Here is a 72,089-nt window from a genome sequence, read left to right as displayed (position 1 = left end):
ATGACAGCAAAGACATCTTTCGAAGTTCCTCATTAACTTGGTCTGGAGGTTCTCCACTGACTTGGTCGAGAGGTTCCGGTTGACTTGCTTGGGAGGTCCCGGTTGACTCAGCCGGGAGGTCTTCGTTGACCTGTTCATGTGGTGCCAGGATGACTTGACCAGGAGGTTCTCCACTGACTTGGTCGGGAGGTTCTGGTTGACTTGCTTGGGAGGTCCCGGTTGACTCAGCCGGGAGGTCTTCGTTGACCTGTTCATGTGGTGCCAGGATGACTTGACCAGGAGATCCCAGGATGACTTGTACAGAAGGTCCCTGGTTGACTTGGTCTGGAGGCCCTCCATTGACTTGGCCAAGAGGTCCTGGTTGACTTGGGTGGGAGGTCCTGGTTGACTTGGCTGGGAGGTCCTGGTTGATTTGCATGGGAGGCCCCAGCTGACTTTCCTGGGAGGTCCTGGATGGCCCGTCCATTTGGTGCCGGAATGATTTGATCAGGAGATCCCAGGACGACTTGGCCAGGGGGTCTTGTTTGACTTGGCTGGGAGGTCCCTGTTGACTTGATCGGGGGGTCCTGGATCGACTTGGGGGGGTTCCCAAGATACTTGGCCGAGGGGTCTCGGGTCGACTTGGCCTGGGGGTCCCTGGTCGACTTGGCTGGGGGGGTCTTGGTTGACTTGGCCGGGGGGTCCCCAGTTGACTTGGCTGGGGGGGTCTTGGTCGACTTGGCCGGGAGGTCCCAGGTTGTCTTGGTTTGGGAAGTCCCAGGTTGATTTCCTTAGGGTGTTTTTCACAAAGCTTTGTGCGAGACTTCTTTTTGTCCTTCATGACCTCACAATAAGCCCAGGTGTCTTCCAGCATCCTGTTAGGATCGAGCTCTTCCAGCACCATTAATAAGAGGTCTGGAGGTAGAATTGCCTTCAAATCTGGGTATCGAGCCAAGGGATGCGGGGTCAGACTGGCTTTGGATTCCTCTACAAAAGCCTTCTGTGCTTGCTGGGTGGGTGAGAGCTTGGAAAGCAGTTCTCCTTCGGACAGCTTGTATTGAGTCTTTCTGGGGGGAGGTTGGGGAACTCTAGGAGCAGTCGTGGAGAGACAGCCCTCCCTAGGGCCATGAATGATCATATTATCAGCAGGCGGGGAGCCAGTTCTGAAATCATCCAGCCCATTTCTCACAGATATCCACTGCGGGGTGTTCATGGGGCACTTCAGAAGCCTGTTCCTGTTCTTTGCTAAATAGTTGGGAGGTAACTTGTCTTTTGTCTTGTACCAGTGCTTATATTGTGGGCCCTTAGGTATGGGCTCCAGAGGCTCCGTCCCACGCAGCCACTTCCCCTTGATCTGAGGCTGAAACAGCCTCTTCTTGTCCGCCATAGTGCCGCTGGCCCGAAGGCAACCAGCGGCTTCAGTGCTTTGTTGTCCCACCTCTGGTTGCTAGGTGACTGTTGCTAGGTGCTGCCGGAATCTTTCTGGTAGGTGGGCAACGCAGGCTCGCTGCACATCCCACGTTCTCCCAGGATGAGCCAGGAAGATGCATTCTTTGTCACAGTAGAGAACTGTTCCAGTGTATGGACACTACACAATATGTTTACCCACTCACCTTTTGATAAACTTTGTGTTGTTTCCAGTTTGAGGCTCTTGCAAATAAAGCTGCCACAAATATTTCACATATTGGTGTCTTTGTACATATACTTTCATTTCTCTTGGATGGATTTTAGCTAGGAATTGAATGATGGGAGCATCTGATACATGTTTTCTTCCATACATACAGCCATCAAGTTTTCCTTTTAAGATTTTATTTGCTCATTTTTAGAGAGAGGGAAGGGAGAAAGAGAGAGAAATATCAATGTGTGGTTGCCTTTCGTGAATCCCCCACTAGGAACCTGGACCTCAACCTAGGTATATGCCATGAATGGCAATGGAACTGGTGACCCTTTGGTTCATAGGCCTGCACTCCATCCACTGAGCTACACCAGCCATGGCTCACAGCCATCAAGTTTTAATATTTGCCCTATATGGAGGTTTTAGGTGGTACCAAAACAACTCAGCAGTCAAGATTGATTTTGTTTCACAAATGAACAAAATAGAACCAGAGACATGGAAATAAAGAACAAACTGACAGTGACCAGAAGGCAGGGCAGGTGGGTAACAGGGAAAGAAGGGGAAGGGGCAAGCCAAAAAACATGATTAGAAGACCCATGGCCACAGACAGTAGGGGGGGGGATTGACTGTGGGACTGCAGGAGGGGATGGGGCAGGGGAAAGCAATAGGGGAAAAGGCAGGACAACTATAACTGAACAACAATAAAAAAGATCAATTATGTTTTAAAGTAATACTTTCAAAGATAATGAGAAAAACAGTGGCATGCTAAATCATATTAAAGCCTGAGGACAAGGGATAGATCAGTAATACTAATGATCTGTCTTTATTTGAAATTGATATTTTGTTCATCATGGATTTTTGCAAGTAAATTGTTCTGTTTAAATTTTTATTGAATTTATTGGGGTGACATTGGTTAATAAAATTATGTAGGTTTCAAGTATACAGTTCTGTAATACATCATCTGTATATTGTATTGTGTGTTCACCACCTAAAGTTGGTAGGTGTTTAACATTTTAAGAAACTACCAAAGTTTTTCAAAACAGTTATACTATTTAATGTTCTTCCCAGTAGTGCATGAGAATTGCACTTCCAGCACATACTCCCCAACATGTGGTATGGTTTGTTAGTTAATTTAACTTCAGCTATTCTAATAGGTGTTTAGTCATATCTCATAGATTTAATATGTGTTTCCCTAATGCTATTATTTTTCAGTATATTTTATGGATTATGTTATTATAGTTTTCTCAATTTCCTCCTTTATCCACCCACCACCCTGCAGCCCCCAACCCTCCTGCATCTACCCCTCTTAGATCATGTCCATGGGTTGTACGTATAAGTTCTTTAAATTCTCTGTTTCCTATACCATTCTTGACCTCCCCCCATCTATTTTATGCCTACCAATTGTGCTTCTTATTCCCTGTACATTTTCCCCCTATACCCCCCTCCCCTTCCCCACTGAAAACACTCCCTGTGATGTCCATTTCTCTGATTCTGTTCCTGTTCTAGTTGTTTGCTTAGTTTGTTTTCATTGTTTTCCTTTTTTTTTTTTAGGTTCAGTTGTTGATAGTTGTGAATTTGTTGTCATTTTACTGTTCATAGTTTTTGATCTTTTTAAATTTCTTAGATAAGCCCCTTTAACATTTCATATAATAAGGGTTTGGTGATGATGAACTCCTTTAACTTTACCTTATCTGGGAAGCACTTTATCTGCCCTTCCATTCTAAATGATACTTTTGCTGAATAGAGTCATCTTGGATGTTGGTCCTTGCCTTTCATGACTTCAAATACTTTCCAGGCCCTTCTTGCCTGTAAGGTTTCTTTTGAGAAATCAGCTGATAGTCTTATGGGCACTCCTTTGTAGGTAACTGTTTCCTTTCCTCTTTCTGCTTTTAAGAGTCTCTCTTTGTCTTTAATCCTGGGTAACTTGATGATATGCCTTGCTGTGTTCCTCTTTGGGTTCAGCTTCTTTGGGACTCTCTGAGCTTCCTGGACTTCCTAGAAGTCTATTTCCTTCACCAGATTGGGAAAGTTTTCCTTCATTATTTATTCAAATAAGTTTTCAATTTTTTGCTATTATTCTTTTTCTGGAACCCCTGTAATTGGATATTAGAATGTTTAAAGTTGCTCCAGAGGTTCCGAAGCTTCTCCTCATTTTTTTTTTTTTTTTGAATTCTTGTTTCTTCATTCTGTTCTGGTTGGGTGTTTATTTCTTCCTTTTGTTCCAAATCATTGATTTGAGTCCTGGTTTCCTTCCTGTCACTGTTGGTTCCCTGAATATTTTGCTTTATTTCACTTTGGGTAGTCTTCATTTGTTCTTCATTTTGCAACCAAGCTCAATCAGTTCTGTGAACATTTTGATTACCAGGGCTTTGAACTCTCCATCAGATAAGTTGGCTATCTCCTCATCACTCAGCTGTCTTTCTGGAGTTTTGCTCTGTCCTTGCATTTGGGCCCTATTTCTTTGTGTAGGCTCACCCATTAAGTTTTAAAGAGGCAGAGCCTTAGGTATTCACCAGGACAGGCAACCCTATTTGCTGCATTGTGTCTCTGTGGTGGTGGGGTCAGAGAGGGAACAATGAAGCTAACTTGCTGGTTCTAGCCCCTTTCCAATTAACTCTCATGTGAGACTGGGAGATCCTCTCACCGTAGCAACCCCAGCCATAGCCCACAGTCAACTCAGAGTCTCAGTTTTCCATTCAGTCAGCCCTGCCCATGTAGTCTGCTGCCTTGCCACAGGTTCCTTCTGTCTGCCTGAATTACCAGTCTGGTTGGTCTGGTTGACTGTTTCTTTAATTCCCTGGTTGTTGGAGTTCCATGCAGTTTGATTTTCTGGCACTTCTGGTTGTTTATTAATTTTAGATTGGTTGTTATCATCCTTTTAGTTGTGCAAGGAAGCAAAGGGTTTCTACCTACACTTCCATCTTGGTCAGAACTTCCTCATACTATTGTTGAGCATCTGTTAATAGCTTATTTGCCATTTAATCTCTCCTTGGGTGAAGTGGCACAATTTTTTTGCACATTTTAAAATTGTGTTGCTTGATATCTCATTGAGTCTTTTTGATTTTTGGAGAGAGAGTAAGGGAAGGGGAAATAGAGGGAGGGAAACATCTATGCGAGAGAAAAACATTGATCAGTTGCCTCTCCCATGTGCCCCAATCAGGCCCAAAAGCCAGGCATATGCCCTGACCAGGAATCGAAGCATTTGCTTTGTGGGGTGACACTCAAGCAAATGAGCCATGTTAGTCAGGGCTCTCATTGAGTCTTGAAAGTTCTTTGTGTTTGCTGGATGGAAGTCCTTTATCAAATATATGATTTGTAAAATTTCTCTCCATCTATGGCTTGTCTTTTATCATCTTAACAGTCTTTCAAACAGCTTCTTGAATGTAGAGGTAACATGTTGCTATTTTTCCCCACCTAAATCCTTAGAAAATAAACTTCTCTTGTCAAGGAGCTTATATTTTCAGTATTTTATAAAAGATTCTGATTTTTGATGATAAAATTCCCCAAGCTTTTAATTATATATCCCATGATTGTCAGAATGGAAATCAACGACTGGGGAGTATTAGAAAGTAGCTCAGGGACTGTGTTTTATTCATCTCTGTCATACCACCTGTCAAATTCCCTAGTACTACATTATTGAGAGTAAAGAGAGCTCTACATAGTGATCAAATGTTTCAATTTGCCAGAAGAAAATAGTGATTCTTAACTTATATGGACTTCATAATATAATCTCAAACTGTATAAAGCACAAACTGAAAGACTTAATGGGAAATTACAAAATCTCTATCCCATTGGGTGATTTTAGTACATCTATAGTGACTCATGAGTCAGACAGATAGAAACTTAGCAAGAATATAGAAGATTTGAATACCATAATGAATCAGTTTGATCTAATGAATGTATATGTAACATTGCGTACAATGATTAAATAACTTTTTTGTAACAACTTGAGGAACATTATGAAAACTGATTACATCCTAATCTACAAAGAAAATGGCAGTACATTTTTTCTCTACTTGCTTCCCCTTGGTCCCTAGTCAGTCTATTTTCAAGTTCACAACCAGAGTGATCCCGGGAAAATCTAACCTAGGTAAGTCATATCTCTCCAGATTTCTCCAATGGCTTTACATCATACTATAAGTGAAAGTTAAAGCCATACCTTACAGTAGCCCACAAAGCCCACCCGCCTAGCCCTCCAGCCCAAAGTTTTCCAAAGAAAACTTTGTCTTTCTAATCCCATCTCTTCCCCCCCGCCCAATTAGTGTGTGCCAAGTACATTTGTCTCTGCTGTCCCGTTAACACACTAAGAGTGATTCAGCCTCTGAACGAGTCAACTTGCTGTTTCTTCTGCCAGGATCCTTCGTGCAGGTAATCAAACATTCAGTGACTCCTTCATCTCCTGTAGGTCCTTTTACTAAGATCTTCAACACCCTATCCACAACTCATTCTCTATCACTTGTTCTTCATTTTTCTCTAAATCATTTCACACTGTCAAAAATGTTACTAACTTTATCATCTGTCTCCCTTCACTAGAATGTAAATTCCTGGAGCCTATGGTTATTATTCTACTTTATCGATTGTTATATTTCTAGTAACTAGGGAATTTCCTAGAATCTTATCCACATGTAATAAGAATGAATGAATTGGGAAATTTAAAAGTATTTTTATATAACCCTTGAATTGGACAAAAAAGTCATAATAAAATTATAAAAATTTTCAAACTAAATGACCAAATTCATACGTATCAGTAGAACATAACTAAAGTAATAGTTGTAGGGTCTTTTATAGCCTTCAGTATGCTTATTAGAAAAAAACAATCATTTTAAGATAATTAATCTGATATACAACCTAAGATTTAAAAAAGCACAGGATGATACACATCCTCAAAATATTCAGAAGTAAATAATAAAGATCACAAATACAAGCAAAAGTTAAGAGGCCAATAAAGCCCTCCCTAAAACAATTACTTGTAAATACTAATAACTTGGACACATTTCTGGTCCTAAATAGAGAAGGCAAAGTAGACACTATTAGGAGTGATATAACTGCTATAACTACAGATACTACAATAATTAAAAAGATAAAACTATGTTATGAATAATGTCGTTAATAAAATAAAAATATAAGATGAAATGGGAAAAATTCTAGAAGAATCCAACCTACATAAACTGGTTCTATTAGAAAGACTAGAAAGCCATTAAAATTCAGAATCAGTAGTTTATATTATTCTACCAAAGACATGCACACACACACACACACACACACACACACATTAAAATCAGATGGCTTTTCAGGAAAGTTCCAGAAACATGAAATAACAAAGAATTTCAATAATAAACCAACTTTTCTAGTATCTAAAAAGAAGGAATACTTCCTCCGACTTATTTGATAATGACATAATAACCTTAACAGCAAAAGTTTTAAAAATGGCTTTTTAAGTTTTTTAAAAGTTTTTACAGGACTGGACTCCTTGGAGAAATGGCTGATTCTAGGGCTGGTGCTGAAAATATTCACAGTGAGCCTGGGGCATCTCATAGTGCCAGAAAGAAAGGAAGTGTTCAGAAAAAAACAAAACAAAATAGCACAATGATTTGGGTACGTCAAAGGAACACAGAAGACAACACTTGAATAACAAAAAAAAATAACAATATTGAATTGTAACCCAAAGTAGAGAATAAATATTCATTAGTTCACAGTGATGTAAATAAGTGATTAAATAAACAAATAATTAAGGGAGAATAAACAAGTCTCCTGTGCAGAAGAATTCCAAATAATTTATGTAAATTCCCCTCCCTTAAGGAGGGGGAGCATAAATCTCCAGTCCCTAATTATGGACGATGTATAGTGACCTCCTTCCAAAGAGTATAGGATGTCAAGTTCTCGGCACATTTCATGAATACAGATGCCCTACTCACAAACAAACTACCAACAACCTGAGTTTAGTCTTGTTGAAAAAAATGATCATTACCAATTCGGTATCAACCCAGAAAATATTTCAATATCCACACAAATTGTAATAAAATTCACTAGATTAAAAGACTATATAAGAGAAAAACATAAATAGATCAATAAAACATTTGATACAGGGCCTGTGAAGTACTAATATCCTATTCTGAACTTGGTGTTGGGTACATGATTGCTCATTTCATTGTTATTGGTTAACTTGATATACCTGCCTTTTGTAAACATGCCATATTTCATAGTAAAAATGTGATTGTGAAGATAAATGGTTTGGGACCTTTAACTGGAACCCAATCAACAAAGCAAACAAGCAAGCACAATATAAACAGAGACACTGAAATTAAGAACAAACTGAGTGTAAACAGAGAGGAGGAGGGAGAGGGATAATGAGGGAGAAAGGGGAAAGGGTTTTCAGGAAAAACTGTAAAGGACACATGGACAAAACCAAGGCAGGGTGGAATGGGGGAGGGAGGTGGGGATGGCTGGGGTGGGGGTGAGAGGTGTGGGGTAAAGGCAGAAAACTGTACTTGAATCACAATAAAATAAAATAAAATTTAATTTAATTTAATTAATTAAAAAGTGTTTTTGGGATTTATGGGTGGTTTGCTTGGAGATGGACTCTTCTGCAGTACAGGAACTTATTTGTAATATTCATGCATTTGGACATAATCCCCTCTCAGGACCCACCTACCCATGCTTCCATACCCATTTCCATTTCACCCATGCCCAGCAGTGTTTCCACAAAGTTAGAATCAGGTACACAAACCCAGTGGAAACTGAAAAGTATGTTTTTAGCTGGGAAATGATCCAGGGCCATTCAGGCCAGTGGGGAGCGTGTGGAAGCACCTCCTAAACAGTGCGAGGGCTTGGACACCTCAGAGAGATCTATGGCATCCACTGCTTCTTCTCAGACAATTTTTCTCCATTTCACCTCTCCCAGCTCCATTGTGAACTTCTCAGCTATCATCTCATTCCTGCAGCCATATACCTGGATTTTGCTTCTTGGTCTGGCAACTTTGGCTTGAAAATCTGTTTACGTGGTTCACCTGGCTACCCCCCAGGATGTAGCTTTTATACTCTTCCCTTAGCTGCATTCAGTGCACTGCCCATGGACAAATAATGCTCTGGCCTGAGTTCACAGCATGCTGTGCACTGTCTTGAGGGAGGAAGGGGCATATGCAACTGCTGTAGCTTAGCTCTTCTAGCTGCATATTCACATGACTTTTGCGATGCAAAACAACTAACCTGCGTGGAGCAAATATTTGTCCAATTGCAATATCAAAATGATAAGGTTAATATTAAAACTACAAATAATTTTTCTAGGATAGCTACATAAGTGAAATTACTTAATGAATGATGCGCAAGAAAATAACCTTAAATGAAATGCAGATATTATGATGACTTTTTATACAAATCATAGTTTCTCTAAAGCCATAGCTTTTTTTGTATCTGCATAAATGGATATTAAATTACTGTATTTCTGCTCTTGGAAAGATAACTACATCATTTTATATTCAATCTAACATATGTCCTAAAAGGGGGTTTCATGTTTATAACCTTTTTCAAAAGGTTGGAATGTAAACAAAGTTATAGCTCTTGTTTTTCAAATTGATTGCTTAAAAACTCACATCCTTATTAGCAGTATTCCAATCTCCCCTTTTTGAGGGCTTTAGCTTGCATTTATGAAGAAAAGTCAGCTTACTTGGTATTAAAAAAATCAATTCTTTCGAAATCTATCTACACAGAGAGTTAGAGTGTAGTTCTAACACCACTGTGTTGTTGCCATATGGAGTCACAGCTGGACTGTGATTCTCTGAGGTGTGATGGTTGCCTGTCAAGTGCTCAGGTGAAGCTCTTTGTGGTTTGGATCCTTTATGGGACACAGGGGTACCCTGGTCCAGGGTTCCAATATTACCGTTGTGTGTGTGTCTTCTTGACATCACACTCACATTCTCAGCCCTTGTTCTTCAAAGTGAAATAGGACCTCCTCAGACACTGACCTGTTTACCAGTCTTGTCCTATAGGCCCAAGACACTTCCTTTGAATAAGAGCTCATTGATGGAAGTGCACTAAAAACTTTCATGAGTAAATAATTATCCAACTGGGGGGGGTGTTTGATTTTAAGTGCAAATAGAACTTACACACTTAGGAGTCATTCTGGGTTTGGACTGCATCCAGAATTTTGTCTGATTATTTCCCATTATTTTTTTTTTAAATAGAAACAAATTTCATTTTATTTATTTTATTTTATTTTTTGATTAATTTTATTTAGTTATTTTTCAAGTACAGTTTTTTGTCTATTTTTCCCATCCCAGCCTCCCCGGCTCCTTGCTCTCCACCTCCCTCCCATTTCCACCCCCCTTAGTTCTCATCCCTGTGTCCTTCCTATTTGTTCCTCCAAATCCCTCCCCCCTTTTCCCCTTAACTTCCCTTCCTTCTCCCCTCTGGTCGCTGTCCCCTTGTTCTCTATTTCAGTGTCTTTGTTTTTTTTTTTTTTCTGCTTGCTTGTTTGTTTTGTTGTTTAGCTTCCTGTTAAAGGTGAGATCATATGGTATTTGTCTTTCAGCACTTGGCCTATTTCACTCAGCATAATGCTTTCCAGTTCCATCCATGTTGTTGCAAAGGGTAGTAGCTCCTTCTTTCTCTCTGCTGCATAGAATTCCATTGTGTATATGTACCACAGTTTTTGGATCCATTCATTTACTGATGGGCACCTTGGTTGCTTCCAAGTCTTGGCTATTGTAAATTGTGCTGCTATGAACATTGTGGTGCATAGGTTCTTTGATATTGATGTTTTAGGATCCTTAGGATATAATCCCAGCAGTGGAATTGCTGGGTCAAAAGGCAGGTTGATTTAAATTTTTCTTAGAAAATTCCATACTGTTTTCCATAATGGTTGTACCAGTCTGCAATCCCACCAACAGTGAACTAAGGACCCCTTTTCCCCACAACCTCTCCAACACTTGTTGTTTGTTGCTTTGTTTATGATAGCCATCCTGACTGGTGTAAAGTGGTATCTCATTGTGGTTTTAATTTGCATCTCTCTGATAGCTGACGATATTAAGCATCTCTTCATGTGTCTCTGAATGTTCTGTATGTCCTCCTTGGAGAAGTGTCTGTTCAAGTCCTTTTCCCATTTTTTAATTGAGTTGGGTGTCTTCTTAGAGTGGAGTTGTGTAAGTTCTTTGTATATTTTGGACATTAAACCATTGTCTGAGGTATCATTGGCAAATATGTTTTCCCATACAGTTGGTTGTCTTTTTAATTTAATAGTTTTCTTTAGCCACGGAGAAGCTTCTTATTTTGATGAGATCCCATTTGTTTATTCTTTCCTTTATATTCCTTGCTCTAGGGGACATATCAGTAAAAAAGTTGCTGCGTGGAATATCTGAGATTTTCTTGCTATTGTTCTCCTTTAGGATTTTAATGGTGTCAGAGCTTATATTTAAGTCTTTTATCCACCTTGAATTTATTTCAGTATATGGTGTAAGTCTGTGCTCAAGTTTCATTTTTTTACACGTAGCTGTCCAGTTCTCCCAACGCCATTAGCTGAAGAGGCTATCTTTACTCCATTTTATGTTACTGCCCCCTTTGTCAAATATTAATTGACTGTAGAGAGTTGGGTTTATTTCTGGGCTCTCTGTTCTGTTCCATTGGTCTATGTGCCTGTTTTTATGCCAGTACCAGGCTGTTTTGATTACAGTGGCCTTGGAATACAGTTTGATATCAGGTATTGTGAACCCCCCTACTTTGTTCTTCTTTCTCAAAAGAGCAGCTGCTATTCGGGCTCATTTATGGTTCCATATAAATTTTCGAAGTGTCTGTTCTATGTCTGTGAAATATGCCATTGGTACTTTAATAGGTATTGCATTGAATCTGTAAATTGCTTTGAGTAGTATGGACATTTTGATGATGTTAATTCTTCCAATCCATGAACAAGGTATATATTTCCATTTGTTTGTGTCTTCCTTGATTTCTTTCTTCAGTGCTGTGTAGTTTTCTGCATACAGGTCTTTTACCTCCTTGGTTAATTTTATTCCCAGATATTTTATTTTTCTTTTTGCTATATCGAATGGGATTTTTTTCTTGATTTTTGCTTCTGCTCATTCACTGTTGGTATACAGAAATGCCTTTGATTTCTGAATATTGACTTTGTAACCAGCTGTTTTGACAAATTCATTAATTAGTTTGAGCAGTTTTTGGGTAGAGTCTATAGGATTTTCCATGTACTCCATGTACACTATCATGTCATCTGCAAACAGTGACAGTTTTGCTTCCTCCTTTCCTATTTTGATGCCTTTTATTTCCTTTTCTTGCCTGATTGCTGTGGCTAAAACTTCCAATACTATATTGAATAGAAGTGGTGAGAGTGGGCATCCTTGTCTTGTTCCTGATCTGAGTGGAAAAGCTTTTACTTTTTTCCCATTGAGTATAATATTGGCTGTAGGTCTCTCATATATGGCCTTTATTATATTGAGAAATGCTCCCTGTATTCCCACTTTGCTGAGTGTTTTTATCATAAATGGGTGTTGTACCTTATTGAAAGCTTTTGCTGCATCTATTGAAATGATCATGTGAATTTTGTCTTTGCTTTTGTTTATGTGATGTATTACATTTACTGAATTGCGAATATTGAACCATCCTTGCATCCCAGGGATGAATCCCACTTGATCATGGTGTATGATCTTTTTGATATATTGTTGGATGCGATTTGCCAATATTTTGTTGAGGATTTTAGCATCTATGTTCATCAGCAATATTGGCCTGAAGTTTTCTTTCTTTGTTGTGTCTCTATCTGGTTTTGGAATTAAGATGATGCTGGCTTCATAAAAAGAATTTGGGAGTTTTCCATCCTTCTGGATTTTTTGGAATAGTCTGTGGAGAATAGAGGTTAGCTCTTCCTTAAATGCTTTGTAGAATCTCCTCTGAAACCATCTGGTCCAGGGCTTTTGTGTGATGGGAGGTTTTTGATTACTGCTTCAATTTCTTTTGCTGTTATTGGTGTATTTAGATTTTCTGCTTCTTTTTCACTGAGATTTGGAAGATTGTATTCTTCTAGAAGTGTGTCCATTTCCCCTAGCTTTTCAAATTTCTTGGCATACACTTCTTCATAGTAATTTCTTACAATCCCTTCTATTTCTGTGGTATCGGTTGTAATCTCTCCTCTTTCATTTCTGATTGTGTTTATTTGTGTCCTCTCTCTTCTTTTCTTGATGAGCCTATTTAAAGGCTTGTCTATTTTGTTTATCTTCTCAAAGAACCAACTCCTGGATTCATTGATCCTTAAAATTGTGCTTTTAATTTCTATGTCATTTAATTCTGCTCTAATCTTGGTTATTTCCTTCCTTCTACTTGCTCTGGGCTGTCTTTGTTGTTGTTCCTCGAGCTCTTGCAGGCGTAGGGTTAGGGTGTTTGTTTGAAATGATTCTATCTTCTTTAGGTAGGCCTGTGTTGCTATAAACTTCCCTCTCAGGACTGCCTTGGCTGTGTCCCATAAGTTTTGGGTTGTTGTGAGATCATTTTCATTTGTTTCCAGAAACATTTTGATTTCTTCCCTAATTTCATTCTTGACGCATTCTTTGTTTAATACCATACCATTCAGTCTCCATGATTTTGGGTGCTTTGGGTTTTTTCCTTTGGGTTTGGTTTCCAATTTCAGTCCCTTCTGCTCAGAGAAGATCCTTGGTATGATTTCGATTTTCTTGAATTTGTTGAGGCTCGTTTTGTGTCCTATCATGTGGTCTATCTTTGAAAATGTTCCATGTGCATTTGAAAAGAATGTGTATTTAGCTTCTTTGGGATGAAGGGCTCTATATATATCAGTTAAGTCCATTTCATCTAGGGTGTTGTTTAATGCCACAATATCTTTTTTGATAATTTGTTTGGAAGATCTGTCCATTTTTGATAGTGGGGTGTTAAAATCCCCTACTATAGTTGCGTTGCTGTCAATATCTTTCTTGAAGTCCTCTAAGATTTTCTTGATATATTTGGGTGCCCCTATGTTTGGTGCATATATGTTTACAATGTTTATGTGTTCTTGGTGGATTCTTCCCTTGAGTATTATGAAGTGACCTTCTGGGTCTCTCTTTATGGCACTTTTTTTGAAGTCTATTTTGTCCGATATGAGAATTGCTACCCCAGCTTTTTTTTTTTCTTGTCCGTTTGCTTGGAAAACTTGTTTCCAGCCTTTCACTTTTAGTCTGTGATGGTCTTTTGTCCTGAGGTGGGTGTCTTGTAGGCAGCATATGTGTGGGTCATGCTTTCTTATCCCTTGAGCTATTCTGTGTCTTTTGATTGGAGCATTTAATCCATTTACGTTTAAGGTTATTATTGATAGGTACTTATTTATTGCCATTTTTTGTACCTGTGTTCCTCTCTGTCTCCCTCTTATCCTTCCTTCCCTTAAAGCAGTCTTTTTAGTATTTCTTGTAGAGCTGGTTTGGTGGAGGCGTATTCTCTTAGGCTTCTTTTGTCTTGGAATCTCTTTATTTGGCCATCTATCTTGATTGAGAGCCTTGCTTGGTAATGTAGCCTTGTTTGTAGGCCTCTGGTTCTCATTACTTGGAATATTTCTTGCCATTCTCTTCTTGCTTGAAGTGTTTCCATTGAGAAGTCAGTAGCTAACCTTATTGGGGCTCCCTTGTATGTTATTTCTTTTTTCTCCCTTGCTGCCTTTAAGATTCCTGTTTGTCTTGGAATTTTGGCATTTTGATGATGATGTGTCCTGAAGTGGGCCTCCTTGGGTTCCTCTTGATTGGGACTCTCTGTAATTCCTGGATTTGTGAGACTTTTTCTCTTATCAAATTAGGGAAATTTTCTCTCATTACTCGTTCAAATACGTTTTCTATCCCTTGTTCTTCTCCTTCTCCTTCTGGTATTCCTGTTATTCGGATATTATTATGTTTCATATTATCTTGCATTTCTCTTAATCCCTCTTCATTCTTTCTGAGCCTCTTTTCATTTTCTTGCTATTTCTGTGCGATGCTTTCTACCTTGTCCTCCAACTCACTAATCCTATCCTCTGCTTCATCTATCCTACTTTTGAAACTTTCTACTGTGTTCTTCAATTCGGAAATTGTATTCTTCATTTCCTCTTGTCTCTTGCTGATAGTTTCCATTTACTTTTTCATGTTGCTGTAGTTTGCACAGAGATCATTGTAGTTCCCCTGTAGTTTCTGGTAGTTCACTGTGAGCTCTTCGAACTTCGTAATAACCAGTGCTTTGAATTCACTATCTGATAGTTGATCAGCCTCTATTTCACCTAACATTCTTTCTGAAGTTTCTGCTTTTTCTTTCATTTGGGGATTGTTTCTTTGTCTTTCCATTGTTTGAGACTCTTCTTGTTAGTCTCTGCTTGTAAAATTGATCTGTTCTCAAACCCTGGTTTTATGGTGTAAACTTCTGCGGTATGATCCTTGTGAAGTTCAGTGGTGCAGACTCCTTGAAGTTTCTTGATGTTCTCCGTCTCTACCTACTCTCACCCTGGTCCTCGTGCTGGTCCCTGCATTGGTTGTCTACCACTGCTGAATGTCCCGGCTCTAGTAGCCACCTCTTCAAGCATCGAGGCCCATTAGTATGGCAGCGGCACCCGGCTCTGGTATCTGGCTCGTCTAGTCCTGTCTCTATGGCAGTGGCACAGAGGCTTAGAATGTCCCAACTCCCGTACCTGATTCCCCAGTGTCCAGTCCAGTCGCTATGGCAGCGGCACAGGGGCTGAGAATGTTTCGCTCCTGTAGCTGGCTCCTCTGCCGCCCAGGGCCGTCACAGGGGTTTGGAGTGTCCTGGCTCCTGTACCTGACTCCCCGGTGTCCTATCCAGTCGCTATGGCAGTGGCACAGGGGCTGAGGACGTCCCGGCTCCCGTAACTGGCTCCTCAGAGCCCAGGCCTGTCTCTATGGTGGCGTCACAGGGGCCTTTTGTGTCCCAGCTCCTGCAACTAAGCCTTCCATTGTCCAGGCCAGTAGTTATGGCATCGGCACAGGGGCCGAGAATGTCCCAGCTCTGGTTCCTGACTCCTCTGTCTCCCAGGACCGTCACAGGGGCTTGGAGTGTCCGGCTCCCATATCTGACTCCCCGGCTCCCAGGCCTGTTGCTCTGGCAGCAGCACAGGGGCCGCGTGAGACCCAGCTCCAGTAGCTGACTGCCGCCGTCTGGTGTTTCAGCATCAGTCACAATCTCTGATCTTTTAATTTCATAAATGCTGGGTAACCGATGGTTTATTGTGCTGTTTCTCTATAGATCTGCCAGGATTTTCACCCATGAGTACAGGAGCTAGCATCAGCTCCATCTTACTCTGTTGCCATCTTCCCAGCATCCTCCCATTATTTTTTACCATAGCTTTTTCTACATTTATTTCACAATTACCAAAATATGTGCAGGCACTTTAAACAGGCACCACAGCGAACACAAATAGTTCTTGGTAACCATTCATCGCCCCATGGAAGTAGGCCTACAGTTGAGTAGCCTACTAGCCCTGAGTTGGCCTGCTTTACAGACACAGTGCAAAGTGTTAGTTAAATTAGTTAGTTGGTTGAGTAGACATAGGTTTCTTACATGAGATGATGATATATTAAAATGACATATAAAATATGATGGTACAGCCCTGGCTGGTGTGGCACAGTGGATTGAGCACCAGCCTGTGAACCAAAGGGTTGCCAGTTTGATTCCCAGTCAGGACACATGTCTGGGTTGTGGCCAGGTCCCCAGTGAGGGGTGCATGAGAGGCAACCATACACTGATGTTTCTCTCCCTCTCTTTCTCCCTCCCTTCCCCTCTCTAGAAATAAATAAATAAAATATTTAAAAAATATGAGGGTACAAAGAGATCTGAACTAGGAGACACAGGTGTCCCTATGTTTACGATCTTTCAGTTAAGATGCCTTCACTCATCCCTGGTTAATATAGTAGCCCTACAAATTTTTGGTTTGTATTAGTACGCAGATTGTGCTCTACACAAAGTGAGCTTGGTGTGCGTGGGGTTATAAATAATGCTTAGTCTGAAAGACTAAGTCTCCAGGTGGAGAGAAAGGCAATTAGCAAGGCAGGGATGGGGTGAGGAATGGTGAATGGGGGATCACTCCAGGGTTGAAGCCTACCAGGAGGAATAAAACAAAAAACACTTAGCAGTGCTTGTCATCTGATTTCCTGAGTATAACACAGCTTTAGACCCCCTTGTAAAAACACATTGGTTGTCAACAATAAAATGATCTTGATGCTCCATCAATTTCAGATGACATAAGACAGAAATCTCAGCTTTTTTACTTAACTGTGTGGCCTTAGGTAAGTGACTCAAACTTCACACAACTCAGTTACCTCACCTGGAAAGCAGTGCTGGCACCTACCTCCTTGTGCAGTTGTATTCATTTAATACATTATAAAAGCATGTGTTAAACACTTATGAACAGCTAGCAGTTGGTAGGCACTCAATAAATTATAGCTAATAAAAACATTAAGAAAATTATGTGCAATAAAATTTGATTGAGAGCTACTTACATCTCTCTCACACTCAGTCCTTAATATATGTGTGTCACAACAGTTAAGTCTTGGACAGGCCTTGACCAGTCATCTGAGTGATAGCCACAGGATTCTCTCCTTCCCAACCTTCTGCCCACACTTTACAGCACATTGTAACACGGTCTTATAACAAAAGTCCTTGCCTCAAAGTTAAATAAAGTACCAAATAGGACAGATATGGGGGTGCCAGAGTGAGGGTGACAGAGACTCCCTCTTCCAATCACTACATTTTTAAAGAATACAAAGTAGGACCAGTTCGGTATCTGTTGACCCCTCCACCTGACCAACAACGGGAATAGAGACCTACAATGGAAGCACTACCTTTAAAAAAAGAGCAATTTTACATGTCCAACATGAACAAGTCTCAGCTACAAAGAAGTTTTAATGCTAAGCGAAGTTTGGGGTTTTAATATATTGCATCTGGACATTCTAATCGCTGAAATGAGCTTGTATTTGCCACCTAAAGTGACCACAGGACTGCCTATTACCTGAAAGTGAATGCACAGATTCCCATGACCTCTGTAAGAGAGTTCAGTGAGCAGTGCAGGAAGTTTACCCCCATACTAAAAATGTTTACAGAAACCCTGGGGGAAAGACAAAATATTAAGTGGCCTTTCCTTTCTTCCTTTTTTCATTGTGGTAAAATGCACATGAAATTTATCATTTTAACCATTTCTAAGTGAATGTTTCAGGGGAGTTAAATGCCTTCATAATACTGGCTACCATCACCCACTATCAATTACCAGAACTCTCTCATCTTGTAAAGCTGAAACTCCAAACCTGTTCAGCAGTAATTATCCATTCCCCTCTTCTTCCAAGCTCCTGAAAATCACCATTCTACTTTCTGTAACTTGCCTTTTGAAAACATTTTTTTCAAATAGATGGATTACCTATAAATGGTGGCATCATTTCCAAGTCTTCACTCTTTAGTATCCACATATCTTGGTTGTTTCCAAACAGGCTTACATTTTTTTCCATATAATGCTTTTCCAAACTTTTTCTTCCTGCAGTCATTGTCCAATAAATTATTCAGAATATTATCAACTGTAACTTAATCTAGACTAATTTCTCTACTTCAGATCTCTTTTGAGACCAAGCAAAAAACGTGAAAAATGAAGGGAAGGAACTTGGGGACATGGGCAACAGTGTGGTAATTAAGAGGGGGCAGGGAGTGGGTGGAGAGGGAAGAGGGTATAGGGGGATAAATGGTGATGGGAAAAAGTAAATAAAATAACAAATAAGCTACTACTAATGAGTACCACCAAACTATCCTCACTTGTGTACATAATCTACTGTTTTACATTTGTTCTGACACTTTGCAGAGGGGATGATCATAAGGCAAGAAACACCGTACAAGACTAACTATTGCAGCATTAGCATTAGAGAAACTCAGACATGGGTGGAAAACCGTTTGGAGGAGTGAAAGAACAAAGCCACTGAAATACTTAGCTTCAATAGTAAAGAAGCCTGACTGAAAACAGAGATCAAAAGCAGAGGGAAAGTTTTTTACTACGGATTCGGTAATGCCATGTCTGAATTTTGCAGGACATGCCAGAGTTTCAATAATTGATCTAGTTGTCCCCTTAGTACACTCAGTTGCTCAGAACTTGTGTCCTAAATTTGGGGTTGATGACATGCTGGTTGGCATGGGCCTGGGTTGGTAATGGCAAAACCAACCTCACATTCAGTAAAGTGACAGTGGGGACATTGTCGCAAAATATACAGTTTTCAGTTTGGTGAAATTGCTCATATCCAGGGAAAAATGTTTCCACATATTTCCTGAGGAGAGACAAGGATATTCATGAAGATTCTATGTCATACAAAAAAACACAGTATGAGCTCTGTGTGTGTCTGTGTGTGTTTTCAGAAAATTAGATCCACTGCTCACTTATTCCAAAAAAAATAAAAAGTCGGAATGTGGATCATGTGAGAGAATGAATATAACAACAGCATAAAAGGGAAAAAATAAGATTTTTTTAAAAATGGGCAAATATATATACATACTTTAGAAATGCCTTTGAATTGTTTTTATCTCTGTCTGTCCCTGTTTCTCTCCCTGGAACTAGGAAACAGGAGCAAACATTGAAAACCATCAGGAAAACACCAAGACTTTAAAAGAATTTGATAAATGAAAGTTGAGTTAAGAAGCATGGAATAACTCAAAGTATGTTGCAGCAGGTCTATCAATAATTAAAACCACACCCTTTAAGATAATTTCTGTTTTACTTTTGCTGACTCTAAAGAACAAATTTAATGTGTTTATTTTTCTTATGTTATTTCATCCTGCACTCAGAAACTTGAGCAAAGAATGAAAACCAGATTTAGTTTTTCTCCAAAAAGAAAGCTTGTCTCTAAGAGAGAAATTGTACTACAGGAAAAGGCATAAGCAACAGCAGTGCACATCCATTCAGGCAATGAAAAAATATATTAAGAACATAGAAAGACCCAAAGCACACAACATATACACAAAATATGTGCTCTCCATCATGGGTACACACAAAGTAGTAAGATGTATGACCAAAGAAGTGTCCAGAGGTCCCAATGAAAGTGATAGTGCATGGTAATATGATTCAAAACACTTTGAGAAAATTGTGATATTGAATATAAGGCTCTATTGGAAAAAAAGTGTACTTCTGTGACTGTGTTTGGGAATCTGCTTTATCTGTCTTCCTTTACCAAAACTGGTGATATCTTGTTAAGAAATAATAAAGAGTGACCAGAAAACACAGCTTTACTCAGTGCACTGGAGGGCAATGATGTTGAAACACAGAATGGTGGTGTCAGTCACCCTGATTCTATGCCAGCTATGAAAAATTGGGCCTCACAAGGGTGACGAGCACGTTCGTCAGTCTTAATTGTCAACTGTAGTAATCAATAACTTTTATTTACTTATCTGTCATTTTTGTCCTGACCTGCCAAGTATTCATATATAACTGAGCTTTCATAATGTTAATTAAAGATTTTATTGTTATTCTATTACAGCTGTCCCAATTTTTCCCCTTTGCCCCCTCCACCCAGCAACCCCCACTCCCACAGTCAATCCCCACACCATTTTCCATGTTTATGGGTCACTCATACATGTTCCTTGTCACAATTTTTAAAGAAAATTTTAGTTGTCTTTCTCTTTAGTTTTTCTCTCCATCGTATGAAAAATTCTGCCTATACTCTATCTATACATCATGGCTCCTGGATCAACTTTCTCAAATGCCATATTTAGCTTCCTTTTGTTTCCAAAGGCAGTTTCTGTTCTCAGTACTGTTCACTGGCACACCACTTGTTGGCTCAAGATAAGGAATTTTTAAAGAGTCCAGAGAGGAAATGTCAAAGTGGCCAGAGTTTGAAACCACAATAATGCTGCTTCATCATCTTACTTTATCTAGTGATATCACTTCCAGGCCTGTGACCCTTGGTATTTAATGCTCTGTATCAGTGGGGATTCGCTGCCCTTTTGTGCTTTGCTCCATGGTGCTCTTTCGGGCGGCTTGGATAATTAAACTCCTTTCTGCCTTTTACTTCTAGATCCCTAGTAATTTATTTATGTATTGTGAAGCTGCATAAAATGTCTCAGAGTGAATTTGCAAGAAGCCAGGAGGCACTCTTAGTGTTCCTCAGGCTTAAAAGTTGGTTTTTAAGGTGCACTTGGAGAGGCATCATTATTTGTCTTCATCAGTCAATGAACACATTGTCAGAATCTCTGTACTGCACTGAGATTCACAGCCCTTGCAGTGGAAGACAAACAGAACAAGGTGGTTTAGGACTACTGTGTCGAGAATATACCGATGCTGGTGAGGCCAGGCAGAGTAGAGCCAAGAGGCCCAGAGCAGGGTGAAAGTCAATGGAGTCACTTGCCCATATGCAGGCAGCTCTCTCTTTGTTAGTGCAGGCCCCACCCACCCCAGCCATGCTCTTGCCCTCACCAGGTGGGCTCCACTCTGCTCAGCTTCAGCACCTTGGCCCAGAACAATACTGAAAGCAGCTGGGTCCTGGGCTTCTGGAGTGATTGGGCAGCCCCTTTCACTTCTCCTGAAGAACAGCCCTTTGGTGAGCCCCCTGATCCTCTACGATATTGCTCATACACCATGAGTGGCTGCCGATCTGAGCCACATTCAAACCAGAGTGACTGTGAAAGGCTATCTGAGACATGAGCGGCTAGCTGCCAGACTGCCTGAAAGGTTATAATTTAGTGGGTATCCTTACAAAACCAGGCAGGACACGGAATGACCTGCTCAACAGCAATGCCATAATTGTGGCCACCTTGACTGCTGCCTGAGCCCAGCATCGCCCCGAGGCCATGACCGGCATCATTTCAAATTCTGTTAATTCCACCATCCTGATCACAGCTGAAGTTTTCAAGAAACACGGCGTCTATGACCCCAGTAAGATCTCTGGGGTGACAACCCTGGACGTTGTCAGCATCTACACTTTTGTCACAGAACTGAAGGGTTTGGATGCAGCTGGAGTCAATGTTTCTGTCACTGGCAGCTGTGTTGGGAAGATTATCATTCCCCTGATTTCTCGGTGCACTCCGAAGGTGGACTTTTCTCAGAACCCGATGACAACCCTGCCTGGGAAAACCCAGGAGGCCAGCATGGAGGTGGAGGTCAAGGCTAAAGCTGGAGAAGGCTCTGCCACGCTGTCCATGGCATATGACAGAGCCCAGTTTGCCTTGTCCCTTGTGCAAGCAATCAACAGAAAGGAAGGAGTTGCCGAGTATTCCTTTAAGTCCCAAGAAACTGACTGTTCCTCTTTCTCCACACTGTTGCTGGTGGGGGAAAGGGGCACCGGGAAGGATGTAGGCATTGGCAAATTGCCCCTTCCAAACAGAAGATGATCACTGAGGCCACTTAAGAGCTGAAAGCCTCAATCAAGAAAGAAGACTATAAAAAGAATATGAAATGAGAAAACAGTTTCTGAGCAATCCTTTTCCTTAACTTATGAACACTTCATGTCACTATCAAGTCACTTCAGATGTCTTTGTATTTCAGTTTGCTTTGATGATGAGCGTTGTATTCACATCACCATCTCTTCCAAATCATAGGTCAGGGTGCTAGTGCCTCAATAAAAACAGGCTTCAATATTGTTTAGAAAAAGAGAATATGCTGAGACCAGTTAAGGTAGACAATGCTGATTAATCATTTGCTAATAGGACCAAAACCAGTGACAACTTGAGCCTGCTGGTAAGTGAACATGAAAGAAACACCATTGTCTTGGTCACCATGCAATGTGCTGAAGGATAAGGAAGAAACTGGGAATTTAAAAAAATCTCTCTGCAGCTGCTTTGAGACAGCCACTTGCAGTAGAGGTGAGTCCTGAGAGGCCTGAGAAGATGTAGATGCAATGCTTCCTGAACTGTAACTTCTACATGAATCACTACGGATCCATTCAATAAACATTCTGGTTCAATAGGTCTGGACGAGAGAGGCCAGTGATCTGCATTTCTAGTGAACTCTCGGGTCAGTCCAGTGCTGTTGGCATGCGTCTTTGGACCACAGTCTGTGGAACAAGAATTGAGAGCACTAGGGATGGAATCTACTGAATTAGCAGATGGGGAGAGGAGGGAGGGAGGGAACTCACAGAGAATAGGGGATAAATATGGTTCTGGTGAGGCAAGCAGGACCTGGAAGGCTTTACTCTTCATTGTGCTGTACCCCTTCCTCATGAGTTCTCAAGTGCTGAGAAAGTTTAGCGATCCAAACTGTAGAGTAAACTATTGATGTTTTTCCTGAAAATTGGTGAAGGGGCTGACATTTGTATCTAAGGTGTTCAGGGGCAGAATTGAGCATTTGACTTGTGGAACCACATAAAGCGAAAAACAGAAGAAGCAAGGGTTTGGGAAGGGATTTTAGACTCTGAAGAATTGTGAAATTAGATTCAAATGAAGTTTACCTTAACCTCCCAGGTAAGGTAAACCTCGTCCCCATCTAAGGACGAGAAGACCCTAGATGACATCTGGATTATAATGATATAATGACTATAGTTAGTGCTCACCACATGCCAGACATTACTCATCATACACATTACCTCATTAATGTTCACAACGTGAAGATGTAAGTACCACCCCATTTTATAAAGGAAGGAATGGAGGTGAATGGCATGCCCAGATCCACACAGTCAGTAGGTTCCGGAGTGAGTATCTTAACCTTGGTCTGGCCGAATCAAAACCAGTTCCTATTCTCGTTCACCAAAGAGCACTTAGCACCAAAACTTTCTCAAGTAATAAACCAGGCAAAACCAAGTATAACTTCTTTCAAGATCTTCATGATGATTTTCTGTCAGTCTCCTAAGATTTTCAAGTTCTCTAGATTGACTTGTACAAAGGACATTTTAACTTGTGAGCAGATATAATCTCTATTTTGTCCACATTCATAGAATTATTGTAATCTCCATGGGAGAGGCAGGGGATGAGAAACAGTAGGTTATAGAAACGTTGAAAAAAAGACTCAGGGAATGGCAAAAAGCACTGGTCTTCATATCATTCTGATAGTTCTGCCTATATTTGTTTGGATGTGAATTAGCTGACATTTGAATTGAGACAGACTGCTGACAAATCATGCAGCGCTACTAACTCACTTTACAGACAAATTTTAAAAGGTGAAATATAGAGGTGAGAGCTACACTGAAATACAATTCCTAAGAGGATCATTTTTCCACTAGCCCCAGTTCCCTAGCATTGCTGACATTTAAGACCTCCTTTTGGAAATTCCAGAGAGACATTGCTTAACTGCACTCTGCTACTTAGAAGTGTGAGTGTAAATTGCTCCATGGACCCTTTCTACTTAATCCTTTTTTAATTTCAGCCTTTCCTTCAATTAACTTTGAAGCCATCACTATACTTGAGATGTATACATTTGGGGTTCACTTCTTTTCTTATTAATAATGTGAATCCTTCAGGCCACAAAGGAGAGGAGAGACCCGCACTTTCCAATGGAAGAGAACCGTCTTGTACCACAGATATAGTCTCTATGAGGAGAGCTCTTGGGAAGGGCTTCCCGCCACGACTTTGAGACTGTGTATATTACAAAAATGAACACATGGGAGAGAATACAACAGTGCCAGTCATCATGGATGAAACTGTTTTTGAGATGAGAAACCGACGCTGTTGCTGTCTAATTTGGGAAGAGGCCGTGTTCTAGGCAGGCATTTCTTTGAATTTTTCTACCTAGTCACAGATATTTTCATTAAAATATCCAAGGATTAAAAATCTCATTGAATACTCACCAAGGATTGCGCAAAGATGGCTGTAGGGTAAAATCTAAAGTCACATAGGAGGCTTAGCTAGTGAACTCCGAAGAGAGCAATGGAAAGGGTGAACGACTGCCCACCATAATTCCTAATGATGATGATTCCATCTCTGCTCTAACTTCCCTTGGCTTGTGATGAAGTCAATAGCTAAGTGATAGTTGAACACTAATCCATCCCCCTCATGCTTCACCAAGCATAAGCTAAACCTGCTCATCCCACCAAGGTACTCAGCTATTTGGGGTAACCATTTCTCAGGCTTCCAGTGGTCCATTTCAATTCAGTCCCCAAACATGGTGCACACCAAGAGAGAAGGAGAAGTGATGTGTTAGGCTGATGGTGGCCAAGCATTATCGTAATGCTACCAGGATGATAATATGTTGGCAGGTGAGGACCTGCTTCAGAGTAACCAAAAACTTCAATTTATTGTTGTAGTAACAAGGAGACAAAAAGTTTTAAAATGCAGTCATAAGGTGCTTGAAGTGCTTCTACCTGGTCATTTCTCCACAAAGTTGTGACTACAACAAATAAAATACAAATATGAAGGATGATCTGTGCTGATAAATGCCTGTTACTAAGGAAAGAGAAGCTTGAAAACATGGAGAAAGCATTTAGATTTAGTCCCACTGGAAATATTCTAAATGTCCCTGTATTCCTACCTTCTGGGCATCCAATTCACAGTTCTTTCATTACAATAAACACATTTATTTAAAACTAATCACCCTTCAACTCCAGTGGCCTCTTGTGTTTTCACTTCCAGGATTTCTTTTCTTTTCTTTTCTTTTTTTTTGTGGATGAGTAGATTATTATGGTCATAGCTACTACTACAAAACAATTAACTTGAAATCATAACATCAACACATAATGTGAGGGTGCTGTTACTGACTTGGATCAAACTGATTCAACAATATACATTTTCAGTTGGAAAAGACATTAGAAGGCAATGAAATTCAGTTTTCTGAAGGTGGAGTTTATGTTCTTATTTTTTTAACAAAAGAATAGCAATTATTAGTCACAGTATTTGTGATAACTGTAAGCCAAGAACAATGCAACAAGAAATCTCAATAATTCAATACAGAACATACTATGACCTGGAACTCTCTTGGTCATGATTGATTATCACAAATAGCACATAAGTCTCATGATATAATGGTTTCATTTCCATCAGAATCCTAGCATGGACCTCAAGAACAGAATATAGTATAGACAGTAAACCACTGACGTATTCTTTGTTTCTAGTTGCTAATGTATTTTGCCCATATTACCTGTTACATGGGAAAAAAGTTGGTGGATATTTCTAACTTTTTAATGATTGGTTCATCGTTTTCCCATCCATTCCATTTCTTCCTTTCTGAGAGCAAACAGGTCTAACCAGTGCATGCCTGGATGTGATCCCAGGTCTGAAAGTCTGCAGTGTAGGAAGACCTTCGTAGGATCTGGGAAGAGGAACATGACTCAAAGAGCAGAGCAACATGGCTTGTCCCTGATGGTTGGAGCCGACTCCATTCTGAAGGTGACCTGGATTCAGAGTAACTGGAGGCCACCTCCCCACTGCCTGCCTAAAGGAGTAGAAGGGGCTCCTGTGACAACAACAAGACTGGTGACTTGAACCATGTATGAGATTTGCTGGGCTCATTCCTGAAAACAGTGGATTATTCCTGCTTAGTCCCTAATGGATTAAGTCCCCTCTGGTTTATCCCCCAAAACCACAAACTTTAGTATAGTAGGTGGACATTTCAACTGTTAAGCATATGTAGGGAGGGCGCCCTTGCTGACAGACGGTGAACAGACAACATGACATTTACTCCTCTTTATTTTCTTAGGAGATGTTCAAAGTCTGGAACATGCTCCCCCTCCCCCATCTCCCCTACACCCTCTACCTCCCACCAGGACACATTTCTACTTCTCTGATGAACATCCCAATTTCTGCATCCAATCTCACCCCTCACATTGCTGCCCCATTTTTTCTGGCCTGACTTATTCAAGCGCAGGGCTGATCTCTTCCTTTACTTCAGGGTCTATAGAATGGCTCCTTCCTGTCTTTCCCTGGCTGCACAACTCAGAGAGTCACACATCAGAGTCTGTGATTCCAATTTTCAAGAAGCTCTTTCTTTTAAGAATTTATTTATTTATTTTTAGAGAGGGTAAGGGAGGGAGATAGAGAGGGAGAGAAACATCAGTGTGTGGTTTCCCCTGGAGCGCTCCCCCACTGGGGACCTGACTCACAACCCAAGCATGTGCTTGGGAATCCAACTAGTGACCCTTTGGTTCACAGGCTGGCACTCAATCCACTGAGCAGCCACACCAGCCGGGGCAGTGCAAGAGGAGAAAGTTAAGGCCTTACACTGCAAGAGGAGAAAGTTAAGGCTTTTAGACTTTGCCCCCATTGAAGTCCAGGGCTAAGGGTAACTATTGTGACATGGTGTCCTGGGTTAAGGTCATGTGAAAGAGGGGGCCTCTGGCCTTTGTGTGACACTATAGTGCAGGGCCAACAAAGTCACTGCTTCTAAGAGATCTCCAGCAAACTCTCTTGAGCCAAAGACTCTTTTTCATATACTTCTCAAATTTCACTCATTTCTTATTTCCCTCATTTCACTCATACTTCACTTATTTCTCAGATAAGGTTCTATGTCAATCCTTGTTTCTACCTTTCTCCTGCACACACAGATGCATACATTAGTTGTCATCTCTAATTCCACTTCCTGCCCGGTAATTTTTGTGTAGGTTTCATTCCATGTTTACTAATTGCTGAAATCCCCCACTCTACTTTGTCCATCCTTAGGGTAAATGCAGATCCACCATCTCTCATCTGAATCCTCTGGGGCTAATTGTACTAAGGAATTCAGACTTTTTCAGATTTTTGAAGGATACTATGGTGCACATTCTGTGAACTAGACAATACCCAACAGGGAATGTGGCTACATATCTATTCACACTAAGTGGGATAAATAAAAAATAGCCTCGGATCAGTTGGAAACTGGGTTTCCAACCAAATGATTTTCCAAGAAACTTATGAAAAATAAAACCCTTTGTCTTGAGAGCTTTTCGTTTTTTGAAAGTTAGGACTAAGGATGGTTGACCTGTATTATGTAGTACAAATTCTTCAAATGGTGAACAGAGGGATGGAGCATTTTAGGAGAATTGGCTTTTTGTTGTTCAAATGGCTTATTTTCCTGATTTTGGAGACAGTGCAGAGACAAGTTTGTAGGTAGTACAAGGAAGAATGGAGGCACTTCAGTAAGCAGTTGAGAACAAGCCAGAAAAATGAAGCAAAGGGAGGGTGGGGGTGGCACGGGTGGGGGTGGAGGAGGAAGAAAGCCCAATTTAGAAGGGATAAAGATAAAGAAAAAACAGCTGACTAGAAATGGAACTTATTAAAGGGCAGGTAATAGAACTTGAGGAAAAAACACTTCTTTATAACTTCAAGGGCATGGTCAAGAAATTTTCTTAAATGTTATTTTCAAAAGAACATTACAATCCCATGAACATAAAACCAGGTAACAGAAAACTGTCACAAGCCTGGCCATCCCTATCAATCATCCTGGTTTTTAGTTTTTTAGTGTTCCATTAGGAACCATTTTCAAGGAGAAGCACTTAGGCTTCTTCCTCCTTGGGAGGTTGGGAGGCCAAGAAACCTGTTAGACGTTAGAGGTCAAGGAGCTCAGAGGGCTCTACGTATTCTTTATTAATGGCAATAAACACTGTAATTGAGGGGAAAGTAACCAGTTCTCTAATTTCCAAATATAAGAAAACTATCGTTTTAATTTCACATTGGGTTGGTTCTTCTTCTCAAGTCATTTGACACTAATGGAATGTTTCTTACATTCAAAATGCTGCCTGGGGCCCTGGCCAGGTGCCTGGGTTGGTTGGAACATGACCCCGTACACCAAAAGGTTGTGGGTTCAACTCCCAGCCGGGGCACATACATAGGTTGCCAGTTTAATCCCTGGTTGGGGCAGTCCAGGAGGCCCGGATCTGTTTCTCTCTCACATGGATGACTCTCTCTGTCTCTGTCTCTGTCTCTGTCTCTCTCTCTCTCAACCTCTCTCCTTTCCTTTCTCTCTAAAATCAATAAACATATCCTCTGGTGAGGATTTTTTTTAAAAATGTTGTTTGGGTCAAAATGTAGTTAGCCCCAAGGAAAGATATGGTTAGAAGAAAGGAAATGGTTATTAACAAATCTATGAAATCCTGAAGTGCCAAGGACCGTGCTTTCATTCAAAGAGAGGAGGCATTTCTTCCATTCTTCTGATCTTAACCACTATTTTGAGTTTCTCATCAAATTTTCCAGGTGACCCACCCATCACAAGCTGACCTAGTTAGTTACAAAACTGCAAATTCAATTTCAAGGGGTGTTTATTTCTCAGGTATAGATTTTAAAAAATAGAGCGCCTCCTTAAGAACAGGAGCAAGGTCATATCTGGTTGAATCCTTAGCCCCGAGAGTACGATATAGTATAGGTGTCCAATACATATGTGTAGATTGATTACTTAAAGATATGCCACTTTTCCTATGTCAGGCCCTGGGCAAGGTCTCACGGGCACAGGAACAGGTTAACGCCCCCAGAGGAATTCAGATCCAACTTGGCATAAGGTCAAGCAAAAGAAGAACGGTTTTAGTCAACACCCAATCAAAGAAGAGAGCAGTGGGGAAGCAAGTAAGGCTTACTTCACGTTTTGCAGGAGCTTTCAATACCATTTCCGCGCCTGCATTCCCAGAGATATCGCCTTTCACAGGGGGCGTGAAAGGAGGCGAATCCAGAGAATAGAAGCAGTTTCAGAGGGAAAGTTAGGAAACAGTGAAAACTGAGGGTCCGAGACTGGGTCCCTCCTGGGTTTGAAAAGAGGGGACGAAATACCTGTTGTCACATCTCTTTTCCTTTCTCCAAATCCCCCAGCATAAGAAACTAACGGGGCGGTAGTACTGGGCGGAAGGTGTTACATCACTTCTTACTCCAATGGCTACAGCCTTGGAAACCTAGGAGTCCACAGCTGACGCCTTCCAGACAAGGACCCACTCCAGCTTGCTAAGAAAAGGAAACCCACGTGATGGCTGGGCGTGGGGATGGGAAGCCAGGGGACCTCGGAGTCCCGCTACCAGGGGCGGGGTCCGGGACCCGGCAGTTTCGAGGAATTGCCCGGTGCAGCCGGTGCAGCCGGTCGGGGCGAGGGGCTTGCACTATGTTTCCCCGCGCAGGCGGAGCCCGGGGAAGAGGACTCGCTCCGAGCGCGCCGCTGCCGAGGGGCAGAGAGTAGCAACCCCGGGGGCGCACACTGGACAGGGGTGGGGTGCGGCGGGGCCGGGCGAGGCGGGAGCAAGCCTAGCGCACTTTGAGTCCAGAGCTGAAGCTGGACACCGCCTAGGCGCGGACCGCCGCCCCGCCCCACTGGGCCCAGCCTCCGGCTGCCCGGGGAGGGGGAGGGGCGGAGCGAGCGGGGCAGCGCTGGGGCGGAGCGGGGGCGGAGCGGGTGCCGGCAAGGGTGCAGGCGGCCCGGCATCAGCGGCGAAGGTCCCTGGTGGGATCGGCGTCGCTGCGGATACCAACGAGGTAGCCCGGGCCGGCCACCTCCGCAGACCAGTTTTGCGGAGGCGGGGGACGAGGAGATCGGAGGGAGTGAGCCAAGCGTGCGGCAGTGGCTGCTTCCCTTCGAGGGAGGTCGGGCTCCCAGCTCTCCCGACCTGCCTGGCGTTCTCGCCTCCCTGCGGCGCCCTGGGCATGGCTTCGGCGGGCAGCGGCATGGAGGAGGTCCATGTGTTGGTGCTGACCCCGCTGAAGCTGGTCGGGCTGGTGTGCATCTTCCTGGCGCTGTGTCTGGACCTGGGTGCCGTGCTGAGCCCGGCTTGGGTCACGGCCGACCACCTGTACTACCTGTCCCTGTGGGAGTCCTGCCGGAAACCCGCCAGCTGGGACATCTGGCACTGGGAGTCCACGCTCAGCAGCGGTGAGGGCCCGGCGCGCCGCGACCCCTGCCTCCTGCCCGGGACTGCTCCGCGTCCCACTGCCAGGACCGCCACTACCTCTCCCCTGCACCTTCTGTGTCCCCTACCCTTGTCTGCCGGATCCTCGGTCCCCAGCCACCTCCCTGATGCCCACCCCTCCGCTTTCCCCGGTTCTAGTCCCCAACCAAACCCAAGGTGACCTCCCGCGCCCTCTCTTCCTCCCCCTCCTCCTGTGGCCTTTCCTCGGGCTCTAGAGTAACACGGATGCTCTTCCTGGGTAATTGTTATCATTTAAGGTGAGGACCATGTGGCTGTGTTAAAAATGCAACGGCTTCCCCATCCCCTTTAGAAGAGAAAGCAAAAACTCCCCAACTCCTGCAAAATGCCAGGGACTCTTCTCTGGGTCTTCCGCGCCCTCTTCTCCCTCATTTCTCCGCGGGAATCCGCTCGAGTTTACCTCTTAGTGCCCGCGTGCCTTACACTTTACCTGGCTTCCCCCACATTTTCTAACATTTTTGAGAGATATGGAGAGTTGGGAGAACGACAGGCGTCATTTCCTTTTCCTTTTTTTTTTTTTTTTTTTTTGGTGACACAGTCGTTGCTTGTGTGTGAGTTGTCTTTCTCTCCCAGCCCAAGTACCTTCTCTGCCCTTCAGACCTTTCTTTCTCTTCAGGAACTACTCACAGAAGCCTGGAACCTCGTACCTTTTTCAGCCAGCACTGAAAGTTGCAAATGGGTAGGGCGGGGGTGGGGAAGAAGGTAGTAGTCACTGGGGCTACCATACTGCCTTCCTCTCTCTCCTTGACCCCCATTTGCCTTCCCCTGTGCCCCAGTTGTTCCCGTAGCAGAAATGCCAACTTCCCATTTCCTGCTGCAACCCCTTTCCCTTGCTAATATTGATTCTTTAGCTGCTGTCAATACAGAGAAGGGAATAAAGGGAGAGGAGCTGCCCGAGATTATACACACACACGCCCCTGAGAAACTCATTAAATTCCTTCGGGCAGTTTCATGGCCTTGGGACTATTTATAAAGCTTTACTGGAAATGTTTCCAGTTCCAGGAAAGTTGAAATAGCGCAAAATTCACAAGTATCTGATTGACTTTTTTGTCTTTGGTTTCTTGGTATAAGAGAGGTTAGTTCAGTTGCTTGAGTTGCTGCCATAAATTTGATTTTTCTGTTTACAAAGGCTTTTTTTTTGATATTTCCTCAAAATTCCCATTGAAGGGTTTTGGCTTTGTTGCTTAATTTACTGTGGCGGGGACTGGTTGGCAGCAGGAAGTCAACATTTAGGTCTTTTAATTCTTTAAGGGTTGGTTGTTTACAACTAAAGATGAAATAAATTCAGTAAAATGCGTTTCTTCAGTAACCAGGGGATCCTAATAAACTTTGGGGAAAATATCTTTTCTTTCCCCTGTCCAATAGAAATGGAAATTTATGTAGGAATGCCAGCTTCAGCCTGTCTCCTTAGCAACGTGAGTCTTTTGCCTCTTTCCCACTGTGTCCTGAAATAATAGCCCCTGATTGTGTGAAGACTTTCCAGCTAGGTTAGAGAAACCAGCCCCAACTCCCATTTTCTTTTCAGGCCTGGATCCTGTTCTCTTGGCCAGGAATGTGGGGTATGGGGATAAGCCAGCTTGGGTTTGTTGAGCAGTTTGCAGTGCTTGCTAATCTCTCCTTAATTGCCTCCATACCCATTTATGTCAGCTTTCCCCCCATCTTCTCTAGGCCAGGAAGTAGGGAGACACCAGCTTAATGCAAAAGTGATGATAATGGGACTGGGCAAGGTACAAATCTGAGGCAGGCACGACTTCTGATGTTTTCTCTCAACCAGTTATTCTGCCGTCTTGCTGAAACTCGTACCCCAGCATTGACTTCTGTTTGGGTTCTTGAAAATCAGCTCTAGTTTCCTTTTGCTTCCAAAATAGTTTTTTTTAATTTATTTTTTATTGATTATGCCATTACATTTGCTCTATTCCCCCCTCCCTTCCCCTCCACCCTGCATACCCCTCCCCCACCATTTCCCCCTTTAGTTCATGAACATGTGTCTCAAATTCTTTAGATTCTGTATTTCCCCTACTATTCTTACCCTCCCCCTATCTATTTTCTATCTACTGTCTATACTACTTATTTTCTGTACCTTCTCCCCCCTTCCCCTCCTCCCACTCCCCTGTTGCTAACCCTCCCTGTGATCTTCATTTCTATGGTTCTGCTCCTGATCTAGCTATCCTCTTAGTTTGCTTTTGTTTTAGGTATGGTTCTTAATAACTGTGAGTTTGCTGTCCTTTCACTGTTCATCTTTTTTATCTTCTTTTTCTTAGGTAAGTCCCTTTAACATTTCATATAGTAAGGGCTTGGTGATGATGAACTCCTTGAATTTGACCTTATCTGAGAAGCACTTTATCTGTCCTTCCATTCTAAATGAAAGTTTTGCTGGGTAGAGCAATCTTGGTTGTAGATCTTTGGTTTTCATGACTTGGAATACCTCTGTCCAGCCCCTTCTTGCCTGTAAGGTCTCTTTTGAGAAATCAGCTGACAGTCTGATGGGAACTCCTTTGTAGGTGACTGTCCCCTTAGCTCTTGCTGCTTCTAGGATTCTCTCCTTCATTTTAATCTTGGCTAATGTAATTATGATGTGCCTTGGTGTGTTCCTTCCCGGGTCCAACTTCCTCGGGACTCTCCGAGCTTCCTGGATCTCTCAGAAGTCTATTTCCTTTGCCATCTTGGGGAAATTCTCCTTTATTATTTGTTCAAATAATTTTTCATCTGGTGGTTGTGCCTTTCCCCCTTCTGGTATCCCTATAATTCGGATGTTGGAACGTTTAAAGATGTCCTGGAGGTTCCCAAGCCTCTCCTCATTTTTCTGAATTCTTATTTCTTCATTCCTTTCTGCTTGATCATCTTTTTCTTCTGTCTGGTCCTCTCCCTTGATTTGAGTCCCAATTTTCTTTCCATCACTATTGGTATCTTTTGTATCAGCATTCATTTCAATTAATTTAGCTTCCATATGTTTCTCTAATTTGTGACTAAAATCCACCAGTTCTGTAAGGATCTTTATAACCAGTGTTTTGAACTGTGCATCTGAAAGACTGACTATTTCTTCATCACTTAGGTCTATCGGTTCTGGGGCTCTGAGTTGTCCTAGAGCCATTTTTGGTCTATTCGTGCTGTTAAGTGAGCGGAGCGAAGCCTTAGTTGTTTACCAGGACGGGGCGACCCAGGTCGCTGGTTTGTGACACTGTGTGTGGGGGCGGGGTCAGAGAGGGAGCAATGGCGTTCCTCTCCGCTAGCCCAGCGCATCCAGTCACTCAAACGCCTCGGGCTTGCTTATCCGATCCTAATTTTGTGAGCCTGCTGCACCGCGCGGTTTTCCCTTCTCACTGGTTTCTCCGCACGTAAATGCGCGCGACTGAGCGACCCACCGCGCCTATTCCCTGTGTGCTCCGGCAGCCAGCTCGCTGGCGATCAGCCCTCGGTTGCCTGCGCGCCCCGCGCACCGCCCTGGGAATTTTTTCTTGCTAACCTACTCTGCTTCTGGCCTTGCTCCTCGTACCGGTCCAGCCGAGTATCTAGTTGTCCTTTGGACTCCGTATTGTCGATTTTCCGTGTGGCTTGGTTGTGACTGCTGTTAAAAATAGTTGTTCTTAGATTTGGTTGTGCACAGAGGCGAGGTGGACCCTCCACCTACTTCTCCATCTTGGCGGAAGTCTCCCAAAATAGTTTATATGCTAGAAAAAGTATACTTCATAAGCAAATTGGGATAGGGTGGGGAGTAGAGATGGTATTTTTGAGGGTATTTGGGACAAGTTGTTGGCTTTCTTAATTTAGCAGTAGTTCACTCCTGCCTCCCCAGGGTGTTGGAAAGGGAATGCTATGGGAAATTGCTAACGCTCCTCTCTTTGCAAAATCAGTTTGCTTCAAAGGTTCTGTGGACTTGAAGCTTCTATCCACCAGTGTTTTGAAACGAAGGGGTCAGCTTGAATTGAAAACGAGTGGTGCTTTTCTAGCCTGTTCAAAGGGCCAGCAGCTTTTCTCAGTCTGTTTGCTGTGTAGTAGCAGAAAGCAGGGAAAGAAACGTATTCTTGAAGATTTTAAGAGATCCACTTTGTTGTTTCTCAAAACAAATTCTCTCTGGAAGAACCAGCAAGGGTAGTTTTACAGCAGGCCATTCACCAGGATTTTCAGGGCTTCATTAAAAACCTTTGTCTTAATTAGAATTAAACTGCCCAGAAGAGGCCAGCTTGTATTTAGAGAAGGGAAATTTCAGGAATGTTTCTACTGACCTGGACGACAATCTGTCCTACTTAGGCCCACTTCCTACAGCAACTTTCCCCATAGCCATTATTTTTAAAGCTGCATTTTAATGTTGGTAGCACTGTTGGTAGCATCGTGCGCTGCTTATAACCTGCTTTATGCTTCTAAGCCAAAGCAGAACTGTGCCTTTTGTGTCCTGGTGCATTGAAGGTTGCGTCAGCACTTCTAGTAGGAACCAGAAATCCTGGGGTCAGTCAGTCGTAATGCTTTTCTCCCATGTCCCAATTCAGTGTATGCAGGGGGCGGTCAGTCCAGGCGTTTATCTTAAAATGTTAGTTTTCCAAAAGAGACAAATGAGAAAATGACTATTTGACTGCTATTTGCAGTGGAAAGAAACAAACAAAAAATAAGAGTATGCTTGTTAGGAAGTTTAGAAGCCATAGTACTTCCATGGCTGCTGGCCATAGAATTTCTACGGGTAGTTTTCCCTACTACTGACTTTGCTTTTCATAAATACTTTTTTAAATGTATTTTTTAATTGATTATGCTGTTACAGTTGTTCTATTCCCCCCTTCATTCTCCTCCACCCTACACCCCCGTCCCCACCACTACCCCCCCTTTAGTTTATGACCATGTGTCTCAAGTTCTTTAGATTCTATATTTCCCATACTATTCTTGCCCCCCATCTATTTTCTATCTACTGTCTATGCTACTTATTTTCTGTACCTTCTCCCCCCTTCTCCTCCTCCCACTCCCCTGTTGCTAACCCTCCCTGAGATCTTCATTTCTATGTTTCCACTCCTGATCTAGCTGTCCTTTTAGTTTGCTTTTGTTTTAGGTGTCGTTGTTAATAACTGTGAGTTTGCTGTCCTTTCACTGTTCATATTTTTTTAACTTCTTTTTCTTAGATAAATCCCTTTAACATTTCATATAATAAGGGCTTGGTGATGATGAACTCCTTGAATTTGATCTTATCTGAGAAGCACTTTATCTGTCCTTCCATTCTAAATGAAAGTTTTGCTGGATAGAGCAATCTTGGTTGTAGGTCTTTGGATTTCATGACTTGGAATACCTCTTTCCACCTCTTCTTGCCTGTAAGGTCTCTTTTGAGAAATCAGCTGACAGTCTGATGGGGACTCCTTTGTAGGTGACTGTCCCCTTAGCTCTTGCTGCTTCTAGGATTCTCTTCTCCATTTTAATTTTGGCTAATGTAATGATGATGTGCCTTGGTGTGTTCCTTCTTGGGTCCAACTTCTTTGGGACTCTCTGAGCTTCCTGGATTTCCTGGAAGTCTATTTCCCTTTGCCAGCTTGGGGGAAATTCTCCTTTATTATTTGTTCAAATAAGTTTTCCACTGGTGGCTGTGCCTTTCCCCCTTCTGGTACCCCTATAATTTGGATGTTGGAGCGTTTAAAGATGTCCTGGAGGTTCCTAAGACTCTCCTCATTTTTTTGAATTCTTGCTTCTTGACTCTTTTCTGTTTGGCCATTATTTGCTTTCTTCTGGTCCACTCCATTGATTTGAGTCCTAGTTTCCTTTTCATTGCTATTGGTTTCCTGTGCAATTCCATTCATTTCAATTAGTTTCGCCTTCATATGTTTCTCTAATTTGTGGCTATAATCAACCAGTTCTGTGAGGATCCTGATCACCAGTGTTTTAAACTGTGCATTTGAGAGTTTTGCTATTTCTTCATCACTTAGATTTACAGGCTCTGGGGCTTTGAGATCTTCTTGAGCCATTTTTGGTCTGTTTGCGCCCGTTAACTCTGAGGAGTGGAGCCTTGGACTCCCAGGTCCCTGGGTTGTGACTCTGTATGTGGAGGCGGGGTCAGAGCGGGGAAATGGCGGCCCCCTCTACAGTTTCTTGCAGCTGGGTGAAGAGCAGAGCCTTAGGTTGTTCACCACGGGTGGGCCATTTAGGTCGCTGGATTATGATGCTGTTTGTGGAGGCGGGGTCAGAGCAGGGAAATGGTGGCGCCCTCTGCCGCCGCTTGCCACTGGGGCTGCTGGCTCTCATCCAATCTCCCACTCCCTCGCTTGTCTATCCACACAGGAATGCGCGACCACAGTCAACCTGCAACCCTGCTCCCTCACTGTTTCCCCGTGATTGCTTGCTGAGTTGCCCACCAGGTCCAACCCTGCGCCTGGATTCTGCGGGCCTGAGTCCGTCTGACCGAGTTTTCCTGTGCTATTCTGCTCTACCAGCTGCTGGTTTCGCCATTCTAACCGGTCAGGCTGAAGAATTTGTTGTTAACAGACTTCCGAAAAGTTCAATTTTCTGTGTTCTGGCTGTGTTTTCTGTTGCTATTATTTAGTTGTCTCTAAACTTGGTTGTGTGAGGAAGCATGGTATCTCCACCTATGCCTCCATCTTGGCGGAAGTTCATAAATACTTTTTAAAGCATATTTTATTTAATTATTGTTCAAGTACAGTTTTCTGTCTTTTACTCTCAACCCAGCCCACTCCCCCAGTGCTCCCCACATCTCTCCATTTCTACCCCCCTTAGTTGTTGTCCATGTGTCCTTCATACTAGTTCCTGTGAATCCTTCCTCTATTTCCCCTGAAATTCTCTTCCCTCTCCCCTCTGGTCCCTGTCAGCCTGTTCTGTATTTCAATGTCTTTGGTCATATTTTGCTTTCTTGTTTGTTTTGTTGTTTAGGTTCCTGTTAAAGGTGAGATCATGTGGTATTTGTCTTTCACTGCCTGGCTTATGTCACTCAGCATAATGCTTTCCAGTTCCATCCATGTTGTTGCAAAGGGTAGTAGCTACTTCTTTCTTTCTGCTGCATAAAATTTCATAAAATGGTATAAAAGTAGCCTCTTCAACAAATGGTGTTGGGAGAACTGGATAGCTACATGCAAAAAAATGAAACTTAAGCACTAACTTACACCATACACCAAAATAAATTTAAGGTGGATAAAAGACTTAAATATAAGCCGTGACACCATTAAAATCCTAGAGGAGAACATTGGCAAGAAAATCTCGATATTTCACGAAGCTACATTTTTACTGATATGTCCCCTAGAGCAAGGGACATAAAGGAAAGAATAAACAAATGGGATCTCATCAAAATAAAAAGCTTCTGCATGGCTAAAGAAAACAGTATTAAGATAAAAAGAGAACCAACTAAATGGGAAAACATATTTGCCAATGATACCTCAGACAAAGGTTTATTTCTCCAAAATATGCAAAGAACTCACACTACTCCACTCTAAGAAGATAAGCAACCCAATTAGAAAATAGGCAAAGGACTTGAACAGACAATTCTCCAAGAAGGACATACAGAGGATCCAGAGACACATGAAAAAATGTTCAATATTGCTAGCTATCAGAGAGATGCAAATTAAAACCACTTTATGCTGGTCAGAATGGCCATCATAAACAAAGCAACAAACAACAAATGTTGGAGAGGTTGTAGGGGAAAAGGGACCTCAGTTCACTGTTGGTGGGATTGCAGACTGGTACAACCATTATGGAAAACAGTATGGAATTTTCTCAGAAAACTGAAAATGAATATGCCTTTTGACCCAGCAATTCTACTGTTAGGAGTATATCCTAAGAACCCTGAAACACCAATCCAAAAAAACCCATGCACCTCAATGTTCATAGCAGCACAATTTACAATAGCCCAGTGCTGGAAGCAACCTAGGTGCCCATCAGTAAATGAATGGATCCAAAAATGATGGTACATTTACACAATGGAATTCATAAATCCTTTTAATTCATGTTCAGTCTTATTTTTTAAATGATAGTAATGTTTTAGACTTTTGCTTAGTGACATTTAGGTGTGATAACTTTTTTTTTTTAACTTTTTTAAAGAATATATTTGTTAGGGTTTCACAGCCATAGCAATTACAGGAGAACCCTTCATGCAAATAGGATTACTCAAGTGTTTACATTCTGCTGCCCTGAACTTAACATCAAATGTGCTGAGTAACCTCTGGGGTGATTTTACATTTATTCTGTAAGATTTGTAAATATGGAGCTATTTCATATAAAGCGGATTGCTTTTTTTAATGTTTGTGTGACTTATTGACTAACGAAAAGCAAGGACGTACAGATGGCCAAATGAAACAAATTTACTGAATAATTTTGCGTTGGGATGTAACAAGTGTGTTCATCCGTGTTTTCCATCCACAAAATACCTGATCAAGTAGTTAGTGCCTTTTCAAGGAATATTGTTAACATCATTCCTGAACTGTCCTAAAAATAGCTGCATTTGTAACATGAGTCACTGGCAGTTTTGAAATGGCAGTGTGCCGTATGCTAATAACAGGTGAATATTATTATTTTTAGTTGACAAGAGGTTCTTTGAAGAGTGATTTCTATGTAGCTCCTTTTTTAAGTGGTACTACAAAAATCCACTTTAAAAGGCATTATAAGAAAACCTTTCTTGGCTGGTAGTTTAAAATAAACTGAACTGCCTAAACACCTGAAAATCTTAGAAAATCTGAGACAAAGTAATTCTGAGTTCATCTGTGCATATTTTAAACCCATACCTGAATTGAGAAACGGCATTTCATTGGGAAAGTTCATAGCACAGTTTGCTCCAGGGAAGGTTCACCTCGTTGCTTAAAATGAGTTGATATTGATGCAAGTTTACAAATAGCTCAGCAAGCCTGAAAGTCATATCAGTTATACCCTCTTCTGGCTTCCTGTGAAGGGACGTAAGTAGAACAAATGCTGTGTGTGTTTCTCTTAACTTACACAGCTTAGATGGGTGGGAAAATTATACAAAGAGTAGCAATTAGCACCAAAACTTTCTCAATAAACCAGAGAAAACCAAGTATAACTTATTTCAAGATCTTCATGATGATTTTTTCACAGCTTCTAAGATTGTCAAGTTTCCTAAATTGACTTTTACAAAGGACATTTTAATTTGTGGGCAGATATGATTCCTCTTTAGCTCACATTTACAGAATGATTGTAATCTCCAGGGAGCTGTTTAGATCAATCCTTGTCAGCTAAGAGATTTGAAGGGTGTGTGAGAAACCCGGCCTTTTGTAAAACATTTCAAAACAAACATGTATGTCTTAAGCAACAGATTTTGCCTGCTGTCAGGAATACACTTTAGGAATTTCTTTCAAGTTTCTGTTTAATAGTAAAGCCACTTAGCAAGACCCTAGATACACATCTGGTGCTACTAGATATATTAGTGAAAAGGATTATCGTGCTTCAGAATAAATCCCTGGAATACATTACCTAAACACCGCAGTAAACTTCTGCGTGAACTACGCTAGATTATAACATAGTCCTCTAGGACGGTAGAGGAGCCTTGTGAATGCATGAGGCTTTGGATTCAAAATGCCCTGAAACTGGCCACTTATACCAGTCATGTGACCTCACACAAGTTAACTCTTCAGATGGTTTCTTATGAAGATTAAATATACAAAAGCGCATGCTCATTAAGGTTGTATCTCTTATTATATATTTGGAAAACAAGACCAAAGTGATTTTTTTCAATAATCGAGGACTCTTTCCCCCTTAAATGGCACACTTTCTTTGCATTGAACAATGAAGTACACTGTTAGTTTCAAATTCAACTTTTGATATGCGTTACCTAGCATTTAACAGTGCTCATGGCTTTGACAGATCATGAGTACAAATAAAAGCTACTTTTTATTCACCACTGATAAGGGCCAGGGCCAGACACGTTGAGTATTCCCAATGTCACAATAAACTTGCAAAGTAGCAAATGTTATCCCTACATACTTTTGAAGAGACCAGGGGTTTTTGTAAGTTTACTAGGTTCTCAATCAGTGGTAAAGACGGGATTTATCCAGGAGTTCTAGTTATTAATTCTGGGAAACAAACCACCACAAAGTTAGTAGTGTAAAATAACAATTATTTCATTGCGCTCATGTCTTCTGTGGGTCAGGAATTCAGAGAGGACATAAGGGCTTGTCTCTGCTCCAGGATGTGTGGGGCCATAGCCAGGGGTGACTTGAATGTCTAGCGACTGGAACGCCTGGAAGTACAGGATCCTCTTCCAAATGGTTTGACTGGGTTTGGCACCTGGGTGGGAATGGCTGGGAGACTGGATAAGCTGGGACTGGCCCTGCTAGCATGGTGGTCTCAGGGTGGTTGGATTTCTTACAGGATGAGTGGTTTTCTCCAGAGCCAGGGTCCTAAGAGAAACAGGCTGTGTCTGAACTAGCCTGGAAAATCACAGAGGAGTCGTATAGCCAGCCCGGATTCCAGAGGAGGACAGACAATTGGACTCCACCTCGTGATGGATCAGTGACACTGCCACATTGTAGATAAGCATGCACACTAGGAGACGCCTTTGGGCCACATTTATAGCATGCATTTTGACACTGGAATCTAGCTGCAAATCTGCTTTCTTACACTATTGCCTCCAAAGAACAAAGACAACTAACTCCATAGCTTCTTTCTTTAAGGACTTGGAATAGATTATATAAATAATGTTTGGCTAGGGCAAAAACTACCCTCAACGGACACAAGGCTTTAATGATTGGTCACTTATAAGCAGTTACTTTGGATTTGGAATAAAATGAACTAAAAAACCTAATCTGTCCACGAATAACTTTTTTCTCTCACCTTTGACTGGCAGACTCAAATGACTAAGGATGAAACTGATTAAGAATCTGGACTGTAATCTGCTGCTTCATATTGCTTGATAAAATTTTAGTATTTTTAAAAAGTTTTGGGAGCCTGATGAGATGCTTTGTACACAAATGCTAAAACATTAAAATTCCAGACAGGAGCCAAGTCTTGTAGCTCTAGAGAGAATTGGAGTTACAGAGTAGTTTTTTGTTCACTTAAAAAAGTACAATAATTCTTTACCTGATAACTGCCCATATAGTGAATTGCAGAATTATAGCACGTTTGGAACAGAAAAGATTTTAAAAATAGCCCTGCCTGCCCAATCTGATTTATTGCATGGATTAAGAAAACTGAGGCAAGGCACAAGGTTGGTAGATTGTATTTTGTCACAGTATTTTTGCAGGGTGAGTTTTCAAAAATTTCCTGTAATATTTCAGAAAATTACCTCTTAGTGTTTGAAGGATTGTTGAATACTGTCATATATGGAATTTTAGATGACGAGGTTAAGGCCTACACGTGAAATAGATGTCCACTTTTTAGAATGTTATCATCCAAAATTTGATTTCACATAGAATTGTGAGTCTTCAAATAGACTCATAAATCGATAAGCTAGTTAAGTTTTAGATATTTATAATCATCAAATTTACATTGTTACCATTGCTAGTCTTAGAAGTCAACAAAGATTTTTATATTTAGTTTTCTCTATGATAGAGTATTTTAACACAATTGCTTAATTATAAATTGAAAAATAATTCCAAAAGTACATGGGAGCCAGCCATGTAAGCTTCTTATTACATGGATTAAATGAATATAAATGTTATTAGGTCAACTTATTGTTGCATTCTGGCTTTATTTTTAAAAAGATATTTATTGATCCACTCATTTACTGATGGGCACTTAGGTTGCTTCCAGCACTTGGGTATTGTAAATAACAGTGCTATAAACATTGGGATGCATAGGTTCTTTTGAATTGGTATTTCAGGATTCTTAGGGTATAATCCCAGCAGTGGAATTGCTGGGTCAAAACACAGTTCCATTTTTAGTTTTCTGAGGAAATTCCATACTGCTTTCCAAAGTGTCTACACCAGTCTGCATTCCCATCAATACTGTACTAGTGTTCCCTTTTCTACACATCCTCTCTAACACTTGTTTGTTGCTTTGTTTATGATGGCCATTCTGACCAGCGTAAAGTGGTATCTCATTGTGGTTTTCATTTGCATTTCTCTAATGGCTAGTGATGCTGAGCATCTTTTCATATGTCTCTGGGCCCTCTGTGTGTCCTCCTTGGAGAAGTATCTGTTCAAGTCCATTGCCCATTTTTTTATTGGGTTGTCTTCTTGGCATGGAATTGTGTTGTGAGTTCTTTATATATTTTAGAGATCAAACCCTTGTCCGAGGTATCATTTGCAAATATATTTTCCCATTCAGTTGGTTCCTTTTCATTTTGCTGTTATTCTTTTAGCCATGCAGAAGCTTTTTATTTTGATGAGATCCCATTTGTTTATTCTTTCCTTTATGTCACTTGCTGTAGGGGACATATAGGTAAAAATATTGCTGTGTGGAATAGCTGAGATTTTCCTCCCTGTGTTCTCCTCTAGGACTTTTATGGTGTTGCAACTTATATTTAAGTCTTTTGTCCATGTTGAGTTTATTTTTGTATATGGTGTAAGTTGATGGTCAAGTTTCATTTTTTTTCATGTAGCTGTCCAGTTCTCCCAACACCATTTGTTGAACAGGCTGTTTTTATTCAATGTTATGTTTCTGCCCCCTTTGTCGAATCTTAATTGACTGTAGAGATTTGGGTTTATTTCTGGGCTCTCTGTTGTGTTCCATTGGTCTATGTGCCTGTTCTTATGCCAGTACCAGGATGTTTTGATTACAGTGGCCTTGTAATACAGTTTGATATCAATTATTTTGATCCCTCCTACTTTGTTCTTCTTTTTCAAAACTGCTGCAGCTATTCAGGGTCATTTATGTTTCCATATAAATTTCTGATATGTTTGTTCTATATCTGTGAAATATGCCATTAGTATTTTAATAGGGATCACGTTCAATCTATAAATTGCTTTGGGTACTACAGACATTTTGATGATGTTAATTTTTCCATTCTGTGAACACAGTACATGCTTCCATTTATTTGTTTCTTCTTTAGTAGCCAAGTGCTGGAAGCCACCTAAGTGCCCATCAGTAAATTAATGGATCAAAAAATTACGATACATTTACATGATGGAATATTATGCAGCAGAAAGAAAGAATGTGCTCCTACCCTTCATGACAACATGGATGCCAGGCGGTGAAAGACAAATATCATGTGATCTCATCTATAAGTGGAACCTAATCAACAAAACAAACAAGTAAGCAAAATACAACCAGAGACATTGAAATTAAGAATAAATGGTCAGTAACCAGAGGGGGGGTAGGAGGAGATAATCAGGGGGAAAGTGAAGAGGGTCATCAAGGAACATATATAAAGGACACATGAACAAAGCCAAAGGTGGGTAGGATCAAGGATGGGAGGTGGTCATTACTGGGGTGGGTGAGTGGTGCAGGGAAAGTGGAGACAACTGCACTTAAACAATTATAAATAAATAAATAAAATATTGGAAATAGGTATCTATTTATCAAAAGAGACTGATTTTTCCCTAAGCAGAATTTCACCCTCACATGTCACAGCCACTGACATTTAAATCTTTACCAGTCTTGACAAAGTGCCGGATCATCTCCCGTGAGAATTAGACAAGGACACCTTTTTTTACCCCTATTGTTCCTATATTTGTGTGGGATTTTGAGATACTAGTAGATGATCAATTTTTTCTTCTATTTCAGTCTTGCCTTTGGCACCAAAGACTCCCATTAAGAAAACAAAACAAAAATCCTATAAAAATGTGGCATCGTGGTTCTCACAGAACAAGGGAAAGTTACCAGGAGACTGTTTTTGTCTCTACCAGGTTATTAACTTATGAGGTTTAAAGTGATCGTTTAATGAGCCATGTTTCAAGGTGATGTCACAAATACTGATTCTGTCTTTTCAAAATGTTTATTTGGCAAAAAGATGTTAAAAAATAGAAGTTGGGACCTCTGGGTCCTATTTATGCATAGAAAGGAGCACCCACAAAAGAACTTAAATTTCCATCAAAGAGGATGTTATTGCTATCATGTTTTAAGGTCCCTAAACCAAATGTTCATCAAAATCCTGCCATGCTTCATTGTGAATGCAACCTGGAGTCTATTCCTAGCACCATTAGGTGACTTACACAGAGGTAAAAATGACCTCTGTCCTCTTACCTGTCTTCTCACATGTACCCAAGGAGTTACCTTCACTAAAACATACTCATTGGTTTCCTAGCAGGGAGTAGGTGTGAAACTGGTCTAAAATCAGCCAGTCAGAATGCCAGGCACTGGGCTCCTAGATGGTGAGGATAAAGTGATGAATGAAATAATTTCTTTGGAACAAATTGATGAAACAATCAAAACGTGCCAAGTTCTGTAAAGGAGGAAATGTAAGATGGACTTCTGTAGGAGAATAGAAGGGATCTCAGTTAAGAAGTTTGCTAACAGGGAACTGGTGGGCAAGCACTAGATTGCCAGGGGTTTCTCTCCATATTTTTTAAAAATATATTTTATTAACTATGCCATTACAGTTGTTCTATTTCCCCCTTCATTCCCCACCACTCTGCACACCCCTCCCCCACCATTCTCCTCCCATTAGTTTATGACCACGTGTCTCAAGTTCTTTACATTCTATATTTCCCATACTATTCTTGCCCTCCCCATCTATTTTCTACCTACCATCTATGCTACTTATTTTCTGTACCTTCTCCCTCCTTCTCCTTCTCCCACTCCCCTGTTGCTAACCCTCCATGTGATCTTCATTTCTATAGTTCTGCTCGTGGTCTAGCTGTCCTCTTAGTTTGCCTTTGTTTTAGGTGTGGTTGTTAATAACTGTGAGTTTGCTGTCCTTTCACTGTTCATATTTTTTATCTTCTTTTTCTTAGATAAGTCCCTTTAACATTTCATATAATAAGGGCTTGGTGATGATGAACTCCTCCTCAAATTTTATCTTATCTGAGAAGCACTTTATCTGTCCTACCATTATAAATGAAAGCTTTGCTGGATAGAGTGATCTTGGTTGTAGGTCTTTGGATTTCATGACTTGGAATACTTCTTTCCAGCCCCTTCTTGCCTGCAAGGTCTCCTTTAAGAAATCCACTGACAGTCTGATGGGGACTCCTTTGTAGGTGACTGTCCCCTTATCTCTTGCTGCTTCTAGGATTCTCCCCTCCATTTTAATCTTGGCTAATGTAATGATGATGTGCCTTGGTGTGTTCCTTCTTGGGTCCAACTTCTTTGGGACTCTCTGAGCTTCCTGGACTTCCTGGAAGGCTATTTCTTTTGCCAAATTGGGGAAGTTCTCCTTTATTATTTGTTCAAATAAGTTTTCCACTCGTGGCTGTTCCTCTTCCCCTTCTGGTACCCCTATAACTCGGATGTTGGAACGTTTACAGATGTCCTGGAGGGTCCTAAGCCTCTCCTCATTTTTTTGAATTCTTGTTTCTTTATATTTTTCTGTTTGGTCATTTGTTTTCCTCTTTCTGGTTCACTCCTTTGATTTGAGTCCCAGTTTCCTTTCCATTACTATTGGTTTCCTGTGTATTTTCATTCATTTCAATTACTTTAGCCTTCATATGTTCCTCTAATTTGTGCCTATAATCAACCAGTTCTGTGAGCATCCTGATCACCAGTGTTTTGAACTGTGCATCTGAAAGTTTGGCTTTCTTCATTGCTTAGATTTATTGGCTCTGGGGCTCTGAGTTGCTCTTGAGTCATGTTTTGACCTGTTCATGCCTGTTGCATATGAGGAGCGGAGCCTTAGGTGTTCACCAGGGCAGGGCCACCCAGGTCGCTGGTTTGTGACTCTGTATGTGGGGGCGGGTCAGAGAGAGGCCACCCAGGTCGCTGGTTTGTGATGCTGTAGGTGGGGGTGGGGTCAGAGAGGGACAATGGCAGTTCCCTCTGCTGCTTCCTGCCACTGGGGCCTGCATGGTCTGTCTCACTGCTAGCTCCTTCGCTGGTTTATCTGCATGAGAATGTGTGACCGCGATCAGCCCTCAGTGGGTCCACCCACTTCTCCACACCTGGGATCTGCCCACAGCGGCTGGCGCACCTGGGTTGCTCACTTGGGTAGGTCCAGTGGATCTTTCCTGCCCGACCCCACTCTGCTGCTGGCTCTGCCCCTCTTACCAGTTTGCCTGAAGGATTCGTTGTTGTCAGACTTCCTTGTGGTTCAATTTTCTGTGGTTTGGCTGCGTTTTTGTTGCTAAAACTTTGTTGTTTTTAAACTTAGTTGTACGAGAAGGTGCAGTGCTTCCACCTACGCCTCCATCTTGGTGGAAGTCCCCTCCATATTTATTTACTAAGGGGGCGTTTCAATACTGATCATGGGTGACTGTCTGGCTGATCTTTTCTTGGGTTATTATTAGCTACCATAAACCCCTGAAAAGCTTTTTAGTTGCTTAGAGGAAGGTCACCCCAGTTAGTCCTAGTGTGGGTTTCCTTCTTCCTGGTTTTCCAAGTAGCCAAGTTCTCCAGATTGTAACATTCCTGGGTTTTACCCAAAGAATGGAGAAGGAACAATGTTCAGTGTAACAAACTCATCACAACTTTATAGAAGTGCTATAGTTAGAGATTCCTATTGAGAAATACCTGTGTCCATTAGAGATATCAGTTATCACCAAATGCTGATGAAAGCTTTTTAACATAGTATATGGTAAGGAACTGCAGTTATTAGCAGTGATGTTGTCTTTCCATTTTTCTTAAAACTGAAACATGCTTTAATAGCAACGCTGTTTGCTAAGCACTATATACAATGGTTTTATTTTTGTGGAAAAGAAATGCCCTATTTTATGGTATTTAGATGATAAATTGCATTTCCACCAAATTTCTAAGCTAGAATTCAGTGAAGCAGCTAAAATGCCCCTTTATTTGTTAGTGAAAAAAGGATGCATATTCTTCTAACATCAACACAAAGCAACTCAAAAGACTTGAACAAAACTGTCGTGGATTGAAAATTAGTAACCTATCTGACACTTAGAGGCAGCCAGAATTTTCCAAAATTTTAGCTAAATTGATCTTCACTTTGGTCATTAGAGTTTGTTGCATCACTAATTTGGATGGTTACCTTGGGTCATTTATGTGCTTAAAATCAGGCTGGTACTGTAGTTTTTAAGTCCATAAATGGCCTAAAGAGCAGGGTTCTGAGTTGTATCGCTTCCAGGCCTGGCTGGTGTGGCTCAGTGGGTTGAGTGTTGGCCTGTGAACCGAAAGGTCATCAGTTCAGTTCCCAGTCAGGGTACATGTCTGGGTTGCAGGCCAGGTGCCCAGTAGGGGGTGTTGAGCGAGGCAATGATCACGTTTCTCTCCCTCTCTTTTCCCCCCCCTCCCCCCCCGCCAGAAATGAGTAAATAAAATCTGTAAAAATGTTTGTATTGTGGGCCCTGGCTGGTGTAGCTCAGTGGATTGAGCACGGGTCTGCGAACCAGACAATCGCGCTTCAATTCCCAGTCAGGGCACATACCGGGGTTGCAGGCCGGTTCCCTGCAGGCCAGTTCCCAGCGGGGGACGCATGAAAGGCAACTATACATTGATGTTTCTCTCTCTCCTTCCCTTCCCCTCTAAAGATAAATAAATAAAATCTATAAAAAAATTTTAAAAATGTTTGTATTGTTTCCAATCTGATTACGATGTGTATGTACAATAGGTGCTCCTCTCATGCAGCACTTTCCTTGGTGCAGCACAGCACACACCTGTCTACACTGTTTTTCGTTTTATAAAGGACAGCACTGTTTGCCTGAAATATTTGTTTGCACGTGAAGAGTGTTAGTTTTGCTATTAGTTGTTTGAAAAAGAGGTAGTCCTTTTCGTGATTGAAATTAGACTCTATGTTCTTTTTGCTGCCGTTGTTTGTGTCTCCATCTCATGGAGTACTGGAAAACTCACCCCACACTGACGGATTTAGGTCAAAAGGCAGTGGAGCCAAGAAAACACTTTCAGCTCCCTCAATAATGGCTTTGGTGACCCAGTTCCTTTGCCACATGCAGACTAAGTCTAAGAAGTTAAATATATCATTTGATACCTCCGGAAATGTTTTGGTGTTGATCCTGCACAAAATAACAGCACCATTTTGGGTCATTCTCCACATACAGGGACATGGCCTTACTCTCCAAACTCAGAGTATGCAGTATTAACCTCAAAATAAATTCTTACATTACACTTGATGAAAATAATTGGATGCCATAACCTCTGACAATAGAAGCTAGCTGGGAAAAAGACACAGTTTTTGCTGAAGAGATGGATTTCCTTGGGAAATGTGAGTTTGAAATATTATTCTGTCACTGAGCTTGTTTTCCTCAAACAAAGATAAGCCATCCCAGTACTTCCAGTTTCTGACAACAAAATAGAATCAGCAATACTGAATTTGCTTCCTGAGTTCTCACCAGTACAACTAAAATAAATTCAAATGTTTTGCTAAAATGGTCCTCCCCATGAATACAGGTATTTAGAACGGAACACTTGCTGGGCGGTGAGTGAAGTGACCCGGCTCATGTGGGTGAATTAGAGAGAACCTGTGGGTGACCTGTGAGGTGGCGTCGGGAGGATGGTAGAATAGTGAATGAGTTTGCTTTTGTTCTTTAAATAGGGATGGCAGAGCCTTTTTAAAAGTTTTTTAAAATTTTAGTTTTAGAGAGAGGGGAAGGGATGGAGAAAGAAATATTCATGTGTGAGAGAAACATTGATTGGTTATCTCTCCCACACCCTTAACTGGGGGCCTGGCTACAACCCAAGCATGTGCCCTGACTGGGAATCGAACTAGTAACCTTTCTGTTTACAGGCCAGAGCTCAATCCACTGAGCCACACCAGCCAGGGCTAGTGAATGAGTTTGATTGATTGCAATCGTGGATGTCATTTGGGTTCATATAATTTTCTTTTGGAGAATTCAGAAGCGAAAATATAAGTGTCTGGAAAATTTGAATGTAATTACGAACATTTTTAAAAATCAGTATTTTCATTTGTGCTGAGAATTACAGTAAAGTGAGAATCACTCATTAAAACATTAGAGTACATTTAGGGAAATATTACCCCACCTAAACTGGGAGTTGAATTTTAAGGTTAAAAATCTGTTTCTTCCAGTCAGGGCACATGCCTGGGTTGCAGGCCAGTTCCCATCAGGGGACACAAGAGAGGCAACTGTACATTGATATTCCTCTCCCTCTCTCCTTCCCTTCCCCTCTAAAGATAAATCAATACAATCTTTTTAAAGATCTGTTTCTTTATTGCTTTTTAATTATTCCCAATTTCCTAGAAGAAGTGGTAGTTGTGTGATTAGGGATTTACATACAGGAGAACTAATCCCATCTTATAAACAATACCTACAGAGATCAGTGTTAGCTAGTGTTTGACAAGTTAAAGGTTTTGAAATGAGGTGGATTGAAGAAAGCTTTAGGTACTGGCCGTGGTACATCAACCTTGGCTCAAAAGTATGGAAAATGTATTCTCATTAAGATTTTGCCTTTCCTGAAAATCAGAAGTAAGTTTTCACCATGAACTCCCTAAGGGAATGGGAATTCTCTGATTCCACAGTTACAGTGTGGCCCGTAACGTGGTGGCAATTTCAGAACTGTGTTGTGTTAGACTGTAAAATAAGCCAGCACAATTCTGCAGAACACTAAAGCACGACTTTGAGGATGGAACGCAGAGAGGGCTTTGATCAACAAAGGGCCTTGCTAGGCTCCTCCCTGTCTGTCACAACTGATTCATGTCAAACTATAGCTGTCTGTGATGATTGCTCACTTCCTGAGGCAGGTCCTCCCTCTACATTCTTGTAGGCACTTAGGGGGAACATCAGCATGCATGTCTTCCTCAGTCTTTTGTTTCTTCAAAATAACCAGCTTAAATAATCACTATCCCCCAAATTGTGTTTTTGTGGTGGCAGACTCTGCTCCCCCACATTACAACACAAGGACTGCCCAATTTCCTGTGACTACAGGGCAAAGGATAACGTTACATATTTATAGACATTCAGTATAAAGTAAATATATATTCATTCCTGTTCTCTCCCCCCCCCCTTTTTTTTCTGTTAGAAAGCACTAGTGGGGAAGTACACACTTAACTTGGGCCTTGGCTTCTGTAGGTGCAGTTCTCATAGGCCTCCATGTGTCACTGGTTCATGGAGCCAAAATTCTCTGAAGTGGAACCTGACATATACTATGACAGCCTCTTTTCCGGTTGATTTCCAGATCCAAAGCATTCCTCCCAGTACCCCCCTGAGCCCTCACAGGTTTATGGACCAAAGATATACATTACTTCCTCAAACTAATTATCACTTGTTCGCTGAGATCTTAGAAACCAGACTCAGATTTCATATCAGCTGGCCTGGCATTGAACAATGACCAGCTTTAATTGTGCACAGCAATGCAATTTGTAAAACACCACCACAGCCATTCTGCAGAGCTGCTTTCTGGTCACTGCTCCACTTCACCATTAGTATATCATTTGTACAAAAGTGTAAAATTAATGCAGAGTAATAAATCTCTCTAAGGACTGAACAGTTCACCTAACTTAACCTTAAAATAACCCAAAAAACTAAGCAAACAACTAGAACTGGAACAGAGCCACAGAAATGGAGATCACAGGGATGGGTTATCAGTAGGGAGGGGGAATAAGAAGCATAATTGGTAGGTACAAAATGGACAGGGCGAGGTTAAGAATTGTATAGGAAATGGAGAAGCCAGAGAACTCATATGTACGAGTCATGGACATGAACTAAGGCAGGGGGATGCTTCAAGGAATGTGGGTACCAGACAGAGAGGTAAAAGGGAAAAATGGGACAACTCTAATAGTATAATCAATAAAATATACTTAATAAAAATGAAATAAAATCATATTCATGAAGTGCAAAATTAATTGCATTTGAACAGGTATGTGAGGTTATTTGAGGTTGCTGGTTAGTTTTACTCACATCTATTTTGCACACTAGGTTTTTGGGACCTGAAGCTCCCTTGCTGTTTTGCACCTGTGTTACATGATATGGAAACACTTTCACAGAGCATTTATTTGAATAAGTGAAACATTTTAAACATATTTAATTGCTAGTTATGATAAAGCAATAGAACTAACATTTCTGCTATAATATTTTTTCCAGTGGAAAAGTTTTATTAAAAAAATAATGGTACAAATAAGTTTTTGGTTTGACAGCAACAAAGGCTCATTTTCTCCCATCCCTCCCCATGTTGGTAAACAAACGCTTGCCGGGCCAACTTTATTAAAGGAAGAAAAAGTTCATCCCCATGATGCCTGACCACAGTCTGCCCAGGAGTACCCAACTAAGTATTTCCTGATTCCCCCAACTGGGGCCAGGGGTGCTAAGCAGCACCTAGTTTTACAGTTGAGTGGAGTTGGGAGGAGATTTGCATAGAGTTGGGGTGGAGACTGAGGTGGTGGTAGTGTCAGGAAAGGAGGGTCCACATTCCATGAGGGCTTGGCTAAACCCCCAGCTTGATTCTGTCTCAAGTGAGAAAGCACTTGGCTATAAATATAAACACTGATTGAGGACTAGAGGGTGGGGCATGACAACTACTGCCCAGGTTCTGTGGGATGTGGGGCTGGACTCAGCATCATAGGACCTGGAAGTCCATGTCCACGCAGAGTGAACTCTAGGAAGATCTGCTCAGACACACAGGAAGCCTGCTTTTCTCCTGCCCTCGCACCCCATGAAATATCAAAGGTCAGTACCTCAGCTCTCCCCACCCCCATTAGCACCCATGTGTCTCAGGAGCCTTAAGTTGCCTCCTGCCATCCAACACGTACCCCAGGGCCCTACAACTTGTCTTGCATCTTGTCACCCTTGGGCTGGACCAGCTGCACAATGAACAGTAGGGAGCCAGTTTGGGAGTCTCAACCCAGGAAAATAAAGGGGTGGTCAGCGGAGAAAAGCTTGGGTCTATGCAGCTCCTCATGCCCATAGATGTCCTGGTCAAAGGGGTTGCCCTCTGCATCCCACTTGAAGGCAATGACATGGAACACACTGGCCAGGTACAGGTCCTTTTTGCCTGATATTAGTGACAGATCTGTCTTGTTCTTGTTGATGGCCTCGGTCAGACCCAGGCCAGTCAGGTGTTTCTGCAGGTCAAGGGTCACCTCCAGCACACCCTTGGGCAGGGAGATGGCAACAGCCCTCTTTTGTGTCTTGCCCATCCAGATCTTCAGCTGCTCTTTGGTCAGCATCTTTTCAAGGCACTCAAGACGCTCCACATGGTGGGGCATAATAATGATGAAGCTGAAGAGCTTGTGGGCCAGGGGCATCTCCACGATTTGCAACTTCTGTTTCTCACCGTCATAGTAGTTCTAGAGGACTGCCGGGTGCACCATTGTGACAAACAATCTTTGGTGCAATCCCAGTAAAGGAGATAACAATTTCATTAGTGAATGAAACTAAATTTATTTTTACTCTGCACAATTTTTTGAGATTCATCCCATGTTGTAGCTGACATAACAAAATCTTTTAGTCAGTAAATCTTTTAGTTATGGCTTTATTTTTTCAGAAATAATTGATATGAGTATAATATTCACAATGTTATAGAAATGTGAGACTATGTGAATATTCATTTCATAGTTGGTAAAATACATAAAATATTGATGAACCCAAGCAGAAGCTCATTTAGAAATTTTTATTAGCATTAGGCATTAAATTTACAGATGTTGTAGAATCAAAGTTGTACACACACCATGAGACATTCATCATGAATTCTGATGGATGTTAATGAGAAAGAAAATAGCTAAGTAAGTAGTAAATAATAAGTAGTAGTAAATATATTTTTATGTATTTTACAATCTTTATACTATTTTTAAAATTGCTTCTGCTTAAAATTCTTTAGTAGATTTTTAATGATAAAAATCTTATATATTTACCCATGTAATGATCAATTCCATTATTCTTCACTCCTTTGTATAGATCAATATTTCCATCTGGTATCATTTTCCTTTAGAGAGAAGTAAAATGTACTGCACTATATTACATGTTCACCAGTGATGAATTTGTTCTTCGCTTATGTGTCTAAATTTTTTTTCATTTTGACTTGGTTTTCTTAAAAGTTTTCTTTACTTAGAGAGGGGAAGGGAGGGAGAAAGAGAGGAAGAGAAACATTGATGGTGCAAGAGAAACATTGATCAGTTGCCTTTCATATGCACTCCAACATGGGGCCAAACCCTCAGCCAAATATGTGCCCTGGCTGGGAATTGAACCAGTGACCTTTCACTTTGTGGGTCGATGCTCAACCAACTCAGCCACACCTATCAGGGCTTTGCCTTGGTTTTTAAAAGAATTTTTTAAAGATGTTTTCTCTGTGTATGGAAGTCTGGAGTGACTTTTTTTCTTGAAGTACTTTGGATGGCTCCACCGTTTTTTCACTTACTTTGTTTTAGGTGAGAAGTCTAACCTCACCTTGATTTTTGTTTGTTTGCCCCTGATATGTCATTATTGCTCTGGCTGTTTTCTTTATCATTGTTATTGATCAAATTGATTATAGTGTGCCATGGTGTCATTTTAAATATTTTTTTGTGTGTGTTTGGAGTTTGTTGAACATCTTGAATTTGTGTGTATTTTCTACCAAATTTGCTGTTGGGGGGGATGAGGGGAGATATTGCCATCGTTTCTTCTGGTAACAATCCCTTTGGTCTCTGATTCTATGAGTCTGTTCTTTTTTTTGTTTCTTCTGTTATTTTAGGTTCTACACATAAGTGAAACCATATGGCATCTGTCTTTCTCTATCTGACTTATTTCACTTAGCATAATACCCTCTAGATACATCCACATTGTTGCAAATGGCAAGATTTGGTTCTTTTTTATTGCAGTATAATATTCAATGGTCTATATATTACACCACTCTTCTTTGTCCATTCATCAGTCTAGTGCAACATTTAAATGAATATTCTCATCCTTAGCTTACTTATGGAAGGCATATTGATATTTGGTTGCTATGTATAAAAATGCTTCTGTAAAATATTTAAAAGTTTATTTTTGTTCTTTCACAGGAAAATCTTATATCAGAGAAGCATATTCTACAAATCTGAAACCTGGGAAATCTAAATTTAAGAAGATACAAACTAGAGTGTATTTAACGTGAAAACTGGGTGAATTAATATAAGGTTGTTAGATGCTGAAGAACTGTGCTTAAGGAAAAGGGATGGGAAGAAGCCAGTGAGAACTACATTCATTGCAGACTCATGCCCATCCTCTGCAACAAATCAGATATTGTTTTTCCCTAACTCAATCCTAACATTAATGCTGACAATAATAGCAAAATACAGGGATTTCTGGTGGCTCACAAACAAAATGATAATAATAGCCTGATTTAGAAGAATGAATGCTTTTCATGAAAATGTTTTAGTAATTTGTAGACTGTAGTTATATTGGCCAACATTCTGCTTTTAGTTCAAAGATTACAAACTCAAATACACATGTGAATCAAGGAGGTCATTTAAATGTGTAAAATGGATCCAGGGTTTACTAAGAAATTACTAGGATGATGATAAAGTAGCAAGTGCAGGCCTCATATAAGGGCATTCAATTTAAAATGTTTTTAAAATATTATGTAGGACGTACAAAACACATCTCCTGGCCAACCCACCTTTGTGGACATCCTATTTAATTAATTAGCATTTCAGTGGGGAAGAAAGTTAATCTGTCCTTATCACATTCAGGCTGCTTTACTTCATATCTAACTTCCACATTTTTTAAAAGAGCTTGCAGGTGGCTGTCACAGCTCCCAAGCAGGCTGGACACCCCTGAGCAGTGTGATATAGTTTCCTTGACAAGTATGCAATGGGTTCCAAAATGTTTGGAGTTTCTGGGCAGGTGAGCAGGTTTGGGTGTTTTTGCTGTGGCTCACCTGGAGGGGCCATAGAAGTTCCACACCCCAGCCACATACCTTGCCCTCTGCATCTCTCTGTTTGGTGGTTCCTGGCTTATGACCTTTTATAACTTCCACATTTTTTGAATCATGGGGAATCTCTGCATATCAGATCACCACACAGAGATACTACAATCAGCAGTAACTGTAAGACATGATGGTTTGCCACAGGAATTTTTGACCCCTAGAATATTAAAGTTAATAGGCGAATTTGAAAATGTTTTGAAAAGTTCTAATTAGTTAATTATACTTTGGAATAGTTGACTTTATTCCAGATATGAGCATGTTTATCTTCCTTTCAACTTAAAAATGGCATCGCTAATTTAATACATGTCTATATATTTTCTCTAGATTAAGAGGTCAGTAAATTTTTCTGTACAGGTTCAGATAATAAAACTTTGGGTTCACAGGCCACATAATCTCTGACACAATTACTAAAGTCTCTCTTTGTAGTGCAAAAGTAGCCATAGACAATACATAAACAAATGGGTGTGAATGTGTCCCAATAAAACTTTATGAACACAGATTTGGACTTTGCAAACAAAAGTGATATTTTCAAAGAAACATTTTCAGTACTATTTGTTTTAAAGGTAAACCATTAATAGGTGTCAAAATATCTGATGCTTAGCCAAAATTGACAAGTCAATATAGATCTTGTGTTTGAACTTTATAGTAGTTTCATTTTACCATAAGACTTCCACAGAGTATGTTCAAGTTGTGTTGGAAAAAAAGCAACACTGTGCCTCAAGGTGAACCCACTGTTATACAAAGACCAAACAAGGGAGTATCTGCCCTCATGGGAAGGCTTAGTACTTTCACTGTTTGACTCTGTATTGTGATAGTAAAGTACAGATAGATTTTAGATGGTTTTATCAATATTTTAAATTGTCTATATCCACTAAACTCTATTTTTCATACTTATAGCCTACCCCCAAGGGGACAATAGTGTCCACTGCCCCATCCTTAGAACTCTACCAGGGACCAGTTTGCGTGGTATCTGCTCACATGGTTAATTTGAGAGGTGTAGGAAAGCCTCAAACAGGTATACCATGAATACCTGAAATTCCACCATTAATAATAGAAATAATAGCCATGGTTAGTATGGCACAGTGGGTTAAGTGTCAGCCTGTGAACCAAGGTATCACCGGTTCAATTTCCAGTCTAGGGCACATGCCTGGGTTGTAGGCCAAATCCCTAGTGGGAGGCACATGAGAGGCAACCACACATGATGTTTCTATCCTTCTGTTTCTCCTCCCCTTCCTCTCCCCTCTCTAAAAACAAATAAAATCTTTTAAAAATAATACAAATAATAATTCTAGAAATGGCTGAGAATTACCATGTGCCACAAGTGTTAAATGCTTTACTTCTATTTTAGAGATGAGGAAATGGAGTTTCAGAAAGTGTGAATAACTTGTCCGATGACACAGAACAAGTACGTGTGATCCAGGATGAGGTACAGGAGGCAAGTAGGTTGGAGAAGGCTGTGTAGAACAATTCAGGAAAAAGGATGCTTGGGTGGTGATAAAAGAGGGTTGCATGAGAAAAACATGAAAAGGATAGGGTTAAAATAAGAGGGTATTTTTTTGTTCCTATCCTTCCCCAACCCTCTCCCATTTGGCAACCATCAGTTTGTTCTCTCTGTGGGTCTGTTAAAAAAAGAGTATTTCACAAGTTCCCCAATGGCTCCTTTTGTTTCCTAATGTATCTTTTCCTCATTAGCACTTAATTTATTGTTCAAAATATGCAAAGTGCTTCCAATATTGCTATTGCAGTAGCAAAAGGAGCAAAGGGAGGCAGAGAGACAGAGACAGAGACAGAATCAGTGTGAGAGAGAAACATTGATTGGTTGCCTCCCATATGGGCCCTGATTGGTGACTGAACCTGCAACCTTTTGGTGTATGGGATGATGCCCCAAACAACTGAGCCACCTGGCCAGGGCTGAAGAATCTTAAAGAATTATTCAAACCTTCTTAATAGCACTTTGACATAATACTATGCTAAGTGAAATAGGCCAGGCAGTGAAAGACAAATACCATATGATCCCACCTTTAACTGGAACATAATCAACACAAGAAAGAAGCAAACAAAATATAACCAGAGACATTGAAATTAAGAACAATCTAACAATAGCCAAAGGGGAGGAGGAGGGGGCTGTGGGAGAAGGGCTTTCTGGAACTACTATAAAGGACACATGGACAAAACCAAGGGGAAGGGAGGAAGCAAGGGAGGGACGTGGGTTTGGCTGAGGTTGGGGGAGAATGGAGGGGGGAAAATGCAGACAACTGTAAGTGAACAACAATAAAGTAATTTAAAAAATATTGAAACAACATTAACAAACATCACCATATTGTGCAATAATTACTGTAGTTATTTATTTTAAAGCCGATTAAATTTAATTTATTAGAAATACTTTAGGGACTTCTGCCAAGATGGAGGCATAGGTGGAGAAGCTGTGCTTTCTCTCACAACCAAGTTTAGAGACAACTAAATATTAGCAACAGAAAACACAGCCAGAACACAGAAAATTGAACTTTTCGGAAGTCTGATAACAACAAATTCTTCAGCCTGACCGGTAAGAGGGGCGAAACCAGCAGCTGTCGGACTGGGGTTGCACAGAAAAACTCAGTCAGACGGACTCAGGCACACGGAAGCCAGGCGCAGGGTTGAACCTAGTAAGCGACTCAGCGAGCGACCGCGGGGAAACAGCTAGGGAGCAGGTCTGCGGGTTGACTGTGGTCTCGCTTTCCTGCGCAGATAGACAAGCAAGGGAGTGGGCGGTGAGACTACGGGACTGAGCAGGCCCCATGGCAAGCCGCAGCAGCGGGCACCACCATTTCCCCGCTCTGACCCCACCTCCACATACAGCGTCATAACCCAGCTACCTGAGTAGCCCCGCCCTGGTGAACCACCAAAGACTCTGCTCCTCACCCAACTGCACGAAACCGCAGAGGGTACCGCCATTTCCCCGCTCTGACCACGCCCTCACATATAGCCTCACAACCCAGGGACCTGAGAGGCCAAGGCTCCACTACTCATACTTAAAGGGCGCGAACAGACCAAAAAAGGCTCAAGAGGATCTCAAAGCCCCAGAGCCTATAAATCTAAGCAATGAAGAAATAGCAAAACTCTCAGACCCACAGTTTAAAACACTGGTGATCAGGATCCTCACAGAACTGGTTGATTATAGCCACAAATTAGAGAAACATATGAAGGCAAAACTAATTGAAATGAATGGAATTGCACAGGAAACCAATAGCAATGAAAAGGAAACTGGGACTCAAATCAATGGAGTGGACCAGAAGAAAGCAAATAATGGCCAAACAGAAAAGAGTCAAGAAGCAAGAATTCAAAGAAATGAGGAGAGTCTTAGGAACCTCCAGGACATCTTTAAACGCTCCAACATCCGAATTATAGGGGTACCAGAAGGGGGAAAGGCACAGCCACCAGTGGAAAACTTATTTGAACAAATCATAAAGAAGAATTTCCCCAATCTGGCAAAGGAAATAGACTTCCAGGAAATCCAGGAAGCTCAGAGAGTCCCAAAGAAGTTGGACCCAAGAAGGAACACACCAAGGCACATTATAATTACATTAGCCAAGATTAAAATGAAGGAGAGAATCCTAGAAGCAGCAAGAGATAAGGGGACAGTCACCTACAAAGGAGTCCCCGTCAGACTGTCAGTGGATTTCTCAAAAGAGACCTTACAGGCAAGAAGAGGCTGGAAAGAAGTATTCCAAGTCATGAAATCCAAAGACCTACAACCAAGATTGCTCTATCCAGCAAAACTTTCATTTAGAATGGAAGGACAGATAAAGTGCTTCTCAGATAAGATCAAATTCAAGGAGTTCATCATCACCAAGCCCTTATTATATGAAATGTTAAAGGGACTTACCTAAGAAAAAGAAGTTAAAAAAAAAACATGAACAGTGAAAGGACAGCAAACTCACAGTTATTAACAACCACACCTAAAACAAAAGCAAACTAAAAGGACAGCTAGATCAGGAGTGGAAACATAGAAATGAAGATCTCAAGGAGGGTTAGCAACAGGGGAGTGGGAGGAGGAGAAGGGGGAAGAAGATACAGAAAATAAGTAGCATAGACAGTAGATGGAAAATAGATGGGGGGGCAAGAATCATATGGGAAATATAGAATCTAAAGAACTTGAGACACATGGTCATAAACTAAAGGGGGGTAATGGTGGGGATGGGGAGTAGGGTGCAGGGGAATGAAGGGGGAGAATAGAACAACTGTAATGGCATAATCAATAAAAAAGTAAAAAAATTAAAAAAAAGAAATACTTAAAAAATATATTGTTTTTGTACTATTATAGTTGTCCCAATTTTTCCCCTTTGTCCCCCTCCACACAACCTCACCACTGCTTCAGGCGCACACCATTGTCCATGCGCATGAATCATTCTTATATGCTCTTTGGCTACTACTCCCTATACTGTACTTATACCCCTGTGACTATTCTGTAACTACTAATTTGTACTTCTTAATCTTTTAATCTTTTCTACTCATACCCCTGGCCTCCCTATCATCTGGCAACCATCAAAACGTTCTTTGTGTCTATGATTCTGTTTCAATTCTGCTTGTTTGTTTATTTCGTTTTTTAGATTCAATTGTTGATAGATATGTATTTATAGTCATTTTATTAATATTTTTCTTTTCCTCCTCCTCCTCCTCCTTCTCTGCCTCCTCCTCTTCCTTTTCCTTCTCCTTCTTCTCCTCCTCCTACTCCTTCTTCTTCTTCCTCTTCAATAAGAGCTTTATTTAAGGTGATGTTGATGAATTTCTTTAGTGTTTTCTTGTCTAGGAAGCTCTTTACCTGTCCTTTGGTTCTCAATGACAGTGTTGCTGGGTAGAGTAATATTTGCTGTACGTCCTTGCTTTTCATCAATTTGAATATGTCTTGCTAATCCTGCCTCGTCTGAAAAGTTTCTTTTGAGAAATCAGCTTACAGTCTTATGGGAACTTCCTTGAGGTAACTGTTTTTCTCTTGCTGCCTTCAAGATTCTCTTTGTATTTTACCTTTGACATTTTAGTTATGATGCATCTTGGTGTGGGCCTCTTTGGGTTCGTCTTTTTGGGTACTCTCTGCACTTCGTGGACTTGTGTATCTATTTCCTTCACCAAGCTTTGGAAGTTTCCTGTTTTTATTTTTTCAAATATTTTTCCAATTTCTTGTTCTGACTCTCCTATTTCCGACACATCCATGATACAAATATGGGTATGCTTGGAGTAGTCCCAGAGGCTCCTTACAATATCCTCATTTTGGGGGGTTCTTTTTTCTTCTTGCTGTTCTGATTGTTTTAGGGGGGTTGTTTGTTTGTTTGTTTGTTTGCTTCTTTATATTCCAAATTGCTGATTTGATTCTCAGCTTCATCCACTCTACTGTTGATTCCCTGTAAATTGTTTTTTATTTCAATTAGTGAATCTTTTGTTTCTGATTAGATCTTTTTATGCTGTTCAGGTTCTCACTAAGTTCATTGATCATTCTTAAAACCATTGTTTTGAACTCTGCATCGAGTAAATTGCTTATCTCCATTTCATTTAACTCTTTTTCTAGAGTTCTGATCTGTTCTTTCATTTGGGCCATGTTTCTTTGTCTCCTCATTTGGCAGTCTCCCTGTGTTTATTGCTATGTATTAAATAGATTTTCTATGTCTTTCTGGCTTAGTAGAGTGACCTCATATAAGTAGGTGTCCTGTAGGATCCAATGGCAAAACCTCACCTATTACCCAAGGTGGGTACTCAGTGTGTGTATCCAATGTAGGCTGTGTACACTTTCCTGTTGTAGTTGAGTTTTGATTGCTCCTAGCACATTTAAGGTCAGCTACTGCCTGTGTTCTGTCTGGGGTCACCCAGCATAAGCTACAGAGTGATCTGCAGATGGCTGCTATTTGCACTGGGCTTGAAAGTGCCCAGGTGAGGCCAAGCTGTGAATGAAGGCTGGCTGCTGCTCATCCTGTGCCTCGGGAAACTTAGCAAGAGGTATAGGGCTTGCTGATATCAGATGTTGCTTGTTTGAGAGAGTTTAGGAAAATCTGAAGCATGGGCCAAAACAAGCCATTCATATGGAAAAGCCACTGGAAACAGCTTGGGTGGGGCCTGAAAGTTGTTTGGGGCAGGGCCTCAGGGAATCACCAGGATGGGGCAAACACTGGGATCCAGGTTGATAGAGTCTCAGACATGGTACCTGCCTGCTGGCTCCGTGGCTCTGTGGAGGAAGGGTTAAGAAAATTGTGGCTTCTGGCAGCACTTCTGTCTGGGAGGAAGCCTCCCAGCTCTTACCCTAATGCTGGCCAAGTTAGTTCCTCCCCATAAGTTTTTGATGCCTTTCAACCTGCTGCCCTCTTGCTGGAGCTCAGAGGGAGTGAGTCTGTGTAAATCTGTGTGTGTCCCCTTAAAAGGAACTGCCTGGGACTACAGAATTTTTGGTCTTCCACAACCTCAATACCTGATGCTTTTTACAGCCAGAAGTTATGGAGATGAATATTCCCAGCCCTGGAAATCTGGGCTGGGGGACCTGGTGTGAGATATCTTTCCCATTTTTATCTGCCACACATGGCTGTGGAATTAGCCCCTTCTGCATCTCTGTCCCTCCTACCAGTCTCCATGTGCTTTCTTCTTTAATTCCATAGTTGTATGACTTCTATTCAGCATGATTTCTGAATGATGGTTGTCTGTCATTTAGTTGTCATTTTGATGTGGTTGTGTGAGGAGATGAGCTGTGTTTACCTGTGCCACCATCTTGACTGGAATATTTACAGTAGTTTCACTATTAAGTAAGATCATCTTTTCTAACTCCTAAAAAATATTTAAGGCTGTTTGAAAAGTGGGTCGATTGCATAAAATGTAAAGGTAGTTTGGGTCTCCTAGAAAGATTTTAGCACTGAACATGCTAGGGCCTTATATGTTTCCTGGTTCAAAAGAGGCATGCCTTATTTTGGCAACACAGATAGAATGAAAGGAAAAGAATAGAAAAAAAACAAAATGAAAGTCTACAATTGGTAGAAAGAAAAGGGGAGGATAGGGGAAATGGAGTCAGTCATGTTCCCTCACTGCTCCTGATAAGGAGTATTCCCATAACCTTGAGAATTGGCCTACATGCACAGAATCACACTTTGTTATCTTGGCACCCTGTTGGCTTTGTGTGCATTTAGTATATAAGAGAGTAGGGACTTCCTAGGGAGCAATGTGCATCTTACGGTGTGAGTGGATCTCCCCACCCTTGAATAAAGACATTTCAGGCATTCCCACAGCTTTGTGAATTTTCTTCTGTCTGCCTGAATCCCAAGTAAACCTGCCTGGCCTTGAAAGGATGCAAGACAGGGAGAGACAGGAAAGGTATAATCATATTCACTAAAATTTAAAGGAAATGTAAAATTGATAGGAGGACTTTAAAATTAAGAGACTAGGACTTCCGCCAAGATGGAGGCATAGGTGGAGAAGCTGTGCTTTCTCTCACAACCAAGTTTAGAGACAACTAAATATTAGCAACAGAAAACACAGCCAGAACACAGAAAATTGAACTTTTCGGAAGTCTGTTAACAACAAATTCTTCAGCCTGACCAGTAAGGGGCGAAACCAGCAGCTGGTGGAGCAGGGTTGCACAGGAAAACTCGGTCAGATGGACTCAGGCTCGCGGAATCCAGGTGCAGGGCTGGACCTAGTGAGCGACCGAGAGAGTGACCAAGCGAGCAACCACGGGGAAACAGCGAGGGAACAGGGCTGCGGGTTGACTATGTTCGTGCATTGGTGCGCGATTAGACAAGCGAGGGAGTGGACGGTTGGACCGGACCCAGTCGGTCCCACAGCAAACGGCAGGGAGGGCGCCGCCATTTCCCTACTCTGACCCCACCTCCACATACAGCGTCATAACCCAGCGACTCTGAGTGGCCCAGCCCAGGTGAATCACCTAAGCCTCTGCTCCTCACCCAGCGGCACGAAACAGCAGAGGGTGCAGCCATTTCCCCGCTCTGACCACGCCCCCACATATAGCGTCACAACCCAGGGACCTGGGAGTCTAAGGCTCCCCTCCTCACACTTAAAGGCCCAGAACAGACCAAAAATGGCTCAAGAAGATCTCAAAGCCCCAGAGCCTATAAATCTAAGCAATGAAGAAATAGCAAAACTCTCAGACCCACAGTTTAAAACACTGGTGATCAGGATCCTCACAGAACTGGTTGATTATAGCCACAAATTAGAGAAACATATGAAGGCAAAACTAATTGAAATGAATGGAATTGCACAGGAAACCAATAGCAATGAAAAGGAAACTGGGACTCAAATCAATGGAGTGGACCAGAAGAAAGCAAATAATGGCCAAACAGAAAAGAGTCAAGAAGCAAGAATTCAAAGAAATGAGGAGAGTCTTAGGAACCTCCAGGACATCTTTAAACGCTCCAACATCCGAATTATAGGGGTACCAGAAGGGGGAAAGGAACAGCCACCAGTGGAAAAATTATTTGAACAAATAATAAAGGAGAATTTCCCCAATCTGGCAAAGGAAATAGACTTCCAGGAAATCCAGGAAGCTCAGAGAGTCCCAAAGAAGTTGGACCCAAGCAGGAACACACCAAGGCACATCATAATTACATTAGCCAAGATTAAAATGAAGGAGAGAATCCTAGAAGCAGCAAGAGCTAAGGGGACAGTCACCTACAAAGGAGTCCCCGTCAGACTGTCAGTGGATTTCTCAAAAGAGACCTTACAGGCAAGAAGAGGCTGGAAAGAGGTATTCCAAGTCATGAAATCCAAAGACCTACAACCAAGATTGCTCTATCCAGCAAAACTTTCATTTAGAATGGAAGGACAGATAAAGTGCTTCTCAGATAAGATCAAATTCAAGGAGTTCATCATCACCAAGCCCTTATTATATGAAATGTTAAAGGGACTTACCTAAGAAAAAAAAGTTAAAAAAAAACATGAACAGTGAAAGGACAGCAAACTCACAGTTATTAACAACCACACCTAAAACAAAAGCAAACTAAAAGGACAGCTAGATCAGGAGTGGAAACATAGAAATGAAGATCTCAAGGAGGGTTAGCAACAGGGGAGTGGGAGGAGGAGAAGGGGGAAGAAGATACAGAAAATAAGTAGCATAGACAGTAGATAGAAAATAAATGGGGGGGCAAGAATAGCATGGGAAATATAGAATCTAAAGAACTTGAGACACATGGACATAAACTAAAGGGCGCGGTAATGTTGGGAATGGGGGTAGGGTGGAGGGGAATGAAGGGGGAGAATAGAACAACTGTAATGGCATAATCAATAAAATATAAAATAAAATAAAATAATTTATCAGTAACAGCAAAAAAAAATTAAGAGACTAAAAGTGGTTCTCCAAGTTCAGTGTGTACCTATATCACCTGGAGGGATTGTTAAGGCACAAAATGCTAGCTTCACCTGAAAGTCTCTGATTAATAAGATCTGAGTTCGGGCCTGATAATCTGCATTTATAGCAAGCTTCCAGGTAATGCTGGTGCTGTAGATTGGTGGACCACACTTTAACTACTACCGGACTAAAGCAATGCTTTCAAACCAACAACTAGGGACATGTTTTCAAACCAGATACTACCAGTAGCAAAAGGAGAAAAGGCAACCACAGCTTGCATGTGAATCCTGTCTCATCCACTTACCAACTGGGAGAACTTGGCCAAGGTACTTGACTGCTCCATGAATTTTTCATTCTGCTCTATTAAATATCCATATTTCTTCATATGAAAATTATACCTTCTTAATCTCTCAAGTAAAACCCTAAAACCTAAGCTAGGACACTGATCTTCAAACTCCAAAGCACACTAGAATCACCAAGGAGATGAAAAAATACTGACGGCTGGGACCTATCTCCAGGGACTTTAATTTATTAACTACAGGGTTAGCTTAGGAAGAGACATTCTTAATTAAAAATGGTTTGTATAGTGCCCAGGTTGGGTCATTAAGTTGGTTGGAGCATTATCCCATACGCCACACAGTTGCCACTTTAGTTCCCAACCAGGGCACATACCTAGCTTGCAGGTTTGATCCCCAGTTGGGACCCATACAGAAGGCAACCAATCAATGTTTCTCTCTCTCTCCCTCGACCCCCCACCTCTTCCTCCCTTTCTCAAATCAATAAATATATCCCCAGGTGAGATTTTAAAAAAGATTGGTATAGTTATAACATCACATGGTATAGATCAGTGTAAATACATAAGCTAAGACTATGTGCATGTACATGGAGAAATATTACACCCCCAAAAAAATCTTGCAGAAATTCATCACATTTTAAGACAATAATTATACATCTGTAACAATTAAACACATCTAAAATAATTCCATGTAAACAGATGGTAAAAGTATGAAAACATGGAGAACAAACATAAACTACACCCCCAAAATAATAGTGACTTCTTGGGAGGTAGGGCCTTGGGGGATGCCATTGAAGAGGCATGCAAAATAAACTTATGTTGCAAATATATTTAACTTTTTAAAAAAGATGCACTGGAGCAAGTGTGGCAAATGTTACCATCTAATACGTCTAGGTGAGAGTTACACTGGTAATCTTTATACTATTATATACATTTCTTATGTGTATTTGAAAGAGTGGCAGAAAGAAAAGTTACATCTTCTTTGCTCAGGGAGTATGTCACTTATGGACCCTGCTGTGAGATGCTGAGAGACTTGGGCCAGTCTACTGTGTTGAAAATTCCCCCAGATATTTGACACTGGGATCATTCTATTCAAGGGCAGTTTCATGGGATGAAAGATCTCAGGATAAATTTGGAAAACATTGCTTTATTAAATGGCACACACCATCATCAAACATTCAGTGTCACTATTAGTCACTGCAAATGAGTGAAGACACAGAATTATGCTTGTGAAGGGTGGACTGTCATAGTCATCCTTGAGCTCTCACCCCTGCTTGATAGTAGGAATCTGGCAATGTAGATCTGCTGATAGTTCAAAGTCAAGAGGTGTAGCAGTGTTCTCAGTAGCAGACCCACATCCAGAGATTCACTACAAGGATTCATGGGAAGAGATTCATGAAACTCAATATACAGTACTACTCAGGGCTAAGATTTATCACAGCAATCTAGTAAAGACACAGGGCCAGATCCTAAGAGGAAAAGAAAGTGGTGGGGTCTGGAGGGATCCATGTACGAGAGTCCTTATGTTCTCTTCCTCCCACTAGGGGCCAGTCACATAGATCATCTCCTGCCCCAGCAATTAAAATGCAGCAACATGTGTGTTGCTCAGGATAGCCCTTTGAGCTGCAGTTTAGGGTTTTTATTGGAGGCTGGCCATGTAGGTACCCTCTGCCTATCATGCAGCAAAGTCCAGACTTCCAGAAAGAAGGTAGGTGCTCAGAATAAAACTCATTTGCATGACAAACAATAGTCTGGGCAACAGTAAACACTTCTCAGTTAGGAAGTGTTCAGAACCCTCCTGAAATCCTAGTTCCCAGACACTAGCCAAGGACCAAGTTTGCAAGCAGGCCTTTCTAAGGATACCAAATTCAAGCCTGCTATGTTAACTCTTTTCTGCAGAGGACAGTTGGATGAAACCTCAGGTAATGCAATCAAAAGTATTATGGAACCCTATGGGATAGAGTGATAAGGTGAAAACAGCAAGGTGAAGTCTACTAAGGGAGAACAAGAGGTTTGTGACAAAATCCAGAAGATCAGCTACTGGCACTGAATGGAGGAAGGAGACCCAACTTGACAGCAATTAAAGTGAAAAACACCTGAGGAGAGGGTGGGGGGTGTTGCTCAACATGAAAGGTTTTCAGGAACACATGGAGAAAACCAAGGGGGGGGTGGAAGCAGGGGAGGGAGGAGGGGATGGCTGGAGTGGGGGAAAATGGTGGTGGGGATAAATGCAGACAACTGTACTTGAACAACAATAAAATAATTTTAAAGAAAAAAGTAAAATAAAAAAAAGAATTAGCAGCATGAACTCAGCCATTGTAAAAACAAATAGAATCCTATTCTAAATTAATTGGAGTGTCATGACCAGATTAATGGATGTAGAATTCTCATGGTATTCTGAAATGATCGACCATCATTTGGAAAATATATGCATTTCTAAAGTCCTGGTTCTAATACAGATAGAAATAAGTAAAGGAAGTGTAGTGAGTGGTATGGGTCACTAGAGTAACACTTATATATGAGCAATCTCACTGTTTTTGAAATGAGGTTCTGAGAATTTTGAAAGGAGTCATGGTTATTTTCTTTTGCTCCATTTGGCAGAACTGAGAGCAATGGTGGCAGCTTTAGGAACACAAATGCAGAGGCAACATAAAAAGGGGTTAGAACAGCCCAAGAATGGAATGAGCTGACTTGGACAGAAATGTGTTCCCCATTAATGCAAATATTCACACTGCTGGATAAACATGTATCAATATCTCTAGGCTGGTTTTAAGGTTTTTTCAGATGGTCTAATAATCATAGACAAGAGACAGATTAACAAGAGAAAATGTCTATATTCAATTGCAAACATATGTATGGAAACCCTGCATACACAAGAGAGTCAGAGAGCCCACATACACAAGAGCTTCAGAGACAGAAAGGGAAAATGAGGTATGTATGAAATTTGAACTAAGAATTACCTTGGAGCTTCAGAGGGGAAGAATGTCATTTTGGTGTTTCATGGTTTTGTAAGGTGTGTAATTTATCACAATTTTTTTTGTTCTGCATAAATCTGATTTTGTACCATATTTTGAATTTGTACACTTGAATTGTTTCTCTTAAAGATGAGCTCATTGGTATTTTCATAGGCGTTGCATTAAATCTGTAAATTGCTTTGGGTTTTTGATGATGTTAACTCTTCCAATCCATGAACACAGTATATGTTTCCATTTGTTTGTGTCTTCCTTGATTTCTTTCTTCAGTGTTGTGTAATTTTCTGCATGCAGGTCTTTTACCTCCTTGGTTAGGTATACTCCTACGTATTTTATTTTTCTTTTTGCTGTATCTAATGGGACTTTTTTCTTGATTTCTGCTTCTGCTGTTTCATTGTTGGTATACAAAAACATCTTTGATTTCTGGATATTGACTTTGTATCCTGCTGTTTTGCCAAATTCATTTATTAGGTTGAGCAGTTTTTGGGTAGAGTCTATAGGATTTTCCATGTACACTATCATGTCATCTGCAAATAGTGACAGTTTTGTTTCCTCCTTTCCAATTTGGATGCCTTTTATTTCCTTTTTTTTGTCTGATCACTGTGGCTAAAGCGACTCTACTCTAAGAAGACAAGCAACCCAGTTAAAAAGTGGGCAAAGGACATGAAAAGACACTTCTCCAAGGAGGACATACAGAGGATCCAGAGAAACATGAAAAGATGCTTAATATTGCTAACTATCAGAGAGATGCAAATTAAAACCACACTGAGATACCACTCTGCACTGGTCAAAATGGCCATCATAAACACAGCAACAAATAAGTGTTGGAGAGGTTGTGGAGAAAAGGGACCCTAGTTCACTGTTGGTAAGATTGCAGACTGGTACAACCACTGTGGAAAACAGTATGAAATTTTCTCAGAAAACTAAAAATTGATCTGCCTTTTGACCCAGCAATTCCACTGCTTGGATTATATCCTAAGAACCCTGAAACACCAATCCAAAAGAACCTATGCACCCTAATGTTCATAGCAGCACAATTTACAATAGCCAAGTGCTGGAAGCAACCTGGGTGCCCATCAGTAAATAAATGGATCCAAAAACTATGGTACATTTACACAATGGAATTCTATGCAGTGGAAAGAAAGAAGAAGCTCCTACTCTTTGCAACAGCATGGGTGGAACTGGAAAGCATTATTCTTATAGTGAAATAAGCCAGGCAGTGAAAGAGAAATACCATATGATCTCACCTTTAACAGGATCCTAAATAACAAAACAAACAGGCAAAATATACACAAAGACACTGAAATAGAGAACAGGCTGACAAGGACCAGAGGGGAGAGGGGAGGGAATTTCAGGGGAAAAGGGGAAGGGTTTACAGGAACAAGTATAGAGGACACATGGACAAAAACTAAGGGGGGGGAATGGGAGGGAGGTGAGGAGCACTGGGGGGTGAGCTGGGATGGGAGTAAACGACAGAAAACTGTACTTGAACAATAATAAAAATAAAATAAAATAATAAAATTAAATTAAAAAGATGAGCCCAAAATTATATAAGATTTAGGACACAGAACACCTGGATCTGAATCTGTTCTGACATCTTGTCTCCACTCTCTATACACTTGACCTGAGCTCTTGGCATACTGTCTGTCTCACTGTTTCTCACACAATTCTGACATTTCCTAGTCTCTGCACTGGCAATTTACTTTCTGAATTCTTCTTCCTTCAGACATCCACATCACTTGCTTTCTCTGTCTTTGAAGGTATTTTCTCAAAATGTAATTTCCCCATAAGGCCTTCCATGTCTTATCCTTTCCTCTTAAATGTACAGCCCATATCTACACACATTTCTGAAACTTCTTGCTCCATTTTAATTGTCTCCTTGCTATATGGAATTTTTGCACTCTAAAGTAGATGGATTAGAAACAATTGATTAATAGGTGCATGACAGGCTCTATCAATAAATAGTCACATTATTATGCTTAGAGTTTATTGCCTGCCCCTCCACTAGAATGTACTTGATAAATAATTTGTTAAACAAATCAAGCTCTCCCTATATCAAAATCTGTGGATTGGGGTGGAAGATGGCAGCCAAGTAGGTAGGAGCTGAGTCCACTCACTCTTGCACCCAACTCAAGACACTTAGTTGATCTTCCAAAAAAATTAAGTGAACAGTGAATGGAATTTTAGCTGATACGAAGTTTGGACATCAAAGAGTACAGAAAACACTTCTAAACAGATGGTAAAGAGGTTTTATAGGTGGACAAGAAAAATCCCCTAGCATGGCACCAGCAGCTGTGGTACCTGCAGCTGCAGCACCTGCCTCCATGGAGAGCTTAGCGGTTCCCTCCCCTCCCAGGGCAGGGAATCCCCCAGACCCAGGTCAGGAGCAACTTGATTACACAAAGTCATCGGGGAGAATGAGGCCACACACACACACACACACACACACACACACACACACACACACACACAGCAAGTGGTACACCCATAACTACAGTGAAAAACAACTGGGAGAGTGCCAGAGAGTGAGAGATACTATCTGAACCTGGATCTGCTGGAGGAGGAGGGCCACAGCTAGCCATGACTGTGATAGACTCTTGACTTTTTAGAAAGGTGGCATGTACAGAAAGCCAGACAGTGACTCAGCACTGCAGTGGGAGTGCCCAGAGAGACTTTTTAAGAGGAGCTGAGGCCTGCTGGGCAGGGACCCTGCACACATAGTTGCTCTGCCAACAAGGAAAAAGGATTGTGGGTGCGATTTGTTCCCACTGGGCAAATTGATCAAAAAGGTGCAAAGCGAGGTAATGTCTTGGTTCCAGCCCGCACAGCTGTGCAGAGTGGGGAGTGTGAGCCTTTGTATACTGTGAGGTCAGTGGGCTGGGAACTGTGCACCTGAAATTATTTAAAACCAGATTAAGCCCCTTTCCTTGGAGAAAGCTCTAGGAAGGGAAGGTTGCACCCAATCTCCACCTTCTACAGGAGCAAGGGAAGATCTGCAAAACCAGCTCGTCAGGCTTAACAACCTTGCAGGGGGCATTTCTACAAGAGAAAGACAGCAAGAGGAATGCCTAAAAGGGCCGATTTTGAACTCTTCACAGGGACACAAAGTACATTGGGTCCTAAAGCCCTATGTCACTGAGGCCAGCAAAGCAGGGAGTTCAGAAAGTCAGAAAGTGGTGCAGCAAGGGGGAATCAGGGCCCCACCTGGCCACAGTTTGCAGACAGAGCTGCTGTCTACACCAAGCAAGAGAGAGCTGACACTCTTACACAGATTGTGCCCCTCCCCCTGTGAAACAGACAGCTATTTAATCAGAAACTATGTATTATTGGAAATAAACTGGGACAGACTAAGATGGAAGGTGTAGGGACAGGGGGAACACACCCACAACTTTCCCAGAAGACTGAACAGTGCCACCCAGGGGAGACACAGAGGTTTCACCCTCTCCACTGCAAAAGAAGCTACCTCGAGAGGCAGGTGAAAGAGATACAGGTGGTGTTGCCAGAAGCTGGACAACCCACCCCAGGACCTTGAGCTGATAAAAAAACAGATGGATGCAGAAAGAAGTCAGGTGAACACCAGCTGCTGAGATGCATTTCACTTCGTTCTTCCTCAGAACTTGGGTATTTTTTCTTTCTTCTTTCTTTTCACATAGCTTTTTAATATTTCTTCTTTTGCTTCAATTATATTCTAGCTCACTCACTACTCTTGGCCTTTTATTTTTTATCTTTTATTCAGATTATATATATTGTTCATATCATTGTTACTTTAAATCCCACATACCACCACCCTTCCCTGGTCTTATACCATTTTACCTTTTTCCTGACCTTTTTATTGTTGTAAACTTTAGTTTCTCCCACATTACACCATGTCCCTGTTTCTTACCCTTACTATTTCTCCTCCATCTTTGCAAAAGCATTTTTCCTTCCTTAAGTCAGCTCACATTCTTTCCCCCCTCTTGTAATAGTTTTATTTCCTTTCCACCTTAATAAATTATGGCTAGTTGGGCAAGGATATCATGGTCATTGCTGATCTTCTCCAATGGTATTCCTATTTGTACACTATTTGTACTTCAAATCCCATAGGATACTCTCCCGTGTCTTACTCCATTTTGCCTTCCCTCTGCCCTTGATCAGTTGAGTTAGGAATTCCATTTTAATTTTTTTCCTTTCTTAACCTGGGTTGTATTCCTTACTATTAGTTTTCCTCCCCCATCCTCTCAAAATAATTTTTCTTTACTGTAGACATCTCATATTTACTTTTTCTATAATATTCTCATTCCTTTTCCACCTTTGTTAATCTTTATTCAGCTGGCATTGTTATTGTCCCTGCTGTGGTTTTTCTGCAATTTTGTTCCTATTGGTTCAATGCCTTTTTAATTTTAGTTCAAACCTCATAGTATACCCTACCCTTTTCTTACTCCACTTTTTACCATTGCCTTTCCCCATTTTACTT

At 41.3% G+C, this 72,089-nt stretch overlaps 3 protein-coding genes across 3 annotated transcripts in view; 2 read left to right on the top strand and 1 right to left on the bottom strand.

The window, feature by feature from the left end:
• Positions 1–1,366, bottom strand: part of LOC119062164 (protein FAM47E-like) — a 2,190-nt gene extending 824 nt beyond the window's left edge. The window contains exon 1 of the mRNA XM_037163023.2: positions 1–1,366. This exon is cut by the window's left edge and continues 824 nt beyond it. Coding sequence (XP_037018918.2) covers positions 1–1,366 — 1,366 coding nt within the window.
• A 19,992-nt stretch (positions 1,367–21,358) lies between these two features.
• Positions 21,359–21,898, top strand: LOC128625959 (malate dehydrogenase, mitochondrial-like). The gene has a single exon (XM_053655837.1). It carries the CDS (start codon positions 21,359–21,361, stop codon positions 21,896–21,898), a length of 540 nt encoding a protein of 179 aa, XP_053511812.1.
• A 7,472-nt stretch (positions 21,899–29,370) lies between these two features.
• On the top strand, positions 29,371–57,220 carry LOC128625929 (translation initiation factor IF-2-like). Its single transcript, XM_053655761.1, has 5 exons — positions 29,371–29,594; positions 29,670–30,248; positions 36,550–36,725; positions 43,217–43,418; positions 54,152–57,220. The coding sequence occupies exons 1-4, from the start codon at positions 29,371–29,373 to the stop codon at positions 43,258–43,260; spliced, it is 1,023 nt and encodes a 340-aa protein (XP_053511736.1). The 3' UTR covers positions 43,261–43,418; positions 54,152–57,220.
• The last annotated feature ends 14,869 nt before the right edge of the window (positions 57,221–72,089 follow it).

The sequence above is a fragment of the Artibeus jamaicensis genome, unplaced genomic scaffold, assembly GCF_021234435.1.
Source record: "Artibeus jamaicensis isolate MK-2021 breed Jamaican fruit bat unplaced genomic scaffold, CSHL_Jam_final scaffold_1283, whole genome shotgun sequence".
Classification (NCBI taxonomy): Eukaryota; Metazoa; Chordata; class Mammalia; order Chiroptera; family Phyllostomidae; genus Artibeus; species Artibeus jamaicensis.
The sequence above is the reverse complement of the archived record's forward strand: the minus strand, read 5'-3'. Positions and strand labels throughout refer to the sequence as shown.

What these genes read in the sequence shown, in the direction of transcription:
- LOC128625959 (XM_053655837.1), top strand. Translation starts at nt 21,359, where the DNA reads ATGACCGGCATCATTTCAAATTCTGTTAATTCCACCATCCTGATCACA.
- LOC128625929 (XM_053655761.1), top strand. Translation starts at nt 29,371, where the DNA reads ATGGGAAGCCAGGGGACCTCGGAGTCCCGCTACCAGGGGCGGGGTCCG. An exon ending in GGAGTCCACGCTCAGCAGCG is followed by an intron (nt 30,249 to 36,549) that starts GTGAGGGCCCGG and finishes CTATCCACACAG; the next exon opens with GAATGCGCGACCACAGTCAA. An exon ending in TGGTTTCGCCATTCTAACCG is followed by an intron (nt 36,726 to 43,216) that starts GTCAGGCTGAAG and finishes TTTCTTCTTTAG; the next exon opens with TAGCCAAGTGCTGGAAGCCA.